This window comes from Zingiber officinale, chromosome 3A (genome assembly GCF_018446385.1).
Source record: "Zingiber officinale cultivar Zhangliang chromosome 3A, Zo_v1.1, whole genome shotgun sequence".
Classification (NCBI taxonomy): Eukaryota; Viridiplantae; Streptophyta; class Magnoliopsida; order Zingiberales; family Zingiberaceae; genus Zingiber; species Zingiber officinale.
Window position 1 is genome coordinate 31211632 of NC_055990.1, and position 72089 is coordinate 31283720.

The following is a 72089-nucleotide window of genomic DNA, read 5'->3' on the forward strand; positions in this document are numbered from 1 at the left end:
AATTCATATGCTAAAGATTGCAAGATATGTTTACAAAAGAAAAGAAGAAAGAAACTAGATCAAAAGAGAAAACAGAGAAAAGTTAGATTAGAGTGCTAGAAATCAAGAATGCAAAGTTAGAATTAGAATTAGAATTGCAACAAAAAGAATTGTCAAGAATGTTATTCAAGAAAAGAAAAACTTACGAAAACAGAATTCTAACAATTAGTTATAACTATGCAAATCAAAAGAAAAAAGGAAAAGTTATGTTTAGTTTAACTCAATTGATAATTCCTAATGTTATAGCGCAGTCCCCGGCAACGGCGCCAAAAACTTGTTACGCTCCGTAAGTGTACGGAAATGTCGCAAGTAATATAAAAGATTATCGTATCCACAGGGACTGGAATAAGCACTAGAAATGTCTCAATGCGAATTAGCTAAACAACTATCCAATCGTTTCAAAAGCAAAGTAAAGATAAACAAATCTAATATTAAAGATCAACAAACAAGAGTTTAGAGTTTTGGGTTATGATAAAGGAAGATTCTAGGAGTTTCGGTTTCTTTGTAAGATTTCTTGAATGTAAATGGTTCACCAATTCTTATCCCTCAATTGCCAAACATGTAGAAAGTTGCCGGTTCCCTCTTGCAATAGACAACCGGCTAAGGACTGAGAAATGTATCTAAATAGGATTAATTAGACATGAACCTATGTTGTCCTTACACAGAAGTGCACCTATTACTATGCCTTCCTCGGATATCAACGTAAAAGCCCACGACTCATTAATCTATCAAGAAACAAGAAGCTAATCATAAAATCCATCCTACTCTCTTGAATATCCCTATTTCCTCTTCAAGATTATCTCTCAAACGTCCTTACACGGGCTTGCACCTGTCACGTGGATCCCTCGGATGATCGAGCGAGAGTTTATCTTTACAAAGTCCATAAGAAATCCAAACAATCAATCAAGAATGAGAATTAAGCACAAATCACCATCAATCATTCAAGATCTAATTGATACAAGCAAGATAATGTCATTGAAACAAGAAAATGGCAAATCCATAAGAGATTACATCAATCCATCATACAAATACTCCCTTAATCCTAGAATACAAGATCTACTCCATGAATCGAGAAAGAAAATCCGAAGAAATAGAGATTACAAGCTTTCCTTGAATCCCCAATCCAAGAAAACAAGAAGAGAGGGAAAGAGAAAACTTATCTACGAAGAAGCCTTGTCTTCGGATCCAATCCTTGCTCCGGAGTCGAAATCGTCGAGATCTCCCTTAGAATCACCCAGAAATCCTCCCAAGAATGGGAGGAAACCACCAAATCTTGCTTTCTCCCAAAGGGGGAGAGATCCCCTTTCAATTCATGAAGAAGGGTTTAAATAGAGGAGGGAATCGGGCGCCACACGGCCCCGTGACACGGCCGTGTGAGATTCACACGGCCATGTCCAGTTCCCCCTCTGCCAAAGCTGCACGGCTGACTCCACACGGCCAGAACCCTTCTGCTCTCTGGAAATGCTACACGGCCGTGTGGTGCACACGGCCACAGCCTGCTTGGTCTCTGGAAGTCTCACACGGCCGTGTAGATCCACACGGCCCTGTAAGGCTTCTGCTCTGGTTGGCTTCAAATCTTGACACGGCCGTGCGAGGTTCACACGGCCATGTCATCTTCCTCTTCTGTTGGTGCCAAACTCCACACGGCCCGAGCTCCATACCAGTGCAGGCCCGTGTGAGGTACACGGCCCGGTGCTTTCTCCCTTCGTTTCCTCCAATGCATGCCCAAAGATGTAGATTCTTCACCAAATCGACTCCTGTGTACAGAAAATGCACAAAAAGCAGATCTCCGAACCAAAAGAGTAAATATGCTAAAAGGAAAGCTGGAAGTATAAAAATGCATAGATCAAGCATGCTCAAAGTATGTAAATGTGCGTAAAAACATGCATAAAAGAGTATATAATCTAGAGACTGATTTAGAAGGTACTAAGTTCAGAACGTATACTGCTGTTTCCAGAGCATATCCCCAAAATGAATTTGGTAATTCTGAATAACTCATCATCGATCTAACCATCTCCATAAGAGTCTTGTTCCTTCGTTCTGCTACACCATTCTGTTGGGGTGTTTCAGGTGCAGACAATTGGGATTGAATCCCGACCTCTGATAAGTAATTCCTAAACTCTCCTAAGAGGTATTCGCCACCATGATCAGATCGTAGTGTCTTGATACTTTACCTAATCGTTTTTCCACATCAGCCTTGTATTCTTTGAACTTATCAAAGCACTCGGACTTGCGGCGCATTAGGTAAATATATCCGTATCTTGAATAATCGTCTATGAAAGAGACAAAATATTCAAAATCTCCTCTTACCTGGACAGACATAGGACCACACAAATCAGAGTGAACCAATTCTAACACTTCTTTGGCTCTATACCCCTTGGCCTTGAACGGCCTCTTGGTCATTTTACCTTCTAAGCAAGATTCACAAGTTGGAAAATTTTCCAACTCTAATGAACTCAAAAGTCCATCGGCTATAAGCCTCTGAATCCTACTTAAGTTAATATGACCAAGCCTTAGATGCCAAAGATATGCTTGGTTCATTTCCGAAGGTTCTTTTCTCTTATTAGAGTTAGAAGATGAGTTATAAATTTCCATGTTTTGCTTTGTGGAAGAAATTGGATTTAAAGTATACAAATTGCCAACTAATGCACCAGAACAGATAATCACTTTATTTCTTTTAATAACTACATCGTTACTGAAAGAAACTGAATATCCATCTAAAAATAGTTTAGAAACTGAAATTAAATTCTTTCTAAAACTGGGTACATAAAGACAATTTCTTAAAATCAAATTTCTATTTCTACTAAAAGATAAGTAGACGTCTCCCACTGCAACAGCTGCCACCTTAGTAGCATTGCCCATGTAGACGGTAATCTCTCCTTCAGATAGTCGTCGGGTTTCCTGGAACCCCTGCAGAGAATTGCAGACATGATCAGTGGCTCCCGTATCTACACACCAGGTGCTGGTAGATAACACCGCTAAACATGTTTCAACAACTAGAGCATGAGATATACCTTTGTTATTCTGATTCCTACGAGGACAGTCCGCCTTCCAATGCCCTGACTGCTTGCAGATAAAGCACTTGCCCTTCGGCTTCTTCACTCCAGTTTTAAATCCTGTACTCTGAGATTTATTCACTTTCTTTGCTGAGCCAACTTGTTTCTTCTTCTTCTTTCCTCTCGGTTTAGAAGTAGAACCATTTTCAGCATAGTGAATTTGAGAATTATGACGAAATAATCCTTATGCTGCTTGAATGTCAGTAGTTTCCCTAATGAATAAATCCTCTTATTCATATTATAGTTCGGCTTCAAAACTTCTAGGTAGCGTTTGGAGGATCATATCGATATGGGTTTCCCCATCAATTTCTCCTCCAAGGATCTGTATCTCGTTCAGATAAGCCATCATGTTTAGGATATGATCCCTTACAGGAGTACCCTCTTGCATGGTGGCTGTCATTATTTTTCTCATGGCTTCTTGCCTAGAAGCCCTATCCTGATGACCAAAGAGTTCCTTGAGATTGTTCATAATATCATAGGCTGTTGGTAAATCTTGATGTTGATGTTGCAATACATTGGACATTGAAGCCAAAATGTAACACCGCGCCATCTCATCTGCTTTTACCCATTTCCTATGATATTCAATCTCCTCTTGGGTAGATTCACCAGTAGGTGCTTCAGGGCACTGCTCAGTCAGTACAAATTTATAGCTTTCAGCAGTAAGAACAATGTCTAGGTTTCTTTTCCAATCTATGTAATTAGGTCCAGTAAGTCTATTCTATTGTAATTAGGTCCAATCTATGTGTGGGCAACGATCTTCCGAGATGAGAAACCACCAACCACCTTCTTCTCCTCCTAGCTAGGTTCGACCACAAAAGAAGCTTAACCAAGGATGAAGAATTAAACACCAACCAAGCTCCAAGAGATGCTAGCTTTCTCTCCTTCTTCTTCTTCTTCTCCAAGTAGTATCCGGCCACCACAAGAACTCCAAGAGGGATGAAGTATTCGGCCACCACAAGAGGAAGAGAGGGAGAGGATGATGGCCGGCCACAACACCAAGGAAAAGAGGGAGAGAAAATAATAGAGGTTGTCTCATGAAGGCACCCTCACCCCTTCTTTTATATTCCTTAGCCTTGGCAAATTAGGAAATTTATTTATAATAAAATTTCCTTAATTTTCCTTGACAACAATTAATTAAGAAAATTTTAATAAATTTTCCTAATTAATTGTATGTGGCCGGCCACCTCATGTAGAGCAAATAGGATAATTTTAATCAACAATTAAAACTTCCTTATTTGTCTTTGAAAATTTTAAAAAAATAAAATTTCCTTTTAAAATCTCTTCATGGTTGATAAAAAGAAATTTCCATAATTTTAATTTTACAACATGTGAATAATTTTTAAAGAAAAAATAAAATATCTCACCAATCTACAAATAAGGAAAGAGATCTAATCTCTTTCTTTAATCTTTTGTAGATCTTTTACAAGAGAGATATTTTAATTTTAATTCTCTTTAATAAATTATATCTTCCACATAATAAAAATTAAAATTAAAATTCTTTTTTAATTTAATTATGGCCGGCCCTACTAGCTTGGGTTCAAGCTAGGGCCGGCCACCCTAAACCCATGCTTAGGCCGGCCCTAGCTTGGTTCCCAAGCTAGCTTGGCCGGCCCCCTTTAGGTGGGTATAGAAGGTGGGTATAGGTGGGTATAGTACTCTATAAATAAGAGGCTATGATAGGGACCGAGAGGAGGAATTAGTTTTAGTCTCCCGATAAAATTAAGCATCCCGTGTTCGCCCCGAACACATAACTTAATTTTATCAATAATAATTCATTCCACTAGAGAACTATTATTGAACTACCGCACCAATCCCAAATTACATTTTTGGGCTCCTTCTTATTATGAGTGTGTTAGTCTCCCTGTGTTTAAGATATTGAATGTCCACTAATTAAGTGAGTTACTGACAACTCATTTAATTAATATCTTAGTCCAAGAGTAGTACCACTCAACCTTATCATCATGTCGGACTAAGTCCACCTGCAGGGTTTAACATGACAATCCTTATGAGCTCCTCTTGAGGACATTATCAACCTAGTATCTCTAGGACACAGTTTCCTTCTATAATCAACAACACACACTATAAGTGATACTATTTCCCAATTTATTGGGCTTATTGATTCATCGAACTAAATCTCACCCACTGATAAATTAAAGAAATAAATATCAAATATATGTGCTTGTTATTATATTAGGATTAAGAGCACACACTTCCATAATAACTGAGGTCTTTGTTCATTTATAAAGTTAGTATAAAAGAAACGACCTCAAATGGTCATACTCAATACACTCTAAGTGTACTAGTGTAATTATACAGTCAAGATAAACTGATGCCTAATTACACTACGACCTTCTAATGATTTGTTCCTTTCCATTTTGGTCGTGAGCTACTATTTATAATTTATAAGGTACTGATAACATCATCTTCTGCATGCGACACCACATGCTATGTTATCTACAATATAAATTAATTGAACAACTACAAACAAATGTAGATAATTTGACCAAATGTGATTCTTTATTCAAAACAAATGTTTACAAAAGCTTAGGCTTTCAGTATACACTCCAACAGTCTTCGATCAAATAAAATTAGACTTCATTGACGATAAGAGGTGGATTATTTGGAATGAGATTTGGTAGGTTGAAGGCGCCTTCAGTGCTATGGAAGGCGCCTTCAACACTCAATAAATGAAGGTCTCACCCAAGGCTTCTTCACAACTGATACACACTTCTTCTATGAGCTTCTATACGTGTTCATGGGGCACAACGACTGCTCCTACCTTGTTCTGCTACTCTGCTGCGACGTTGTTGCGTCTGACTACTATTGAGGAGACGCCCAACACCGAGTCTGATCCAATCATTTTCGAAGTGTTGGGTAACAAAAATTAATTTTGTACTTAATTTCTTTATAAAAGGAAAGTGTAACATGTTACACTTGTCCTGATTTTTTTACTGTACTCGTTTTCCTCTTCCGGCGGTTCCTGAAGAGGATTATAGTGAATTACCCATTGATATAATCTGCGGGATTGTGAGTTTTGGAGTAGGAGTCGCTGAAAGCCTCGAACCAAGTAACTCATCGAGTTCTTGCTTGTTTTGTTTTCGTATTTAGTTTTTTACTGTGTACTTATTTTGTAAAATGAAAAAGATAAGTTTTTTAAAACTACATGATTCACCTCTCTCTCACATGTGTAACGATCCAACACCATGTTCTAAATCTTAGATTCTTAGTTTGTCTATTATATTTATTCTTATCCAACTTATAGTGTGAGAACTCTTTCTTATTTAACATTATACCCAAGTTCTTATAGAAATATAGTGGTCTTGTCAATACGTTATGATCAGACCCTGTAATGTAAACTCTTGCATATTTAGCACTACATCCAAATTTTAGAGATGTAGCGGTCCTTGCCAAGACATTACAATCGAACCCTGTAATGCGTTTCTTCTAAAGAATAATCTAGCATTAACATAATAATTTAATGGATCCATTCATTGAATATTTATTATAGTTTTAACACTGGCTAGTAACCTAATGCAACCCTCTTTTTTTATCCGGGCTTAGGATCGACCATGATCGGTCGTCATGGGTAGAGTTTAATAAAATTATATCCTAATGAAATAATTAAATTAGTAAAAATCAAAATGTGTCAAAATAGATTGACACATTCGTGTGTTTATATGAAATGTATTAAATCAATAATTTGATGTAAATATTATAAATCAATTAAAAATTGTTTGACTTGATTAATTCATGCATAATTCAAGAAAATACATATGCTTAATTAATTTATGTTGATAAATGTCATGTTATTCATGTTAGTCCTTTATTAATTACTTAATTTAGAATAGCTAGACAGGAAAAAGATAGTTTGACTCTTGCCCAATATAATAGAGGGTGAGGAGAGATGATATAGTACGTTAGGGAAACTTAGTGTAGGTAGTTAAATGGGGTAAGGAGTATCCTATTTGGTACTTAGCTAAGTAGAACTAACTGAAGCTACATTACCACATCTTAAACTAGTTAGACCAAAGTTTTTCAATAAATATGTTAAATATATAATTTCTGAAAAAGGATTTGTCTTAGAAGTGGTCGTTATTTCAATATCCAATAAAACCCCTATACCTCGTCACGCCATTAAAGCCAATTTTTGAAGTCTATCATTAACTCTTTTTATTTTCTTCCAAATGTTTTTGCGGAACTTAGAACATTGAAAGCAAGATGAAAGCAAACTAATCAGAGAGCATACCCTAAAGAAAAAGATGGACTAGCCTCCATTAATCTCCTAACTTCGATCAAGCAAAGATCAAGTATATCTTCTACATCATATATGATATCTTTTAACTCCTTTGCCCAATTGTTAATAGTAGGATCTCTGTTTCTTCTATTTTTTTTTTTTCTACATCTTGAAATAGGGACTGATTCTTGATAATTTTCTACGAAGCCTGGTATGCTCTCCTTTAACCCCTAACATTTTACCTATCTCTCCCTCTATAAAGTCAGATAGTTTGCCAAGGTATCTTGTAATAAAAAAGTCTCAAACCACTATATTTCTTGAGATGTTTGAATAAACTGCTCAAGACCATATCAAAATTTGTATCGGAATACTTATTGCCAATGCTTGCAATCTTATCAACTTTTATTTACCTTTACGAGAAAAATAGAGCCCTTACCCCATAAAGAATACTTATTGTTAATGCTTACATTCACATTAATTTTTTTTTTCTAAAATACATAAGGTAAAAAAGTTACTTTATTAAATTTAGATATTCATTTTTCAATACATCATATATATATCAGCTTCCCTATTTCTTCTCTCTCATTTATAATATTTAGAGAATAGAATCCATTCCCAAATTTAGAAAAGTATTATTCATAAATGTATAATTTAGAGAATGAATATGATAACTGATGTAAAGATTTTTTAGTTACTTTATTTAAAATTAAGATAAAATTTTTGAATAAGATATCTTATATGGATGCTCTTATCAAGTTTTATTTGTCTTTATGAGAAAACGAGAGCCTTTACCCCTAAATTAATTGTGAGAAAGTAACAATTATATATATTAAACATCTTAAATGGTTTTTATGCTAAAGAAATATCAGAAGAAGAATTTATATCTTTTACATGAGAAAAACTTATAAGACTATACGAAGGATGTAAAATAAAAATTCTCAAATTTTAAAAGTATTTTTGGCATTCAATCAGAGTTGGGATGGTGGCTAATCAAACTTGCACAACAGTAACTAATGAATTTAATATTCTTGATTGAATAATGACTAATTGACAATGCAATTAGTATACTAGTTATTTTCAATTTTATAATTTCTCTAATAAATTTGAATGAGCAAAAAATATTATTTTTTTTTTACTTTTATTAGTTGCAATTATTTCTTTATTGTGTTAAATGTTATTAGAAAATTATAAATAATTTGCTTATGAATTTATGGATGTGATATATTATATATTAATAAATATTTTTTTAAAAAAAAATATTCTTTTATAAATTTAAATAAAATTTATTATTTTATGAATATGATTAAAATAAATAAATAATGATTTGTATAAATTATTTTTGTAAAAAATTATTTTTTACCCAAATCTACATTTCTTTTTCTTATTTTAAAAAATCAAGTGAACCTTTTAATTTTTACCTAATCTAAACTGAATTGAAAAATTAAGATTTTTTATTTTATTTGACCTTATCCAATAATTGAAATTTAATTGATGTAGGATATATTTTTTTCATAATAATTCATAAAATATCTGCAAAGATGTAAAAGAAAATTTCTCAAGTCAAACAAATCTATTGACTATTTAAATGACTGAGAATGCAATTGATGTAGCTAAAAAAATTTCTTTTATTTTTTATTAAATAAAACTATTTTTTATAAATTTAAATTTATATTTTTTATGAGCCTGATTATTTTATTTTATAAATTTAAATTTTTTTGTTCTTTACTTAGTGTTTGGTGAGATTCCCTAATTGGATTATTCTATTTTATAAATTATTTTTTGTGTAACTTTAAATAAAAACTATAGATGTATGAACATGAACATATATTAATTTATAAAATGGATATATTGTTAATGACTTGGCAAGTCGAGCAATTTATTTTACTAGATTTTATTAAGGTAATTTGTGATAAAAAAAATTAAAGGATGCTTTAATTTTTCTCCAAACTGAATTGATAGATCAAAATTTTCTGTTTTATTTGTTCCTATCCAATAACTGTGATTTTCATTCCCAAAGGTTCACCCTTCCTTTTCTCCTCTTTCATTTTGATCTATAAGCTCAGTAGGCAAATGTGTAGAGCTACTAAGCCGTGAAGAAGAGGGTCGATAGAAAAGCTAAATGGTATTTGAGTCTGCTCTGGTATTCCTTCAGAATTAAAAGACAAAGGAGTCTGCATATGATCTCTACTTTTCTAGCCAAAGCTAACTATTTGCCTTAATTATCAGTCCATGCCCAAGTATATGTATACCAAATTGAACTGAGCATATATAGACGAGAAGTAAACAATCATCTAGCAAAAGGAAGAGGAAGAGAAAGAATGATAGTCTAGGAGCCGGTCTGGCTGGGCAGAGATCCTCTAGTCTTGGATCTTTGGATCAATCTTGATCCCTTATTTATTTATTGGTTGGATGGATTGGATCCCACCTGTTTAACAGGTGGAGTCCAGTCTACCCATCCAATGAATGAATAGGATCTCTTCTGATCTAAAAAATTCTGGACCAGAGGATATGATCTCGGTCTGGCTGGCCTTTTTCGTCCAGGCATTCACAGATCATCCATTAACATCTGACCGTTTCAAATTAGTGTGTACGTTATATATTTGAACAGCAGAAATAATGTATCCAGTAGCAAAAAAGAATTGGTTAATTTAATTGGAGAGGAGATCCTCTAGACTGTTTTTTACGATCCAAAGGATACTCCCTTTTCATGTATGGTTCTTACTTATTTTATAAATAGAGACCATGCATCTCCATTAATACATGTAAAGAGAGCATTCACTGAACTAAAAAAATAATCTAAAGGATCCGGCCTGATTTAATTGGGTCATCGCAAGTCATATTCGTACATAAGTCACTGGATTTATTACAAACCAAATCCTGAATTTACACTCCCTCTACAGGCGTGCACGTACTTGTTCACAACATTTATAATTGTGATTAAATTTAAATCAACTTTCATTCCACAGAACTCTTAAAGTGAGACTAAACTCTGGCACACATTTGGAGTCCATTTTTCCATCTAATTTTCATTTACATTTCCAACCATTTCTACTTTTCTGAGCAAAGCTATTTCTCTTAATTATCTACTTATGCCCAAGTTTGTGCATGCGAGATATTGAACTGAGCATAACAGAATTATAAAAAAATAATCCAGTAAAACGAAGAGGAAGTTAAAGTAATTAACATACCTCACTCACTGATGAGGCTGCAACATATATAAAATGATACGTAGGTAATAGATGTAGTTAAGTTGGTTTTTCCCTAATATTGCTTTGAGCTTTTCTTTCTGGGAGGCTGAATGGTATTTGAGTTCGTTCTGATAGATCCAGAATTAAAGGAAAAAAGACTTTGCATATATATGATCCTATTCTTTTAAGCCAAATTAGCTATTTGCCTGCATTATCTGTCCATGTCCAAGTTTAATCATACTAAATTGAACTGATCAATATATATAAGAAAAGTAAATAATAATCCAGCAAAAGAAAGAGGAAGATAAAGTAACATACTTAATTGATAACGTTGTACCACAATCTCCTCTTGCTAAGAATGGGGAGATTTTCCCTTTAGTAAGAACTAGGTCTAAAAATATTGGCCGTTTGGATAGATCTTCATGAGCGTTTTTTGATTTATTTTGATCTCCAATAAAAAATTTTTATAGAACCAGACCAACCATCTCAAAATTAATCAATTCAAAAAACTAAATACAAGGTGCCAACTTAAAAAAAATGTTCATGTAATATACCACAGATACAACTACTATATATAGATATATTGTGACATTATCTTCTCTTGCAAAGATATTAATGTGATATTAATAAGAAATATACTATAACTAATGATATATATTTTTATATATAGTGACAAAGTTAAACATACCTCAATGATCATGACCTGGCATCCGGGTCGGCCTTAGATGTTGAAGAGCTGGAATACATAAACTCAAATTTATAATAATAAAAAATATTATAATCTGCATTGCTAATAATCAGTAGCATTTCATCATAGAAAATGAAAAATAACTACTACAATTATCTATGAAAAATTAATCTTCTTATATTTTTATCTGTAAAATCATTAATCAATTTTTCATAATTAAATTTTTGTAGAAACTCACTCTCAATCGAAATTATAACTAATGCATTTAATCTTGTTTGGGTCATGGTTGAACTCAAATAAGATTTCAACCACATCAATATAAAAAAAAAATTTCTTTCTGTAGATGCAATAGTCATCGGAATAGTCAATAATATCCTATATATAATAAATGAATTCGGGAAACAATTTATTCTTTTCAAAAAAAAATAGTATTTCACTTGATTTTTGTTCCTTTGATAGAATATGTTGTATGATTTTTCGTTCTTAATATAAGTCATCTTCATCCAAATTTGAAACTTCTGATCAATCACATTCTTTTCTTTGTAGTTTTCTTTCAAGATTCTTGCAATGAGCTTTAAGTCTTGATCAATCAATGAACTCAATTTTTCAAGTAGTGAAAAGGAATCCAAAAAGATATTCATATTCCTCATATTGCTCAAACCTTTTCTTCAACGACCCAATTGTTTGATCTACTATATATAAGAAATAATAAACTCTAAAAGCTTCCTTAGCAAATTCTTGAGGTATTTTGAAAGACTCATATATAACCGCATCAAAATGTCTCTTGCTATATATTTGTCTCTTTTCAAGAAAAACAAGATCAATCTCCATTGTTGAAGCAAGTTCTTTTGTTGTACTGATGCCTTGTCCAAATCCAAATTTTCTGTACTCTTGAACAGAAGCAATTAGCCCCTTAACTTTAGTAGCAATGTCTATAAGCATGTTTTCATATTGTAAGCCTTTGTTAATAATATTAACTTTACCCAATATGTCATACCAAATAATCATACCCAGTAAAATTCAAAATTTCCAAGTTCAAATGTTGCTAAAGACTTAGCTTCACTTCTTATTTTAGAGTCGGTGTCTTTTTCTTCTTCAACTTGAACTAAAGCTTCTCTGTTTTGTTGATCTTGAAGTACCATTGTTTTCACACTTTCAATATGGTTTTCCCATCGAGTGATTGACAATGGCTTAAGAGTTAAACCTTTTATCGTCACATGATCTATCAAAACCTTCCACCTCTTTGTAGAATGAGAAAATATTATATAATTCCGTTGTATAACTCAAAAAAAAGTCTTTCACTTTTCCATAGGAATTTGCAATGTCACAAAGGGTTAAATTCAAACAATGACAACCACATGGAGTGTATAATGCTCTAAGATTTATATCCAACAATTTTTTTGTATGCCTTTGTGTCTTCCTTTCATATTTGCCCTATTATCATATTCATGTCCTCTCACATTATCAATATCAAGATCAAAAATTTTCAACACATTTTGCAGTTCTTCAAACAACCCTTGTCCTATTGTATCATCTACTTTCAAAAATCGCAAAAAGTAGTCTTCTATTTTCATTGGGCTGGTAGAAACATTAATACATCTTATAACTAAAGTCATTTGCTCTTGGTTACTAACATCATGAGTGCAATCTGTTGGACCCCGTTGTTGTTTTGATGTGATCAACCAAGTTTATGTTAGGTCCTGTTTGTCTGATCCCTGTGTCTAAGTGTGCAGGAACTTAGAAGCGTAGGAAATTGAGTGGAAGATGCAGCTAGCGAGAAGGACGGCACGGGAAGGGAGCCGACGGGCTCGGTGCGTCCGAAGGACGAGAGAGCTGCGGAAGAGTACACCGGTGGGCGTGAAGAACGTACACGGCGTTTGAGGGACGTAAAGCCGAGACGGAAGACTGCTCGAGGAGAAGGCCGGGAACTGGGTTCGGGTGAGCCATATTCCGGATGGCCGAAATCACTCAAGCAAGCTGAACCAGAGCAAGTCAACCGGGAAGTTGACTTGGCAAGTGTTCGGTCGACCGAATCCTCTGATCGGTCGACCGAACCCCTTTTCATCAGAAGCCGGCCGTTGGAGACACGTCAGCAGCCATGTCAGCAACCAATGGCTGATCGGTCGACCGACCCTCTGATTGGTCGACCGAATCGAAGATATTCAGAGACTTGGTCGAAGTGATTTGATCGGGTCAGATCGAGTAGAGACCGTTGGCTGATCGGTTGACCGAATACAAGGATCGGTCGACCGAACCTAAGCTCGATCCACAGAGTCTGCTTCCAGACGGGAAGCTGGGAAAGTACACAGGTTCGGTCGACCGAACCTAGGGATCGGTCGACCGATCCCCCTCTCGAAGTCAAACCCTGATCCCGAAGATCAGGGACTCTGGATGAGTCTTGGAACCCCTATATAAAGGGGTCTCGAACAGTAGAACGAGAATCATCAATTCTATAATTTTTTTTTAAACAACCTCTGTGCTCTTAAAGTGTCACTACAAAAAATAAAGGCTTCTGGGACAAATTTTGGGACGAATTTGACAAAAAAATTCGTTGCAAAATATTTAGGGACAAAATTTGGGACGAAAATATTTTCGTCCCAAAATTATTGATGCCAACTTTTGGAACAAATATTTGTTCGTTGGAAATTTGGCAACGAATTTGGGGACAAAATTGGCGATGAATAATATTTTCGTCCCCAAATTCGTTGCCAATTTTGCAACAAAAAACTCTATTTGTCCCAAAATACTATACAATTTTGCAACGAAAATTTATTTTGTTGCAAACTTAGCAACGAATTTGGGGACGAATTCGGGGATGAATTTAATTCTGTTGCCAAATCTGTCCCAAATTTGGCAACAAATTATATTTTCGTTGCCAAATTTGTTGCTAATTTTCATGACACATTGCAACGAATATTATTTTTGTTGCAAAATTTACAACGAATTTGGCAACGAAAATACTAATTTCATTTAAAAAATAAATATTCATTCCAAATTTCGTCCCAAATACTGGAACAAATCCGCAGTTTCGTCCCAAATTCTGGGACGAATCCGCATATTCGTCCCAGAATCTGGGACGAAATTTGGAACAAAAATATTTTTATTGCAAAATTATCAATGGATAAGTTTGGAACAAATTATTTTCGTTGCCAAATTCGTTCCTAAATTAAAAAAAAAATCCAGCAACTATACATTTCTACAATAAATTCAAATAAAATATATATAACAAATTCAAATAACAAAATATAGACTTTCAACACATCCTAATTAACAATATCACAAATAACACAATATATACATTCAACACATCCTATTTCAGATACATATATTAATAATTGAAATCAAATCACAATACAACAAATTCAAAGTTCTCAACATCTTCTTCAAACGACTCCAAAATATTATACAAGTTCAACACTCAAATATTTATAAAGTCTAATAATCCAAGAAGTTAAACAAGGAGTTAAATTTAAAAAAACTAAGATACATCAACTCATCTTCTTTCTCCACAAAAGCTTTCATCCCCATCAACTCTTCTCTTCCTGCATACAAACAAACGAATAAACCAGATCATGTGTAACCAGAAAGATAATAACTTAAATTCTAACAATCTCACAATTCTAATAGTTTCATTTGTATCAAATTGTTATGATATACCATATTTCACCTTATCAAACAAGTTTTACAAATATTATATTTCATCAAACATAGAGAGAATGAGATGTATTCTTAAAATCCCTATAATATGAAAATGTCTGAAATGAAAAAAACACAAACTAATATATGAGCAATTAGTTGATACTAGTCTTTAAGTACTCATAGTTACTTGGTTATTAGGCAAACTCTAATCATAATTTGGAATTTGAAGTAATAATGCAATAATATCAAATTTCAACAAATATATAAAAAGATACCTTTATTTAACTTTTCAAATATAACTAATTTAAAAATATATAAATATAATTAAAAGTCTAACATGTTCAACTACGAGTGTGTTATTTAATACTTACTTTTTTCTCCGATACATATTTCGCCTCACCAATCCTGTTAAAAACAAATTAACAATATTAAATAAAATAAAAATTAGAAAAGTTAACATGGCATGGTTTAATGTATAAAACACTAATTATGAGACAAATAATCATCAGACATAATTAAAATCATGAAATAGCATCACCAGCATCATCGTTATCATCATCGCCATCATCATCATCGTCACGCGGAGGAATCTGACTTAGAGCGGAACTAAAAATTCCAATATAAGATAAAGTAAATTGCAAATTTGATTCATAAAAAGGAACTTTCAAAAACTTACCATTTTTCTTCAAATAGCTTGTAGAACAAGAGGGGAAAAAAAATATTAGATGTCACCTCTAATGACCTGTAGGAATAAATACAATGTATTAACTGATAAAATAAATAAAATTATAACTGAGACAGTATATAAAAAGTGAGATATAAGTTTGGTAAGTTTGCATATTAAAGATAGGCTAGAATACCACGGGGAAGATCTACAAAAGTGCTTTATGATACGAGTGTCTCCAACTACACCGAGCGAGACCTGCACAAACAAAATTACAAATTTAGTCAATACCTTAACATAATAAATCATTTGTACTTTTTTCACTAGCATTTTAGTCTCTCTAAACTTTGTTCTTTTAGTAGCTATAAATGTTATTTTTTTGGCCATGAATGATGATCAATTTCAGTAGACGACTCTTGTTGATAAGCCGAACCCACAAAATCAAGCCAACTATCATTCTACTTAGGAGATAAGATGAGAAATCAGAGGCGTAATTTGATGGAAAGCACAAATTCAATGCATGAATAAATTACTGAGACTTAGCAAGTCCAAATTCTTACTGTTCAAAGAAATAACATAAAATGTTGACCTAAAATGAGTTGATTGAATCAAGGTTACAAAATCAATCATCATTGTAACTGGATAAGCATACAAACAGCGGATAAGTACTGTATCGGAATTTAAACCACCGGAGCAGCCCCGTCCAGGAGCAGCCACACGCTGCCAGGTGCGGCCACGAGCGGCCAAGCACGCCGCAAGAGGCGGCGGTGCTCGCTGGAGACAGCGGCGGTGGCCGCGGGAGGAGGCGACGGTGGCCGCTGGAGGAGGTGGCGCCTGCTCGAGGGAGAGCGACGGCCGTGAGAGGAGTTGGTGGCAGCCGTTGGAGCCTCACCCAAACGAGCGGAATGGCAGCCAAAGAAGACGACGGCGGCGGCGGCGCGCGCGTGTGGGACTGCGGGAGCCCGCGCGACGACACCACCGAGCGCGCCGCGCTATGCACATCATAGACCGCCACACCATGACGCGGCCCAGATGGGAGAGGGAAGAGGGATTACCTGCGCCGCTGCAGGAGAAGGATTCTGCCACCGCTGGAGAAGGATTCAGCCGCCGCTGCGAGAAGGAGATCGGGTAAAGAGAATATGTGGGATTAAGGGATATAGGGTTTTTTAGAAACAAAAATAGTTTGTTGCCATTTTTGTCCCTACTTTTGGGACGAATTCCTGGATTCGTCCCAAATTTTGGGACGAATCCAGGATTCGTCCCAGATTTAAGAAAATTAAAAAAAAAAAAAATTAATCGGATGACTAAATATGGACCTAGAGATGTCGGAATTTCACGAAACAAGTTTCTATGGATTCCTAATTTTTTCCTAATCTCAAAAATATCCTTATCCATAATTTTAACATATTATATTGACTGTGGTGAATTTTTTATTAAGAATTAGGTCATATTCGTGTTAAAAAATCACCACACTCAATATATTAGGTTAAAATTTAGAATTAGTATATTTTTATGATCAGGAGAAAATTATGAATGCATAGAAACTTGTTTCATTAAATTCCGAGATCTCTAGGTCCATATTTAGGCCTTCGGAATGATATTTATTTTATTTTTTATTTTTTTTAAATCTGGGACGAATCCTGGATTCGTCCCAGATTTTGGGACGAATTCCTGGATTCGTCCCAGATTTGGGGATGAATTCCAGGATTCGTCCCAAATTTTGGGACGAATCCAGGATTCGTCCCAGATTTAAGAAAATTAAAAAAGAAAAGAAAAATTAATCGGAGACACTAAATATGGACCTAGAGATGTCGGAATTTCATGAAACAAGTTTCTATGGATTCCTAATTTTTTCCTAATCTCAAAAATATCCTTATCCATAATTTTAACATATTATATTGACTGTGGTGAATTTTTTTATTAATCATTAGGTCATATTCGTGTTAAAAAATCACCACACTCAATATATTAGGTTAAAATTCAGGATTAAGATATTTTTATGATCAGGAGAAAATTATGAATACATAGAAACTTATTTCATTAAATTCCGAGATCTCTAGGTTCATATTTAGGCCTTCCGAATGATATTTATTTTATTTTTTCATTTTTTTAATTTTGGGACGAATTCCTGGATTCGTCCCAGATTTTGGGACGAATTCCTGGATTCGTCCCAGATTTTGGGACAAATCCAGGATTCGTCCCAAATTTAAATAAATTTAAAAATAAAAGAAAAATTAATCGGAGACACTAAATATGAACCTAGAGATGTCGGAATTTCATGAAACAAGTTTCTATGGGTTTCTAATTTTGTAATAATCATAAATAAATCCTCATTCATAATTTTGACCTAATATATTTAGTGTAGTGATTTTTTAAACCAAATTCTTTAAATTCAAGTTAAAAAATCACAACACTCAAAATATTAGGGTAAAATTATAGATGAGGACATTTTTACAATCAGGAGAAAATTATAAACTCATAGAATCTTGTTTCATAAAATTCTGACATCCGTAGGTATATATTTAAAGTTTTAGACACATATTCAAACATACGTTAAACGCTAACATACTTAATTAACATTAAACTATCTATGTTTCACTAAATATGGACCTAGAGATGTCGGAATTTCATGAAACAAGTTTCTATGGATTCCTAATTTTTTCCTAATCTCAAAAATATCCTTATCCATAATTTTAACATATTATATTGACTGTGGTGAATTTTTTATTAAGAATTAGGTCATATTCGTGTTAAAAAATCACCACACACAATATATTAGGTTAAAATTTAGAATTAGTATATTTTTATGATCAGGAGAAAATTATGAATGCATAGAAACTTGTTTCATTAAATTCCGAGATCTCTAGGTCCATATTTAGGCCTTCGGAATGATATTTATTTTATTTTTTATTTTTTTTAAATCTGGGACGAATCCTGGATTCGTCCCAGATTTTGGGACGAATTCCTGGATTCGTCCCAGATTTGGGGACGAATTCCAGGATTCGTCCCAAATTTTCGGACGAATCCAGGATTCGTCCCAGATTTAAGAAAATTAAAAAAGAAAAGAAAAATTAATCGGAGACACTAAATATGGACCTAGAGATGTCGGAATTTCATGAAACAAGTTTCTATGGATTCCTAATTTTTTCCTAATCTCAAAAATATCCTTATCCATAATTTTAACATATTATATTGACTGTGGTGAATTTTTTATTAATCATTATGTCATATTCGTGTTAAAAAATCACCACACTCAATATATTAGGTTAAAATTCAGGATTAGGATATTTTTATGATCAGGAGAAAATTATGAATACATAGAAACTTATTTCATTAAATTCCGAGATCTCTAGGTTCATATTTAGGCCTTCCGAATGATATTTATTTTATTTTTTCATTTTTTTAATTCTGGGACGAATCCTGGATTTGTCCCAGATTTTGGGACGAATTCCTGGATTCGTCCCAGATTTTGGGACGAATTCCTGGATTCGTCCCAGATTTTGGGACAAATCCAGGATTCGTCCCAAATTTAAATAAATTTAAAAATAAAAGAAAAATTAATCGGAGACACTAAATATGAACCTAGAGATGTCGGAATTTCATGAAACAAGTTTCTATGGGTTTCTAATTTTGTAATAATCATAAATAAATCCTCATTCATAATTTTGACCTAATATATTTAGTGTAGTGATTTTTTAAACCAAATTCTTTAAATTCAAGTTAAAAAATCACAACACTCAAAATATTAGGGTAAAATTATAGATGAGGACATTTTTACAATCAGGAGAAAATTAGAAACTCATAGAATCTTGTTTCATAAAATTCTGACATCCGTAGGTATATATTTAAAGTTTTAGACACATATTCAAACATACGTTAAACGCTAACATACTTAATTAACATTAAACTATCTATGTTTCACTAAATATGGACCTAGAGATGTCGGAATTTCACGAAACAAGTTTCTATGGATTCCTAATTTTTTCCTAATCTCAAAAATATCCTTATCCATAATTTTAACATATTATATTGACTGTGGTGAATTTTTTATTAAGAATTAGGTCATATTCGTGTTAAAAAATCACCACACTCAATATATTAGGTTAAAATTTAGAATTAGTATATTTTTATGATCAGGAGAAAATTATGAATGCATAGAAACTTGTTTCATTAAATTCCGAGATCTCTAGGTCCATATTTAGGCCTTCGGAATGATATTTATTTTATTTTTTATTTTTTTTAAATCTGGGACGAATCCTGGATTCGTCCCAGATTTTGGGACGAATTCCAGGATTCGTCCCAAATTTTGGGACGAATCCAGGATTCGTCCCAGATTTAAGAAAATTAAAAAAGAAAAGAAAAATTAATCGGAGACACTAAATATGGACCTAGAGATGTCGGAATTTCATGAAATAAGTTTCTATGGATTCCTAATTTTTTCCTAATCTCAAAAATATCCTTATCCATAATTTTAACATATTATATTGACTGTGGTGAATTTTTTATTAATCATTAGGTCATATTCGTGTTAAAAAATCACCACACTCAATATATTAGGTTAAAATTCAGGATTAGGATATTTTTATGATCAGGAGAAAATTATGAATACATAGAAACTTATTTCATTAAATTCCGAGATCTCTAGGTTCATATTTAGGCCTTCCGAATGATATTTATTTTATTTTTTCATTTTTTTAATTCTGGGACGAATCCTGGATTTGTCCCAGATTTTGGGACGAATTCCTGGATTCGTCCCAGATTTTGGGACGAATTCCTGGATTCGTCCCAGATTTTGGGACAAATCCAGGATTCGTCCCAAATTTAAATAAATTTAAAAATAAAAGAAAAATTAATCGGAGACACTAAATATGAACCTAGAGATGTCGGAATTTCATGAAACAAGTTTCTATGGGTTCCTAATTTTGTAATAATCATAAATAAATCCTCATTCATAATTTTAACCTAATATATTTAGTGTAGTGATTTTTTAAACCAAATTCTTTAAATTCAAGTTAAAAAATCACAACACTCAAAATATTAGGGTAAAATTATAGATGAGGACATTTTTACAATCAGGAGAAAATTAGAAACTCATAGAATCTTGTTTCATAAAATTCTGACATCCGTAGGTATATATTTAAAGTTTTAGACACATATTCAAACATACGTTAAACGCTAACATACTTAATTAACATTAAACTATCTATGTTTCACTAAATATGGACCTAGAGATGTCGGAATTTCACGAAACAAGTTTCTATGGATTCCTAATTTTTTCCTAATCTCAAAAATATCCTTATCCATAATTTTAACATATTATATTGACTGTGGTGAATTTTTTATTAAGAATTAGGTCATATTCGTGTTAAAAAATCACCACACTCAATATATTAGGTTAAAATTTAGAATTAGTATATTTTTATGATCAGGAGAAAATTATGAATGCATAGAAACTTGTTTCATTAAATTCCGAGATCTCTAGGTCCATATTTAGGCCTTCGGAATGATATTTATTTTATTTTTTATTTTTTTTAAATCTGGGACGAATCATGGATTCGTCCCAGATTTTGGGACGAATTCCTGGATTCGTCCCAGATTTGGGGATGAATTACAGGATTCGTCCCAAATTTTCGGACGAATCCAGGATTCGTCCCAGATTTAAGAAAATTAAAAAAGAAAAGAAAAATTAATCGGAGACACTAAATATGGACTTAGAGATGTCGGAAGTTCATGAAACAAGTTTCTATGGATTCCTAATTTTTTCCTAATCTCAAAAATATCCTTATCCATAATTTTAACATATTATATTGACTGTGGTGAATTTTTTATTAATCATTAGGTCATATTCGTGTTAAAAAATCACCACACTCAATATATTAGGTTAAAATTCAGGATTAGGATATTTTTATGATTAGGAGAAAATTATGAATACATAGAAACTTATTTCATTAAATTCCGAGATCTCTAGGTTCGTATTTAGGCCTTCCGAATGATATTTATTTTATTTTTTCATTTTTTTAATTCTGGGACGAATCCTGGATTTGTCCCAGATTTTGGAACGAATTCCTGGATTCGTCCCAGATTTTGGGACGAATTCTTGGATTCGTCCCAGATTTTGGGACAAATCCAGGATTCGTCCCAAATTTAAAAAAATTTAAAAATAAAAGAAAAATTAATCGGAGACACTAAATATGAACCTAGAGATGTCGGAATTTCATGAAACAAATTTCTATGGGTTCCTAATTTTGTAATAATCATAAATAAATCCTCATTCATAATTTTAACCTAATATATTTAGTGTAGTGATTTTTTAAACCAAATTCTTTAAATTCAAGTTAAAAAATCACAACACTCAAAATATTAGGGTAAAATTATAGATGAGGACATTTTTACAATCAGGAGAAAATTAGAAACTCATAGAATCTTGTTTCATAAAATTCTGACATCCGTAGGTATATATTTAAAGTTTTAGACACATATTCAAACATACGTTAAACGATAACATACTTAATTAACATTAAACTATCTATGTTTCACTAAATATGGACCTAGAGATGTCGGAATTTCATGAAACAAGTTTCTATGGATTCCTAATTTTTTCCTAATCTCAAAAATATCCTCATCCATAATTTTAACATATTATATTGACTGTGGTGAATTTTTTATTAAGAATTAGGTCATATTCGTGTTAAAAAATCACCACACTCAATATATTAGGTTAAAATTTAGAATTAGTATATTTTTATGATCAGAAGAAAATTATGAATGCATAGAAACTTGTTTCATTAAATTCTGAGATCTCTAGGTCCATATTTAGGCCTTCGGAATGATATTTATTTTATTTTTTATTTTTTTTAAATCTGGGACGAATCCTAGATTCGTCCCAGATTTTGGGACGAATTCCTGGATTCGTCCCAGATTTGGGGACGAATTCCAGGATTCGTCCCAAATTTTGGGACGAATCCAGGATTCGTCCCAGATTTAAGAAAATTAAAAAAGAAAAGAAAAATTAATCGGATACACTAAATATGGATCTAGAGATGTCGGAATTTCATGAAACAAGTTTCTATGGATTCCTAATTTTTTCCTAATCTCAAAAATATCCTTATCCATAATTTTAACATATTATATTGACTGTGGTGAATTTTTTATTAATCATTAGGTCATATTCGTGTTAAAAAATCACCACACTCAATATATTAGGTTAAAATTCAGGATTAGGATATTTTTATGATCAGGAGAAAATTATGAACGCATAGAAATTTGTTTCATTAAATTTCGAGATCTCTAGGTCTATATTTAGGCTTTTCGAATAATATTTATTTTATTTTTTAATTTTTTAAAATCTGGGACGAATCCCGGATTCGTCCCAGATTTTGGGACGAATTCCTGGATTCGTCCCAGATTCTGGAACGAATCCAGAATTCGTCCCAGATTCTGGAACGAATCCAGAATTCGTCCCAGAATTTGGAACGAATCCTAGATTCGTCCCAGATTCTGGAACGAATTTTGCAACGAAAATATTGTTTGTTGGCAATTTGCGATGAAATTTTTTTGTTGCAGATTTCGTTTCTAATTTGGGTCAAATTTTATATTTGTTGCCAAAATTGTTGCAATTTTGGGACGAAAAATTTTCGTCCCAAACTTTCGTCCCTAAATTATTGTTTTTTTGTAGTGTGTAAAATGCTTCTCCGCCTTCAAAAAAGAAGACTCTTTTAGTGCGTCTTTCCACCGCCTTGGATTAACAACCGTCTCGGTTGTAACCAAGTCAAATAGTTGAGTCGTCTCTCTTTTCTTTTTTGTTAATTACTTTAATTATTAGTGTTGCTTTATTTTAGAGTTGAAAGTTCGAGTAGGATATAATTTTTTGGTTGCAGACAATTCACCCCCTCCTCTTGTCAGTCCTCGCTGCACCAACAAGTGGTATCAGAGACAACAGCCTCAGAAGGACTAATCACCGTCTGAAGCACAAAGATCAGGATAATGACCGGTACGTGTGAACATTCATCCTCCGAAATTCGATGAAAATTTCACTATATAAAAACAAAAAATAAAAATATTCTTTAAAATGGATTTTGACATTCTTATTACAATCAAATATGATTTTAATATTACCTTTTAAGTAACGTGCATGAGTTTTTTTTTTTTTTTTTTTTTCCTTGTAGTGGTCATTTACTCATTTGCCTAGAGGAAAGCGAGGATTGACGCATCTTAATGTTAATCACATTGATGGATTTGCTGTCGGCCATGATAACTCTCCCTATAAGGAATGGGAAGGTAGAGTATCCATTTGGCACCCCGTTTGTACTGTCAAAGGATTTGTATAAATTTTTTCATCATCAAAGTGCAAGATTTGAAAATAGTCTATCTACTTTATTCACAAACTACGTAACTCATCATGAATCCAAAAACAATGAGATTCAGACTTTCGTTTTAAAAATATATGGAAAAAAGAATTCAATACCATTTTAAAGAAATAGAACGAAGAGTAGTATATCAATATAGATAGAGAAAGTAAATAATAGCTTATAATATGCAACATAATCCAAACAATATAAATACAGGAAGAAACGGAATCCTCTAGATCATAAAGTACAATCCAAAGGATAAATCATTCCATTCATTGGTGGGATCTAGAGGATCCCACCTGTTATATAAGTGCGATCAACGAGATCCCACTTATGAGGTATTCCTGATTTAGGATTGGACCAAGGATACGAGTCCAGAGGATCCAGTCCAATTCAGGAAACAAATAAACAACTTACAATGTATCATCCAAAACATTTATTCTAAATATGAACACAACCACAAATAAAAGAATAAGAGATGCAAGTCTGTAGACACCAAAATCCAAGGCTATCATCCTATTAGACAGGCATTTACAAAGAACATTGATATTCGTTTGAATCATAGATATGGTTTAACACACTAAACCTCTAGGTCTAACTCTGAATATTCTAGAAATTGACTTATGTTTGTCATCTCATCATCCTTATAGTCATGTAGAACTTTGACCTTTTAGTATAGAAATGCTCGCATATTAACATTGTTTTGGTGTGTATGCATGTTATGGAACCAAACTTGCAAGTTTTGTCTTCGCTTGCTAAATCATAAACAATCTTTAGCATCTCTGCTCATCACATTTTATTTGAAAAGAATTAGTCACTTGAGTATGTGATATGCCTTTCATTTATTATTTGTTTTGGCTCAATTTTAATGAATTTATATGCATCGACCAATTCTCATATTCTGGATCAGGTGAAGAGGATTACTCAACGTGGCAATAGGGTAATATAGTTACAGTGTAGGATGGAATTACATTGTAGCTCATGCTGCTATTTTCACTGTTCCTCTGGAGGTTCACAAAGGAAATCTTAATAGAGTTTGAGCCTAGGCTTCTGGAACCAGTTTGTTTCTTTGGAACATGGATACAGTGAAGTAGCCCCAATTCCAAGGCATCTCAAATTGCTCAACCTTGTGATGCCCTTTGGAAGTTCATGAAGTGATTTACACCTTGAGATATTCAAAGTTTGCAGGTTTGCAGGACACTCAATGGATTCAGGAAGCTTTCTAATCTTTGTTCGATCAAGCTCCAAGTATTTTAGATGAAACAATTTCTTAAGAGAATCTGGGAGGCTGTCTATGGATGTATCACACAAATCCAACACTAAGACACTTTAAGCTTTCAAATACATGATCCTCAAACCGCTTGATTGGAGGTCAATTAAGGAGACATAGGGTTCTTAAACACTTTTGCTCTATTATCACATTGGGAAGCAATGACAAATCACCTTGGTCGTTTGATATGGACAAACGACGAATGTTTGTCAAAGACATTGTACTTGTGCATTAAGCATCATTAATAATAATAATCCCTTCCTCTTCCATCAGTTTTTCCCCAAAAGATAGTAAAACATCATGCATAACAAATCTTGTATAGTCCATTTGCAAAAGGTTTCTTGCAATAATTAATTTCTTTGTAGTAGTCGTCTACGATATCTTCCATCAAATTGTTCAATCACAAATCCTTCGGCCACCCATAGTCGGATTATGTCCGATTGATGTGATATGCCGTGGTAGAAAGCACAATTAAGAAAACATTGTTTGAGGTGACTAGGTAAATCATCATAGCTCAAGTATAAAACCTTTGATACTTCATTTTCATTCTCTTTCACATATTATTGGATCGAGATGCACGTGAGAAAAGAGGAAGAAGGGGGTGAATCATGTGATTTTTAAAACTTCTCTTTGTTTTGGAAAGCGAGTACGCAATGAAAAATTATAGAAACAAAAAGCTAAAACACAAGTACGTAATCGATTTACTTGGTCTAAAGCCTTCGGCGACTCCTACTCCAAGATCCAGGTCCCGCAGACTTATTAATAGATAATTCACTAATAACCTCTTCCAAAACAGCCAGAAAAAGAGATTGAATACAAAAAGAATAGGAACAAGTATAACACGTTACACTCTTCCTTTTGCTATAATTAAGTACAAAACTGAATTTCATTACCCAGCACTTTCGAAGATGATCGGCTTAGACTCAGTGTTGGACAGCTCCTCAACAATAGTCGGACACAACAATGTTGTAGAAGAGCAACAACAGGAAGCCGAAGTAGTCGAAATGTCAAATGGACTCGTAGAAGCTTGTAGAAGAGTTGATGATGAAGCCTTGGTCGAGCAGCTGTTTTATAGAGGATGAAAGACGTCTTCCATAGGCAAACTTTATCCTGACAAAATTGTTCCTTATCGATGATGAACCCTTCTGGCTTATCTAACTGAAGGCATCTTCCAAGCTCCCGAATGTGTCTTCCATGAATAGTACTCAAGGCGCCTTCAAAGCTCTTGAAAGCGCCTCAAGTACTGTTCACCCGAGGCACTTTGTGCTCCTTTTACTCTGCAAAATGTGTTTGTCCAACACAAAAATATCTAACCTGTAAAACAAAGTTAGCACAATAATAATAATAAGGAGTAATAATTAGTTTCTGTCCTTCCAAAATCATAAACTAGTCAGAGTCTCAATTTAGGGATCCAAAATGAACCTAAACTGGACCAACGCCTAAAGTTCAAGCTTAGACTCATCCTCACAGGAACTCTCTCCTCTAGTGACTTATCTTCACTTACCAACTTACAATCTCTTGACTAGCCTCTCGATCCACTAAGTCTTCTCACTAGTTGTCAGGTTTGCAGACCCAATTGAATTTCGACCAATTGTCAGGCCTCATGGACCCAGTTGGATTTCCCGCCAGTTATTAGGTCGGCCCTTTAACTTATCTGGACTTCGCACCAACTATCGGGTCCTCAACAGGGCCGACTTTAGAGGGAGGCAGCTGCTTAGGGCCTCCCTATTCTAAGGGCCTCCAGATTATTAAGATTTTATATTTATATTTGAGAATTTTATTAAATTTGATAATGGATCAATTTTGTTGACAAACCAAAAAATATTTTATTTTTAACCGGTCTGGCAAAAGAAAACCTTAAACAAGCTTTTTTTTATTATTAATATCTCTTTTTATTAATTTTAATCAATTCACGATTTGAAATTGTTCAAATTTATCCTCATTTTTTAACATAATAATTTTATTTCATATCTTATATTTATCCTTACCTTGTTATTTATAACACTCCACTTATTTTATAATGGCACATGGATCATGAGACACATCTTGACTAAACCTTTTGTATCCACAATTCATTATATTCGACCATTAAAACTCAATTTGAGTGAAAAAAAAGCAGATTCACTTTTTCCTTTTCAATTCTTGGATTCTCTCTCATACAACTCTATCTCTAATTTTCTACCCTATCTTTCGCCTCATCGCTACGCCGACTTCAAATCGCAACAGAGAAACTCTCTAGAGAGATCGATAATCCGACAATCTTTGATCTTCGGCCCCAAGCCTCCCATCTCGAATCCCATCAATCCACTAATTCGGCACTAATAGTCTCCAATTAGCCTAGGGCCTCCAATTTTCTCGAGACAGCCCTGGTCCTTAAACCAAGTTGGATTTCATCTTGATATCAGGTCCCCTAAACTTGTTAATCCCTACATGCTCGGTAAATACATTAAATTACAAAAACACTTAACTTAATTCACTTGTCATTTATCAAAACTTAAATTACACCATTAATATAAATTACACCAACACAAACCATATATAAATTACTTTCAATAACTTTTTTCCACTCCCTTTTGGTCTTTTCCTTATGAAATAAAACACCAGCCATCACTTTAACTGTCAGACGAAGACCATCACATTTCTAACAATTTCAGTACCAATTTCTTCTAATTCAGAAGTTATTACATCCTCCCCATCTTCAAGAACAATCTTTCTAATTAATTCCCAGCCACTATTATCGTGCATTTTCTTAACATGGTGAACAAAATCAGCTCTCATTTCTTTTGTCACATTTTCATGCCTAGTGGTAAATAGGATACTAGTCCTATAGGATCCATTCAAGATGGTCTTTCTGAGTAGATCTCCACCTACACTTGCGCTCCATATATCATCTAACACAAGGAGTAAACATTATGAAAGAAGAGGAACAATCTTGTCTTCAACTTTTGCTATAATTTGAATGTCATCATTATTTCTTCCTACACCTCTCAATACATGTTTAAGTAGCTCAATCTGAGAATAATTCTTGGAAGCATTTACAATTAATGTGTTGGGATTTTCGACTCGCAAAAACCGCTTTTACGTTGCGGAAACCCCGAAAGCTCATGCCACCGGATCCGTGTGAATATTAAAATTGTACATGTACAAGTTTTCTAATCCTAGATCTACTTTAGATCTACATATTTAGGAGTTTATACCTTTGATGCGAAGCCCTTCGCTTATCCCGCTCGTCCAAGGTTCGCTGAATCTCAAGGGTGTCAAATGAACATCCCTCTATGTGTATCCACACGAACAAAAGGTGGAGAAGAAACCTTAGAGTGTGCTAGCACCCTTGAAGGTTTCGGCCAAGGTGGAGGAGAGGGAGAGAAGAAGAAACAAGGAGGAAGAGGATGCCTTGAATGAGTTTACACAATTGTAACTCATGGAATCATGTGGCCGACCACCTTAGAAAGAGGTTATATACCTCCATGGGATATCAAGAGTCACAACTCTTGATCTCTCTCATGAGATGGCACACACATGGGCTAATATTGATGATGTGGAATATTATCATTGGCCCACTTAATGCCAACTCACAAATGAGGTGGCAATGGTCAAGTCAAACTTGACCTTTCATCTTCCCTCTCAAGTCAAGTCAAACTTGACCACTTCTCTCCCATGGTTGATCAAATCTAACCATTTGATTCAAATCAATTTAATATAATGAATTTCTATTCATTGATTAAATTGATTCAATGAAAATAATCTAAATTAGATCCATTGTACACATGAATCAAATCGAGTCTAACTCAATTAGTTTAATTTGGATTACTCTTAATCCAACTTGGTTCATCACATGAACCTAATCCTCTTGGTTCATCAAATGAACTTAATCTCCATCTAATTGCCCTTTTTGTGTGACCCTATAGGTTCTTGTAATGTTGGCAATACTCCTAAACTCATTTAAAAGCATAAGTAATTAGCAGTATCTAGCAACACATCATTACTACCCAAGTTACAAGAATGTTGAGATCCAACATCACCTTGTGACTACTAATTGTGACTCTTCACAGTATATGACAAGTGTCCTTCTATCCTTGACACCTACATTGATCAATGTGAGGCATAAACCGTGTCATCCTCTGATCAATCTAAATCTTGAACTCCAAGTAGACTCACTATAATCAAATGAGTTCAATATCTTATATTGACTCATTTGGGCATGACCATGCACTTAGTGGTCTCACTCTATCAAGAATAACAATGTCACTCCCGTTATATAGGAGGGATAGATCTCATTTACATCACTCACATCCCTCCACATAATTTGTTACATACCCAGTAATCGTCTTTATAGTCCACCTAGTTACGGGTGACATTTGACGAAGCCAAAGTATGCAACTCCTTATGTAGGGAACCATGGTGACTTCAGGTCCAAGGACTAATAGTCATACTAATAGCCACATAAAAAAATATATGACACTCATATAACGATCCATGATACTTTCTCATGGCGAGTCATTCAGTATACATTCTCCAATGTATACCCATGTGTCAACTTGATATCTCTATATCCATGACTTGTGAGATCAAGTCATCGAGTTTACCTACATGCTAGTTTCGTCGCATTAACATTGTCCCTAAATGTTAATACTTGACTAGAAATGATTAAGAGTAGTATTTTCTATATCATCTCACTATCGATTCAACCAATCGATTGATATAGATATGAACCTTCTACTCAAGGACGCTATTATACTTAATTATTTGACACTAATACAAGTAAGTATAATAATTAAAACAAATGTCTTTATATATATAGGAATATGATATAATTAGTCCATACAACAATCATCATATGATTGGCTCTAAGGCTCTAACTAACAATCTCCCACTAGCACTAGTGTAAATCAGTGTAGGCTCTAAGGCCCAATAACCTAGTGTGACCATCATGCTTTCTCTGTGCCAAAGCCTTAGTCAAGAGATCTACGATGTTAGCCTCTGTGGGTACTCTGTAAATCTTCACATCTCCTCTATCGATGATCTCTCGAATGAGATGGAAGCACCGTAGTATGTGTTTGGTCTGCTGGTGTGAGCGAGGTTCCTTAGCCTGTGCAATTGCTCCATTGTTGTCACAATAGAGCTCTATCAGATTAGCTACGCTAGGAACCACCCCAAGCTCAGTAATGAACTTGCGGATCCAAACTGCCTCCTTTGTTGCTTCTGATGCAGTAATATACTCGGCCTCTGTTGTAGAATCAACGACTGTGTCCTACTTCAAACTCTTCCAGCTCACATCACCACCATTCAAGCAAAACACGAACCCAGACTGTGATCTATAATCATTCTGGTCAGTTTGGAAACTGGCATCACTGTAATCCTTTACAGCTAGCTCATCATCGCCTCCATATATCAAGAAATATTCTTTAGTCCTTCTCAAGTACTTAAGAATATTCTTGACTGCTATCCAGTGACTTTCACCTGGATGTGACTAGTATATGCTCGTCATGCTCAAAGTATACAAAACATTATGACCAGTACATAGCATGACGTACATGATACATCCTATGGCTGAGGCATAAGGGATCGTATCCATGCGGTCTCTCTCCTCTCTAGAAGAGGGACTTTAAGTATTCGAAAGACTCACACCATGTGACATCGGCAGAACTCCCTTCTTGGAGTTCTTCATGGCAAACCGTAGTAATACTTTGTCAATATATGTACTCTGACTTAGGCCAAGCAACCTCTTAGATCTATCTCTATATATCTGTATGCCTATAATACGGGCTGCTTCACCTAAGTCCTTCATTGAAAAACAATTCCCTAGCCAAGTCTTTATAGACTGCAGCAAAGGGATGTTGTTCCCAATGAGTAGTATGTCATCCACATACAATACAAGGAAGACAACTGTGTTCCCTACAACCTTCTTGTAGACACAGGGTTCATCTTCATTTTTGATAAAACCAAACTATTTGATTGCATCATCAAATCGAATATTCCAGCTCCGAGAAGTTTGCTTTAGTCCATAAATGGACTTATGCAGTTTGCATACTCTGCCAGTATGTTGTGGATCTACAAAACCCTCAGGTTGTGTCATGTATACATCCTCGAGCAGGTTTCCATTCAGAAATACGGTTTTGACATCCATCTGTCAAATTTCATAATCGTGGTATGCTGCAATAGCAAGCATGATCCGAATGGACTTAAACATCGCTACTAGAGAAAAGGTTTCATCATAGTCAATACCATGAATTTATTTGAAACCTTTAGCTACCAGACGACCCTTATATGAGTTCATCCATGTCAGTCTTTCTCTTAAAGACCCACTTACACCCAATGGGTTTTACCCCTTCAGGTGGATCAACCAAAGTCCATACTTGGTTGGTGTACATGGATTCCCATTTCGAATCTCATGGCCTCTAGCCATTTCTCAGAATCTGATCTCATCAGAGCTTCCTGATAAGAGGTAGGCTCATTCTCAATGAGCATGACGTCATCATGGTCAGACAAGAGAAATGAGTATATCTCAGACTGACGACGTACCCTATCAGACCTGCGAAGAGGTATGTCTACTTGAACTGGTTGTTGTTCCTCAACTCCTTGTGGAACAATCTCATCATCCACAACACTTTGTGATTCCAATTCAACTTCCATCAAGGCTTCAGTGCTATGGTCCATATCCTGAACTTCTTCAATATTGAATGTACTCCCACTAGTTTTTCTAGAAACAAAGTCCCTTTCTATAAAAATCCCAGTCTTAGCCACAACTACTTTGTGTTGACTAGGAATGTAGAAGTAATATCCCTTCGTTTCCTTGGGATATCCTATAAAATAGCACTTAAGATTTTGGTCCCAATTTGTCTAAGACTTGACGTCGAACGTAAGCCTCACAAACCCAAATCCTCATAAAAGACACCTGGACATCTTTCCTAGTCCATATCCTATATGGTGTCTTTATCATAGTCTTGGATGGAACACGGTTGAGTATGAAGGCTGCTGTGTCCAGAGCATAGCCCCAAAGAGATGTAGGAAGATTTGTGTGACTCATCATAGACCGTACCATATCTAATAAGGTATGATTCCTCTTTTCGGATACATCATTCCACTGTGGTGTTCTAGGAGGAGTGAGTTGTGATAGAATCCCGCATTCAGCTAGATAGTCACGAAACTCATGGCTAATGTATTCTCCACCTCGATTTGATCAAAGTATCTTAATACTCTTGCCAAGCTGAGTTTGTACTTCATTCTTGAATGTTTTGAACTTTTCAAAAGATTCTGACTTATGTGTCATCAGATACAAATAACCATATCTACTGAAGTCATCAGTAAATGTAATAAAGTTCCTATAACCACCCCTAGCAGCGACATTGAAAGGTCCACATACATCACTATGTATAAGTCCTAACAAGTCAGTCGCTTTCTCGCTGTGTCCACTAAAGAGAGTCTTGGTCATCTTATCCAGTAGGCATGACTCGCATGTCTCATATGATTCAAAATCAAATGAGTCCAACAAACCATCTTTATGGAGCTAGGATAGGCGTTTGTCATTTATATGACCTAAGCGACAATGTCATAGATAGGTTTGGTTCATTTCATTTGATTTGAACATTTTGGTATTTATGTTATAGATGGGGTTCTCTAAGTCTAGAATATAGAGTCCGTTAATCAGAGATGCACTACAATAGAACATATCATTTAAATAAACTGAACAACATTTATTTTTTATCATAAATGAAAAACCTTTCTTGTCCAAACAAGAAACTGATATAATGTTCTTAGTAAGAGCAGGCACATAACAACATTCATCTAATTCTAGTACAAACCCAGAGGGAAGAGATAGAAAGTAAGTCCCTATAGCAACAGCAGCAACCCGTGCTCCATTGCCTACTCGTAGGTCCACCTCGCCCTTCGTCAATGCCCTGCTATTTCTCAATGTCTGCACATTAGTACAAATGTGAGAAGCACATCCGGAATCTAATACCCATGATGAAGAAATAGATAGATTGACTTCTATAACATATATATCTGAAGTAGAAGTGTCACTTCTCTTCTTCTTAATATCTTCCAGGTAAACTTTACAGTTCCTCTTCCAGTGCCCGGTCTGACTGCAGTGGAAGCAGGTAGCATCCTTGGCAACCCCTCCTTTGGGTTTCAGTGTCTTGCCTTTGCCCTTGGCTTGAGACTTTCCATTACCTTTAGGCTTGCTCTTGCCTTTGCCCTTTTGCACCATCAAAATGGAGTTAGGCTTAACTTTCTTAAAGTTGATCTCAGCAGTTCTCAATATACTCAGAAGCTCAGGCAGTGGCTTGTCAATTTCATTCATGTTGTAGTTCATGACGAATTGACTGTAGCTCTCTGGCAAGGATTGCAAGACCAAATCAGTGGTCATCTCTTGGCCAAGGGAAAATCCCAACCTCTGTAGGTTTTCTATGTACCCAATCATCTTGAGTACATATGGACCTACGGGAGTCCCGTCTTGCATCTTGCACTGAAACAGTACCTTAGAGATCTCGAATCTCTCGTGCCTAACTTGTCCTTGATATAGTTGACGAAGATGTTCAACCATATCATAAGCACCCATCAACTCGTGTTGCTTCTTAAGCTCAAAATTCATGGTCGCGAGCATGAGACAGGACACATCTAATACGTCATCTTGATGCTTCTTATAAGCATCACGGTCAGCTCGCGTGGCAGTGGCAGGAGGTGCCTCGGGAATGGGCGTCTCCAGGACGTACAGTTTCCTTTCCTGAGTGAGAACAATTCTTAGGTTCCTGTACTAGTCCAGGAAGTTAGCTCCGTTGAGCTTGTCCTTATCAAGGACAGAACGCAGGGAGAAGGTGTTCGTGTTTGACGACATGACAATCTACAACAGAAAATGTAGAAAATAAATAATTATATTCCACTAATCATTTAATTAGGCCTTTAACTAAATGATGCTCCCATTGAATTATAGAACTTTTGTAGAATCAAGTCATGGATGTGGTCAAACCACACTCATTAGATTCTAACCAACTAGCTATAATTCTTGCGGGACAAGATCCACATTATACTATGCCCTGAGTTAGCTTTGGCTAAATCGTCCAAGACTTAGTATGATCGGTAGGTAACTAATTACCAATTACATCACTATGCAACTCTTGTTTATAGGATCAAGATCTGCATGTATATTAAAACTTGAGTTAGTTTTGGCTAAATTGTCCAAGAGTTAATATAAATGTAATTTTGACCTATCTACCAACCATTAGAAAATGTCTATAGTTAAAATCGATCCAATTGAGTTTAACTAGTTTTACTCAATCTAATTGAGTTGTACTCACCCATGTGTTGATAGGCGGGACCAAGATTGTCCCTCCGCACCCTACCAAGATAATATGCGTTGCTCTGCTTTGGCAGATTCGACAACATGTGATCGAGGTAGTGATGGGTATCACGGCATGGTAGGCATTTTTGAGTTGTCGCGATTTAGATCTAATCTAATCGTTGATGTGTATCATATATTCGATTTAGATTTAATCTAATCGTGGTGCATCATATATGCGATTTAGATCTAATCTAATCGTTAAAGCACTAATTAATTACTCTACTCTAGCATGCATCACATACACACACACAATCAATTAATTAAATTGTGATTAGTCATGACCCTACTACGATCTTCTCAAGCCAATGAGAAGATCAGATGGTCAACCTAGGGTCAACAGCTTCTCCAAGCTTTTCCCTTTAACCGCCATGTGTTGCTCGCACCCTCCTCGTAACTCCTCCTCGAGTGGACCTTCCACCACTTCAATTTTTGTACATTACAAATTTGAAACTCGAGTTACATTCAAGTCTAAACTATTTACAACAGGAATATAAAATAAAGGAAGGCACGACGCGCAGGTCGCGATTATATACAACATGCACAAACACACAAAATGGCAAGCAGGTCATATTATGAATTACAACACAATTTTCCAATCTAATTGGGGTTTTGGGCCATGACCATCACAATATCATACATAATTCTAAATTATGTATTTTTTATATAAATTTATGTGATTTTATTGCTTTTTTTACAATTTTATGAGTAACAATTTCCTGGCGATCCCGTTTAGCGATTTTTGGGCGCGATCGCGGGACAATGCCCCTTGCGGGGTTAGGGGCAGCACCCCTTCTCGTGATATGAGTCTCACGAGTGTCCCACGACGATCTTACAGCGCCCTAAGCCGCTGTCTCAAAACATTTTGGGCGAGAACTTGCCGTTTCGGAAAATTTTTTCTCGGTAGTCGAAGCCTACAAGTGTCCTAGCACTCGTTGCTTCGCTTCTACGAGAAAAATACTCATAAAAACTATAAAAATCATAAAATCACAGAAACTTACAGAACTTTAATTTTTCATAAAAATTAAAATAAAAACAAGTACATGTTCACACGTGGCTCTGATACCATCTTTTGGGATTTTCGAGCCATAAAAATCGCTTTTGCGTTGCGGAAACTCCGAAATCCCATGCCATCGGATCCGTGCGAATATTAAAATTTTACATGTACAAGTTTTCTAATCCTAGATCTACTTTAGATCTACATATTTAGGAGTTTATACCTTTTATGCGAAGCCCTTCGCTTATCATGCTCGTCCAAGGTTCGCCGGATCTCAAAGATATCAAATGAACACCCCTCTATGTGTATCCATACGAACAAAAGGTGGAGAAGAAACCTTAGAGTGTGCTAGCAGCCTTGAAAGTTTCGGCCAAGGTGGAGGAGAGGGAGAGAAGAAGAAACAAGGAGGAAGAGGATGCCTTGAATGAGTTTACACAATTGTAACTCATGGAATCATGTGGCCGGCCACCTTAGAAAGAGGTTATATACCTCCATGGGATATCAAGAGTCACAACTCTTGATCTCCCTCATGAGGTGACACACACATGTGCTAACCTTGATGATGTGGAACATCATCATTTGCCCACTTAATGCCAACTCACAAATGAGGTGGCAATGGTCAAGTCAAACTTGACCTTTCATCTTCTCTCTCAAGTCAAGTCAAACTTGACCACTTCCCTCCCATGGTTGATCAAATCTAACAATTTGATTCAAATCAATTTAATATTATGAATCTCTATTCATTGATTAAATTGATTCAATGAAACATAATCTAAATTAGATCCATTGAGCACATGAATCAAATCGAGTCCAACTCAATTAGTTTAATTTGGATTACACTTAATCCAACTTGGTTCATCACATGAACCTAATCCTCTTGGTTCATCAAATGAACCTAATCTCCATCTAATTGCCCTTTGTGTGTGACCCTATAGGTTCTTGTAACATTAACAATGCACCTAAACTCATTTAGAAGTATAAGTAATGAGCGGTATCTAACAACACATCATTACTACCCAAGTTACAAGAATGTTGAGATCCAACATCACCTTGTGACTACTAATTGTGACTCTTCACAATATATGACAAGTGTCATTCTATCCTTGACATCTAGATTGATCAATGTGAGGCATAGACCGTGGCATCCTTTAATCAATCTAAATCTTGAACTCCAAGTAGACTCACTATAATCAAATGAGCTCAATATCTCATATTAACTTATTTGGGCATGGTCATGCACTTAGTGGTCCTAGCACTCGTTGCTTCGCTTCTACGAGAAAAATACTCATAAAAACTATAAAAATCATAAAATCACAGAAACTTACAGAACTTTAATTTTTCATAAAAATTAAAATAAAAACAAGTACATGTTCACACGTGGCTCTGATACCATCTTTTGGGATTTTCGAGCCGCAAAAATCGCTTTTACGTAGCGGAAACCCGAAATCCCATGCCACCGGATCAGTGTGAATATTAAAATTTTACATGTACAAGTTTTCTAATCCTAGATCTACTTTAAATCTACATATTTAGGAATTTATACCTTTGATGCGAAGCCCTTCGCTTATCCCGCTCGTCCAAAGTTCGTCGGATCTCAAGGGTGTCAAATGAACACCCCTCTATGTGTATCCACACGAACAAAAGGTGGAGAAGAAACCTTAGAGTGTGCTAGCACCCTTGAAAGTTTCGGCCAAGGTGGAGGAGAGGGAGAGAAGAAGAAACAAGGAGGAAGAGGATGCCTTGAATGAGTTTACACAATTGTAACTCATGGAATCATGTGGCTGGCCACCTTAGAAAGAGGTTATATACCTCCATGGGATATCAAGAGTCACAACTCTTGATCTCCCTCATGAGGTGACACACACATGTGCACATTGGCTCACTTAATGCCAACTCACAAATAAGGTGGCAATGGTCAAGTCAAACTTGACCTTTCATCTTCTCTCTCAAGTCAAGTCAAACTTGACCACTTCTCTCCCATGGTTGATCAAATCTAACAATTTGATTCAAATCAATTTAATATAATGAATCTCTATTCATTGATTAAATTGATTCAATGAAACATAATCTAAATTAGATCCATTGAACACATGAATCAAATCGAGTCCAACTCAATTAGTTTAATTTGGATTACTCTTAATCCAACTTGGTTCATCACATGAACCTAATCCTCTTGGTTCATCAAATGAACCTAATCTCCATCTAATTGCCCTTTGTGTGTGACCCTATAGGTTCTTGTAACGTTAACAATGCTCCTAAACTCATTTAGAAGTATAAGTAATAAGCGGTATCTAGCAACACATCATTACTACCCAAGTTACAAGAATGTTGAGATCCAACATCACCTTGTGACTACTAATTGTGACTCTTCACAATATATGACAAATGTCCTTCTATCCTTGACACTTAGATTGATCAATGTGAGGCATAGACCGTGTCATCCTCTAATCAATCTAAATCTTGAACTCCAAGTAGACTCACTATAATCAAATGAGCTCAATATCTCATATTGACTTATTTGGACATGGTCATGCACTTAGTGGTCTCACTCTATCAAGAATAACGATGTCGCTCCCGTTATATAGGAGGGATAGATCCCATCAACATCACTCACATCCCTCTACATAATTTGTTACATACCTAGTAATCACCTTTATAGTCCACCCAATTACGGGTGACGTTTGACGAAGCCAAAGTATGCAACTTCTTATGTAGGGAACCATGATGACTTCAGGTCCAAGGACTAATAGTCATACTAATAACCACATGAGAAAGTATATGACACTCATATAACGATCTATGATACTTTCTCATGGCGGGTCATTCAGTATACATTCTCCAATGCATACCCATCTGTCAACTTGATATCTCTATATCCATGACTTGTGAGATCAAGTCATTGAGTTGACCTACATGCTAGTCTCATCGCATTAACATTGTCCCTGAATGTTAATACTTGACTAGGAATGATTAAGAGTAGTGTTCTCTATATCATCTCACTATCGATTCTACCAATCGATTGATATAGATAGGAACATTCTACTCAAGGATACTATTATATTTAGTTATTTGGCACCAATACAAGTAAGTATAATAACCAAAACAAATGTCTTTATATATATAGAAATATGATACAATGAGTCTATATAACAATGATCATATGATTAGCTTTAGGGCTCTAACTAATATTATGTCCCTACAATATCTGTCACCACTTGTGTGGAAGAGGTGGGAGATGTTGGACAATTTATTATGGGAGATATTAGGGAATTAGTCGAATTTAAATATATCAAATTAAATTTAACAACCTCTGCCAGTAGAGACTTATTTTCTGCCAAGTGTTGAAGGCAGACCACAGTGCCGAGCAGGCAGAGAAAAACGTAACGTTTGTTTCCTATGATAGGACGGTGAACCATGATCCCCACCAAGCACTGATGCATCTCTTGCTTGAGTAAATTTTGCCTCGACCGGTGTCAACATAGTTTAGTGCAATTTGAGCTCTGGATTTGTACCCCCTACATACTCACGCGTGAAAAAGAGACTCTCCCCATGCATTTGTTCATATTATTAATGCATATGAATCAATATAAATCAACCAATATGTCTTGAAACTCTCAATATGGAACTAAAGTCTCATTCACAATACAGTTTCATGCCTCTTCTACCTTTTCTGCTTTCATATATATCCAACAGGAGATGACTTCCTTACAGAGTTGTTTTGGAGGCCTTCATTTTTGTGCGCTACTAAACTAAGTATAACTTTAGCGTCTTCTTTTATTTGTTTTGTCAACTCTATCATTAACATTTTTTGTTTGATTCCAAATGTTTTTGTGGAACGTAGAACACTAAAAGCAATATGAAAGCAAATTGACCAAAGAACATACCCCTAAACAAGATGGATGGACCTCCAATAATCTCCCACCTGCGATCTAGCAAATATCAAGTATGTCTTCTACGTTCATTTATGATATCTTTTAATTCCTTCACCCAATTGTTGATCGAAGGTAAGGGTGGAACCAAGTTTTCATTTACCCGGTTGTAGCATGGGGGGTCGGTTGTAGCCTGGGGGGCCTGAATGAGTGAAACATGAAGAAGCTATTGATTAACATGGTAATGTGTGAGAAAGGAAGTTAGCCCAGGGAGTTTGAGAATAGGCTGAGGGTTATAAATTTTTTGGCTCGACCATTGATCACAGACTCTCTATCTTTTCTGTTTTTTCTACACCTTGAATATACGGACTATTCTTGATAATTTTCTATGAAACATCATAATTTCTTCTTTAACCGTAGCACTTGTACCTATCTCTTCCTTGATAAAGTCAGATAGTTAGCCAAGGTATCTTATAATAAAAAAGTCTTCCGCCGTCATTTCATGAGACAGATGAATCAACACCATATCAAAATATGTACTAGAATACTTATTGTCTATGCTTGAATTATTATCAACTCGTCTCCTTGAGATGATCTAGTGGTTAGCGCATGAAAATACTACCATCTTTAAGGTCAGGGGACGATCACAGTTACTTTTTGCCCACTTAAATTCTTACCAACTCTTGTTTACCCTTAGGAGAAAAAGAGAGCCTTTATATGAATTGATTGTGAAGAGGTAACAAGAATATTGTTAAGAGATATTAAATTAACATCTAAAAATACTTTTGTGCAAAAGAAAAATAAGAAGAATCTATGGAGAAAATATCATTTTGGATATATCTAAGTATAACATTAGCGTCTTCTTTTATTTCGTCAAGTCTATCATTAACATTTTTTATTTGATTCCAAATGTTTCTGCAAAATGTAGAACACTAAAAGCAAGATGAAAACAAATTGACCGTAGAACATACCTCGAAAGAAGAAGATGGATGGACCTCCAATAATCTCCCATCTTGGATCAAGCAAATATCAAGTATGTCTTCTATGTCATACATGATATCTTTTAATTTCTTCACCCAATTGTTGATCGCAGACAAGGGCAGAGCCAAGCTTTTGTTTACCTGGCAGACTATTCTTGATAATTTTCTATGAAGCATTGTAATTTCTTCTTTAACCGTAGCACTTGTACCTATACCTATCTCTTCCTTGATAAAGTGAAATAATTTGTCAAGGTATCTTGTAATAAAAATAGTCTACCACTGTCATGTCTCAATGAGACAGATCGGATGAATCAACGTCCTATCATAATATGTACTAAAATACTTATTGCTTATGTTTGAATTCTTATCAACTCGTCCCCTAAAGACAATCTAATAGCTAGCGCATGAAGTATTATCATCTTAATGTTGGGGGGAGCATAGTCACTCTTTGCCCACTTGAGTTCTTACAAACTCTTGTTTGCCTTTAGGAGAAAAAGAGAGCCTTCGTATACATTGATTGTAAAGAAGTGACAAGAATATTGTTAAGAGATATTAAACATCTGAAAGTGCTCTTGTGCGAAAGAAATATAAGAAAATATCATTTTGGATATATCTTTTTCTTGAGAAAAACTTATAAGATTATGCAAATAGTATACTAGTTAATTTCAATTTTAGATTTTCTAAAATAATTTTGAATGAGCAAAAATTAACTTTTAAAGATCTATCTGTTTTATTAAAAAAAAAATCAACAATGCTTTAAAAATGCAAGTTTTTCTTCTAACTTACATTTGTTTAATGGATTCACAAGATTATTTTTTAATTAAATAAAGTTTTAAATTATTTTATGGAATTTAAATGTATTTAAAGATATGAATAATTTTATTTTACAAATTCAAAATTTTATAAATGGAGATTGTCAAATTATTTTTTTATATTGATTGGTTGTAATTATTTCTTTATTGTGTTATATATTTTTATAAAATTATAAATAATTTTCTTATGAATTTAAGGATGTGAAATGTTTTATATTATTAAATATTTTATAAAAATATTTTATAAATAAATGTAAATAAAATTTATGCTTTTATGAATTTGATTAAAAATAAATGCTGATTTTATGAATTATATTTATTGAAAAATTTATTTAGTTACGTTTTACACAAAGGTCTACATCTCTTTTTCTTAATTTTAAAAATTAAGGGCCTTTTTTGACCTTACAAATTAAAATTTTCTATTTTATTTGGTCTTATCAATAACTAAAATACAATTGATGTAAGATATATCTTTTTATCTGAAAAATTCTCAAGTCAAACAAATTTATTGACTAAGTGATTTGACAAGTGGTTATGTGAAATTCTATAATTCTCTAATAAACCTAAAAAAAACGTTTAAAGTCCAACATTTTCTAACTTTCTTTCTTTGATTTTTTTAATTAAATAATTTTTTTATAAATTTATATTTTTTTATAGACATGATTATTTTATTTTATAATTTAAACATTTCCTTTTACTCTCTAAGATTCTCTAGTTGGATTATTCTATTTTATAATTATTTTTGTATAAATTTAAATAAAAATTCTAGATGTATGAACATTGTCATATATTAATCTATACAATTAAAAATTTATCAACTTGATTTTTTTTATCAACTTGACCCGTCAACCAATCTGTTTTTCTAGATTTTATAAAGGAATTGATCCGGTGATAAGGACGGGGGCCCTCATGGGCGGAGGGTCAAAGATACGTGGAGGTCAACCCCAAGTTCGGGCCGAACGGAAGGATGATGAGCCGACCTGACATTCGGCCAGGAGCTTCCCGGACCGGACAGAAGACAACCCGACCATGGGCGGGTTTCCGACGCTCATAGTGAAAAGGGTCACCTGGCCGAGCGGATAGCCCGCTCGGCCGAAGCATAAAACATCGTTGCTGTGGAATACTCTCAGCCGAGCACCCGATCGGACCGATACCTACGCCTGATCGGACCTATGCCTGTCGAGCGGCTGGCCGCTCGGCGCGGGAACAGAAGAGACAAAAGAACAAAGGAAACATCGGGGGAACATCTCCTGACAGCGGGTATGTTCAACGACCAGGCCATACGCAAGATCTTACAACAGAGGATCCCGCTGTCCCATCATAGATGTGCTCGGACTGTAGCAGTATGGTGTCAGGTAAGCTCTTCTGACAAGCTCATACCGAGGTATGGACAGAGGACACGTATGCACATAGGTATGTGTGCCTGAGCTCCTCCCCAGCTCTATATAAGGAGCTTTGCACTTCACCAGAGGTACGCGTTCTACGATATTTGGAGCCACTTCTTCGTTGTTAGCTTACCTGACTTGAGCGTCGGAGGGTCGTCGTCGGGAACCCCTTCCCGGCCCGACTTCTGTGCAAGTTCATCGGAGGTCCGTACGGACGGTCAGGAGATCTACGTCAGCCGTTTGGAGAGCGTCACGTGCCCAGCGTCCGTTGATTCAGCTTTCGGACAGGATCAGATATCTTCTTTTAATATATTTTTACCCAAATTGAATTGATACATCATACATTTTGAGGAAGAGGATCTACAAAATAGTTGAATGGTATTTGAGTTTGCTCAGATCTTCTTCCAAAAAAATAAAAGGAAAAGAGTGTTTTGCATACCAGATCGAACTGAGAATATATACAATAATCCAGCAAAATTAAAGGAAGAGAAAGAGCTAGGAAAAGGAAGAGAAGTAACATACCTCAATCACTGAAGATTGAAGTTTTAAGCAAAATTGATGGATAGAATTGCTGGATCATCTCCTAATTGCTCAACTCATCAGTCTATATGAGAGATGTACGTTTTGCTTTCACGTCTATTTGAGGTTTCTTGTTCGAAGGCTGCTGTTGCTGTATAAGAAGAGGTCGGTCCCCTTATTCATTGTATAGCTCATGTGCAATTAGATAAAATTTATTTTATCTAAATTAAATAAAAAAGTTTCATAAATCAGTCAATTTAATCATATTTTAAAGTTGAATCAGATTTGACCGGCCAAATGGATCATTCATGCCGGTGTTCTCCACATGTTCCAAACGTTGAGAAGGGCATGATGGAAATACCAAAAGCTGCAGGAAATTATGTTAGGTCAGGTCAGCAAAACAATCAAGCAAGGTAAGTTCAACTGTCAGCCATGGAAATTGGGGATCGAAGAAACCTGTTGCCTATTCCAATTCATCTATATATCCACGAAAAACTTGCAGGTCTGCAACACACCCAACAGATTCATGTAGCTCTCAAAGCTTCACAGAAGCAAAAGTCTCATGAGAGAGAGAGAATCTTGAAGATTATCTAAGGATGTATGTAATCACACAAATCCCAGACACTGAGATGCTTTGATCTTTCAAATGCAAGATTATTATCTGCACACTATGATTTTATTTACACCATAACTAGACACAATTATGCTTGTATGGCTGAAATGACACAAACTAAGACTTACCAGTGCTCTATATGTGATGTGTAGGGAGACAGGCCAAGCAAAGCAACCTATGATCTGCTTGGTTGAATCCTCGTCTTCAAGGTATAAAAGACCCTAAATTCATTTGGGATCTTGATAACAACTTCTAATTAAAGTTTTCAACATACTCAGAAATTAAATTTTCAGTTAGGTGAATGGTTCAATTTGGGGATCGGAGGAGCCCACCTATGCATAAGATTTACTGAAAACTCTCTAAAATTCAACAACAAACATTCCATTGGAAAATTCTTGCCTACTCGCCGAAGAAAAGCCCACCTAAAGACATAGTGTAGAAATTTTGTGGAGTAAAGTTAGGTGACACAAATTGAGGCATTCATTGTGAGGTAATCTTCATGACTAAAACTTGACAGCCACCTCGACCAAACTTTCTCATGTTTGATAGGGATGTGATAGCTACACCGCTGTTTTTTTGCAATTCTTTGAGCCCATAGAATCTTGTGAACTTTAAAGCTGAGATAGACAAATTGTAAAAGGGAATAGGGCATGAAGTGATTTTGTCTCCAAACACAAACCTATAGTCGCTTTCTACTTTGCCTTGTTCAAACTTTAGGGTTTCTGGTGCATGATCATCACAACGAGGAATCAACAACCTCTTGTCTTTGAACATTCATTCCTCCCTATATATTTTTCTAAATAGCACTTCCCCGAGTCAATTCTAAGTCATATTCATTGTGTAGTTACCCAAAAGGTTATACTCTAATTTTATTTGTTTCAGAATGATGTCATTTCTTATAGGATTCTCCATTCAGTGACGAGGAAGATCAAAGAAGATTTAATGATATTCAAGGGCTTCTAGTCAACCTCTTCTTGAGATTAAGAGGCATTATTTATTTACATCACTCTCATATACATTGCCGTTAAAGAAATTGTTAGTGAAAATTGATCTCTAAGATCATGACTAATTGACTATAAAGAGTTAATTATCATAATATTGATAGAAGACTTTCAATTTGTTAAATTTTGTAGCAAAAATAATGATAAATAGCAACTTAATCGCAAAGGTTGTGAACTAAAGTCCCCGTGATTTATCTTCCTTCTAAATAGTAAGGGGCTACTCTAGAGGGACTGTCGAGATGACGGATCACCTTTTACTGCCAACAAAGATGATGAATTAGTAGTGTTAATAAGATCTAATTAGAAACAATGGAACATGTTCTCACTTTAATGGGCTTGTAAAGTTTTGAACTTATAAATCAAGGGAGGAGAACTAATTGCTAGCACCTTATTATTAATTAATACAATATTTTAAAATCTTTTTAAGGCTAAAATTTAGAATTTACAAATGGTTGGTCAAAAGTTAGAGTGTGGGGGCCACCATCAACCCCCCTGTGCTCTCATGTGCTCAAGGGGCTATGAGTGTTAACAATCAAATAGGTTCAGTAATTCTAATGTAAGTGTGGTGAAGGAATCCTCTATATATTCTTGTACTCTTTTCATCCCTTTTGAAGGATGCCTTAGCTTGCATTGTCTCAAAGTGTAGGTAAAGATTATTATCATACATCCATCAACTTCTCTCTTATTCTACAGTATTATGTACGCAGTTAAAGATGAAAGGTTTGCTTGAATATGTAACTTTCAACCACAAAATTCCTCAAATCAAATTTGCTCAGTATTACTGTTGGTTTATTAAGTGACCATGCATGAAGTTTGTGAGGAGGAACAACTGCAGTGCTCTCTTTCTTTTCCTAGCTCTCTGCATTGGGTAAATAAGTCCAAAACATTTTGAATGACAAGCATCCAACTTCTGTGGCACACCGAGTTTAATTTGTTACCAGTGCAGTAATAAGGTCGAGAGAATATATTTATGTACATTGTTTCACTCGATTGTTAGAATACTGGTAGATGAGGTGATCAGTGGTACAATTTCAGGGTTAAATGCTGGTTGGGTTCAGCGGTTGGCCTTTGTCTCCATTCCATTCTCAGAGGAAGAAACCAAACCGAGAAGGTAAGTGCAACGCGGTCAATGGGCCCCATCGCTTGCCACATTGCGACACACTTGCCTGCAAAAGACACCATGCATCAACAGCAACACCACTCTCCTACCTCCCTTCTCTCTCTCACTATTCAAATTCCTTTTTGGTTGAGTTTTTATTATTAATTTGTGGTGTGAGGGAGATCGAGGAGAATCATCCACAACGGAGAGACGAGAGGAGGATGAGAGGAAGAAAAGTATGACAAGTAACTCAGAGTTATCACAAGTACTCGAGCAGCAGCAGTAGAAGAACGAAGAGTGGAGAAGGAAAAGGAGGAGGAGGAGGAAGAGAAAGAAAGAAAAAAGTATCCTTTCTGGTTCTTGCATATTTTCCCTTCTCTTTCTCTCTCTCTCTCTCTCTCACACACACACACAACACACACAAGGAGGAGAGGAGGTGGATTGGAAACGGAAAGGAACTAATATCTCCTCTATCTTCCATCTTTTTATATCTGATATCCAATTGTTTGTTTGGTTTTGCCAGCTGCTTTGTTTGTTCTTTAGTAGAGGTGTGGGAATAAAGAGCAGTGATTTTGGAGGTTTTTGTTTAGTGCTGTGTGGTGAGCATGCCCAGATCTACTATCCTCTACCAGTATTTGGGCCTTTCTGGTTTCTCATCTTCTTCCCTTCCTTTGGTTGTTTCCTTGTCTTCAGATCTTGAGGAGGAGCAAGGCCTGAACAAAGTTGGAGCTCATGGTTTCATGTTGGCTAGCGAGTGTTTTCTTCTGCGGCGCAGATATGGAGCAGTAGCTCGTGTCGTCTGACATCGATCGCTCTCCAGAAACCAAACAAGCAACAATTTGAGAAAGAGGAAGATAAGAACAACAAGGAGAAGAAGACCGTGTCCGGATTCCGCTTTAAGATGCAAGCGGCTCCGTCTTCTTCGTCGTCCTCCTCCATGCACTTCTTCGGATTGATCAGAGATGAAGATCACCAGCTCATCCACCAGACGCTGCCGCAGCTACCGTCGCAGACGCAGCAATTAGTCACGCCGCCGCCGCCGCCACCGCCACCTGGATCGTCGTTGACCACTGATACTTCTCCAACTACAGTTCCTCCCAAGAAAAAGAGGAACCTCCCTGGAAATCCAAGCAAGTACCTCAACACGTCTCAACTATATAATTCTTCTCTATTTTCTTTAGGGATCTATCCCCTTTAATTTCTTTAATTTATCTAGTGAATTGACTCAATTTGGTACCTAGGTCGAAAAAAAAGTAGATCTTCTACTTCAATTATTAGTATTACCATGCATGCATATTGATGCATCCAGTCAACAAATTAAATAGCCAAAACGCATGCAGCTCGTAAAATATCTTGAATTCTTTTCACAAATTCTACATTGCATCAAGTTGCAGATCCTGATGCGGAAGTGATAGCGCTGTCGCCGAAAACGCTGATGGCGACGAACCGGTTCATTTGCGAGGTGTGCAGCAAGGGATTCCAGCGGGAGCAGAACCTGCAGCTGCACCGGCGCGGCCACAACCTGCCGTGGAAGCTGAAGCAGAAGAACCCGAACGAGGTGCGCCGCCGGGTGTACCTCTGCCCCGAGCCGACTTGCGTCCACCACGACCCCTCCCGCGCGCTCGGCGACCTCACCGGCATCAAGAAGCACTTCTGCCGGAAGCACGGCGAGAAGAAGTGGAAGTGCGACAAGTGCTCCAAGCGCTACGCCGTGCAGTCGGACTGGAAGGCGCACTCCAAGATCTGCGGTACCCGCGAGTACCGCTGCGACTGCGGCACACTCTTCTCCAGGTACATCATCATCATCATCATCATCATCATTATCATTCCATGTGATATAAAGATGCACACACATACATACGTATTCAATCAATCCTCTATCGCGATCTGTTTTGGTGTTCATGTTGCACGCAATCTCATGCATCGTTGACTGATTAGCGTCTGTGAAGCTTTTAGGGTTAGAGAGTATGAGAATGAAACTGCTCACACGTGAATGTTCATGGCAAAGGAACAAAAAAACACAGCGAGGCTATTGAGATCTCAAGAGAACTCATCAAATTAATATGCCTCTCCACAACATCTCATCGAAACCAACGCCAACGCCCCTCCTCCTTTCTCCATCTCTCTCTCTTCTTCGAGTTCACGTGGTGACTTCAACGCAAGGCTTAGCAGGTGAATTTGTTGCCTTGCGTTTGGAGATATCTTGGCAAAGGGGGGCAACGAGTTGGCCTTGCTGGTCCACACCAATTCACAGGAATATACTTTGCATTATCAACGCCACTACTCTTAGATTTTATCTTACAATTTTCACTGCCTTTACTTCTGACATTTCTGTTAAGGGACCTTTATTTTGTTATCTTTTGTTGTTTTGGTAAGAGTTAATTCTCTTCTTCTTCCCTTGGATGCCACAAAGGAGTCCAATCAACCCATGAGGAAAGCTTTCATGTAGGAGGAGGAGGAGGTGATGCATTTATTGAAGATAATTGCTGCAAACATTCCTCCATTGCATTGAATGAGGAGTCAGTCCTAAAAAAGGGTTTTGGAGGGGAACAAACTCTGACATTTTCAACTCTATTGAGGTTTTTTATTTTATTTTATTTTCAAACTGATCCCTCACAGGAAGAGGACTAATTGAACTCAGTTTGTCCCTATGCTTTTACCAGCTGAGCAAACCCTAGCACATCTCTATGCATTTTCCATTTTTTGAATTGCCCGTTGTTATCGTTTTTGTTAACCTAATTTTATATATATAGTTCATTTTATATAGACTTCATAATTAGAAAGTATTTGTTGATGTTTATTAATTAATGCAGGAGAGACAGTTTCATCACACACAGAGCCTTCTGCGACGCCCTTGCGCAAGAAAACGCCAGGCTGCCGCCGGCCGGCTTGAGCTCGGCGATCGGCGGCGCAGCAGGTCAACTCTTTTCCAGTCGAAACATAAACCTCGGCCTTCCGCAGTTCAACTCGGCTCAGCTCTCGTCTTTTCAAGATCACCAAGATCCGTTGCCGGCGCCGCAGCCTAATTCCGATCATCATCTCCTCCACCCCAGGTCCAGGATCAATATGAGCAGCGGCCAGTTCGACGTCGTCATGGCTAATCATCACCTTAACAACACAGTCTCCTTCCGGGCACCGCCGCCGCCCCATCAGATTCCGCACTCGTCCCCTTTCTTCCTCGGGATGGAGGACGGCGCGGCGGCGCCGGCCTTGCTTCATGGCGGCCAAGGCTTCGGCGGCGCCTCGGCGAATAATAACAGCAACCTTTTCAACCTCGGCTGCTTCTTCCCTCCCAAGGTCGAGGGAGACGAGCAGCAGGGCAACGAGGCCGCCATGTCTCTCTTCGGCGGCGGCGAGCTCATGGGCCACCACGAGGTCCCCACCATGTCGTCTCTCTACAACCCCGAGGCGCCGCCGCTGCTCCCGCAGATGTCGGCCACCGCGCTGCTCCAGAAGGCGGCCCAAATGGGCGCCACGTCGGGCGACGGCGGCTCGATCTTCCTCAGAGACTTCGGCGGCGAGAGCTCCAGAAGCGCCAACGAGAGGCAGTACCAAGAGATAATCATGAACTCGCTCGGCGGTTTCCACCGGCAGGGATTCATGCATGACGCGGAGGAGGAGAAGCTGAACGAGCGCCTGAGCACGAGGGACTTCCTCGGCGTCAATGGCAGCATGATGAGGAGCATGATGGATCCGGCGGCCATCGGCGATCACGACTTGCAGGGATCATCCATGGATCACTCCACCTCCTCCACTCCATCCTTCAAAAATGCCGGTGGAAGATTGCAATAGGACTACTCTTCATCATTAATCTTAATTAGGGCTAATTAATCGAGCCAATCTAATTAGCCTTAATCTTAGTCCCTTCATCCTAGCTAGCTCGAAAGCTTCTTATTAAAATGTTGAAACTGGCAAACTTTTTCTTCTTGTTTTTTCTTTAAACTCATGCTTAATTAGCTACTTGAATTCATAACTGTCTTTGCAATCTCCTCGTTGCTGTTGATTAAGTTTAATAAATAACAGCTTGAATTTCTCTTCTTAATCTGATAATCCTACAATCGATTACGTGAATGCATGCATGAACTAGTACAGTAATGTAGTACTACTGCATGAACTTAAAATGCTTTTCTCTTTTGTATATTCTTATTATATCTGTGATTCAACTTAATTAACGTAGCATTTTATATCGATCGAGGACATGAGTGTTGGCAAAAGCTGATGGAAATTGCATGTTCCTTTTAAGTGTAAGCATCGAAGTGACAAATCAAGTTCACGGGTTGCATTCCCTATACACGAAGGTGATTGTGCATTGGATACGAAATATATTTAAACTATCGATATTTTCATTATTTCATATATGAATGAGCGATAACCAGTCATGTCATGGCACATGAAAATTACTCTGTCATTCTGACAGAATATTTGCAGCAACCTTTTACGGATTTATTTGTTTACTCGGATTGATTTATATTTCTGCTAATCATTGAGCATGTGTATAGACGTACGTTTGTGAACCAGATGTTTTATATTTATTTTCATTTTATCAATCCTTGTGGCACTTTCAACTTAGAAATGATGAAAGTTTTGTTAAAAGAATTAAAGTGGCTTCTGTGCTCATCACTCTGAAAGGGCCTTTTTTTATTGTCTTAGACATACAACAATCTTGTTTGAAGCCTGATTCTTTTCATTATGCACAGAAGCATCAAGCAAAGGATGAAGGTCGAATGATCAAAATGATACAGATAATTTTAATTTGGATTTTAATTACTGTCAATCTGCATATAGTCTTTACAAAAATGATCTATTGGAAAATATAGCTGATGATCATATTCAATCATAGACTTTTAATGTATAAGTTGACTGTTCTTAATATGTAGATTGAAAGGATTGCTCAAAATTTATTCAATTATATGAACTTGACCTAAGCATAACTAATCATTATTCAAACCTATGACAAGTTTGTGAACAGATATATTAATGAAAGATATATATTAGAGTTCTCTCCACCACCTAAGAGTTGTGCTTCTTCATCAAGTTTTAAATGATTAATTGGATGATATTATTCAAAAGATATACATTTATTATATATCATAATTTTTACCATACAAACTTCTTTTATCTTTCGAATTTGTTTACTGAATTCCACTAAACTCAATTTATAACATGCTTCTGTGAGGATAATAACACCATGTTTGGAAACAACTTAAGTGAAGGAATTGAATTGAATTCTATTAGGAATTGAATTCAATTCCTATGTTTGGAATGGATTAGTGAATAATAGAATTAAATTGAATTCCTTAATTTGGAATCTATTTGAATTGAATTCCATTCTTATATATTTACTATTTTATCCTCATAATTAATCATTTAATAATCAAGTTAAGTATTAGAGAATAGGAAGAAGGAATCACACAGTTAAGATAGCACTGAAAAAACTCAAAACTTGAAATTCTTAACAAACACAAAGATTTGATAAGTGATCTACGAGGTCTTACTTCGCTCACTAAATTGTCATTAAAATGTTTACGAGGCAACTTCCGTTCTGGAACATCTTACTACACTTCGAAACTTGGATATTTGTAATTGTTAACTTACGATCGCACAGTATGAAGAAGGTAGCGCACGGGAGAAACGGTGCAAGGGGAAATTTTCGGCGCAAGGAGAAACGGCGCACAGGAGAAAGGCAGGAGAAAACAAGAGAGTCGGCAGATGGAAAAAAGAGTTTTAAGTTAAAAGGATAATTAAGTAATTTTAGTTGTTCATGATAAATTCCCTATCCAAATCTGACCATTTGAGGTCTGATTTACTGTTCATGTTTTGAATGGAATTGGAATTGAATTCCATATCAAATCCATCTCAAAAATTCATTCCAAACTATGGAATTGAATTCCAATTATCATAGGAATTCAATTCCATAGGATTCCAAACAGGGTGTACAGGAGTAGAAAGAGGAGTTTTCTATTGTTTCGAGAGAAAAAAGGTGAACAAATGTGTGCTTCCCCAAATGCTTCATTTAAAGATTGAGGTAAACAATCACAGACATTTTTACAACAGTTTGTTTTTTTTTCATCAATACGAGATCTGAAGCTAAAGAACTGAAGACATATAAAACAAAAAAGAGAAATTAGCATACCTAATTTGGTTACGAAAAGAGTTGAATAAGAGAAATAAGGGTGGTAAAATTAATCGTCTGCTTAATTCTCCTTCACTTCATCTCAATCTTTGAGGGAAGAAATCACTACTCTCTTCTTCCTTGTGGATCCGTCGATCAAAGGAGACACATGAAATGGAGCCCCTACACTTCCCTTTACGCTGCATGTGATCCTTGCCGTGGAAGTAGACAAACCGCCCGTGTTGGCTGCCCATGCAATAGTTAATTAATTGGAATTGGAAGCTTGTGGTGATGTGGATATCTATAGATAGATACGTAGATATTATTTAATTTAATTCAGTTTAATTAGATGAAGATTGATCGAGAAATTAAATGCGAATGTCGATAAAAGAATTACTTCACTCGGCGATGGATTCTCAGAAGAATATTGTCACTGAGCTGAACGCAGAACAAAGGAAATAAAAACACTGATAGGCTTGCCTTTGGTAGTACTTAATTTGAGATTAAAAATTTTATCTTTTTATTTTTCAGTGGTGGCGAAATTGCTGAAAGGGCTGCATTTGATTCTATTCGTACACTGCAACAGCACCCAAACCGAGATCCTGCAATGGCCCTGCAAACTCATGTCAGGTGATGCCTCGGGATGCCATCCGCCATGGCTGACTAGGCGTGGAAGAGGAGATGCACAAACTACAAAACCAAGTTGAAAAGGATCAGTTCAATAGAGCAGATGCCGCACGGAAATGAGTACAGAGGCAACAGTTGAAAGATGACGCTGTTGAAGAATGAAGATCTCTGATGCTTTAGTGCTTTGGAAATGGAGAGCCGTCGTGGAGCAGAGAAAGGGGAGGTATTTAGTCCCACATTCTATTTTTCTACACTTAAATGCTACTTTATAAATTTACGAATGGATCGAGCGTCAGATGTTTTTAGGTTTATGATAGCATCTAGTTGAGTATTAAAGTCTTGATCGCAATATATTTTTGAACCGTGAGGTCTCGAGCGATTACGTGGAAGAAGCGCGACCGCCATCAAATTTCCATCAACGCCCTTTCTCAGCCGTAAACAAGCACTACATTGCCAGGGGCTTATTCGTAATCCGAGTCCTCCGAGGGTTTAGGAGTTTACCCCGCCGCCACGGCCGCGACGTGGCGTGTTTCCTTTCGCGCAACCGGGGATTCGAAGGGGCGCAGCTCGGCTCTCCTCCCACAGCATCGCTTCCTCAACGGCGATCGCGGTCGACTTTGCGGAGAGACGCCGCGCGGAAAGGAGGGGAGGAGGGAAAGCGAGATGGTGGACACGGGAAACGCCGGCGAGGGCAAAGAGTGGCGGAAGGGGTTGCGGGTCTTCTCGCCGGAGTACTATGCGGTCTGCGCTATCGGCGGCATGCTTAGCGCCGGCACCACCCATCTCGCCATCACGCCGCTCGACGTCCTCAAGGTCAACATGCAGGTGCGAGACTCGATTGATTCCTTGAAAAGGAAACTATTTTCCTTCGCTGCGATTCTTCCCTGCTGTTCTTTTGTATCGAAACTTGCGTGTATTTGGGGAAAACCTCCGAGGTACGGACTTTTCCTGAATGAATGCGGCGGATTTCATCTTCTTGTGCATCTTCTACTTTGATAGTGGAGGAAATGTTGAGGTGAAGTTTCTTGTTTATTTAGGAATGTGAATTAGGTTTCTCACATTAATTAGGGATGTAGTATGCTGCTAAAACCCAATAGCAATGGGTTTCTGAGAATGTTTGTGTTCTGCTCTATTGTTGGTTTATGGTCTTGCTCTGCCATTTAAATTGCCCACATTTTTTGCACTATAGCCGATGGAAGCAATAATCTCTTCTGAATTATTTGCTTGAGTAGCTGAAACTTGATCTCAGTGAGTATACACAAATATCTGCCATCTAGCTTCGAACTTCCAATAAATCATCCTCATGATTCACTTATCAAAAGTAAAGTGGAAAACTCTGGTTATGAAACCATATTTAGGATGAAGAAAGAATCCTTTAGGTTCATAATCAACTCTAGTACAAACCAGTTCTGGAGCATTCTAGTTCACCCTTGACCTTAATTGTTACTCTCCTTCATATTGGAATTTTGTACAGTGGGTTGTGAGAGCCTCATCTTGTAGGACTGCTCATCAGTTCTTAATGAGTATTATAAGCTTTGTATCCACTTATCTATAAATTACTTCCAATTACAGGTGAACCCTATTAAATACAATAGCATGTTCTCTGGACTCCATATCCTTGTCAAAGAACATGGACCGGCATCACTTTGGAGAGGTTGGGCTGGAAAACTATTCGGATATGGTGCTCAAGGTGGCTGTAGGTTTGGGCTATATGAATATTTCAAAAAGGTGTACTCGGATGCGCTGGGAGGACCAAACAGAAGTACAATTTACTTTGTGAGCAGTGCATCTGCACAAGTAATAGCAGATGTAGCCCTTTGTCCATTTGAGGCTGTGAAAGTTCGTGTGCAAACACAAGCACATTTTGCTAGGGGAATGGTTGATGGCTTTCCTAAGTTATATGCATCCGAAGGATTGTCCGGGTAATCGAATTCAGCGATGACCTTTCTTTGTGTTCTAAGATTGTGTCATCCTAGAGCTAATCTTCATTAATCTATGAATGAATCATCCAATATTCATTCTATTGCAGCTTCTACAAGGGACTCTTACCACTTTGGGGACGGAACCTACCATGTACTCACTCACTCTCCTTTTCTCTTTCCCTGCATTCTTACTGAAATTTCTTTTATTCAAGTATCAAGCATTTTCTCTTCTTGTATATACAACTAAAAATTTATGTGTTTTGTTGGAATTATTTATCAAAATTGGTCGATTACAACTTCAGGTTGATCAGCTCCTAAATGTTACTAACCATGTGTACTAAGAGGTCCTAGAGTAGACATTTTAGCAACACATGTTACTCTGTTTTGGTTCTGTCTTAATGACAGTTTTATATGAAGAACAATCTGAGTTTTATAATATACCATGATACAGTTTCTATTCTGATGTTCTCGACCTTTGAGCATTCTGTCGATATGCTGTACCGTGATGTCATCCAAAGGAAGAGGGAGGAATGTTCAAGAGCTCAACAACTTGGTGTGACTTGCATGGCTGGCTATGCATCTGGAGCTGTTGGAACTATTATATCAAATCCTGCAGATAACATTGTTTCTTCACTTTACAACAAAAAAGCTGACAGTATCTTGCAGGTACCCATAGAACTATACTCTCTTGAACTGTCCTTTTACTCCACTTTGTGCTACAATCATCGATAACGAAATACTAGTTTCTCACATGTGCAGGCAGCAAAGAACATAGGATTTCCAAATTTGTTTACTCGAAGCCTTCCTGTTCGTATCACGCTCGTTGGACCTGTTATAACACTGCAATGGTTCTTCTATGACACCATCAAAGTATTAACTGGACTGTAAGTATATAGAAACATAAGTAACTACACAAACTCCAATTCTTCTTAGTTAAATGGTGTTTGGATTCAAATAAATGCACTTGAAACACTTGGATTTGAATGTTTTAGGCCAACAAGTGGAGGTATAGCACAGGATTATGATGAAGTTAATAGCATAACCTGATTTGAAGCAGGATCAAGTGCTGATCTGATTGGCAAGATCCAACTATTATTCTCCAAATATATTGAGACTGTAATCAGTATCATTCTAACTCCAGCATTGTAATTTTGGCCAGAGTCAAATTGAATTGATGAGAAAATCAAGGCGAAACATCTGCTATTTGCAATCAGAACAGGCTGCTTCTGACAGTGCTTTTGTTTTTCCCTCATCAGTTGTTGCTGATTGCTACAAGCAACACTAATATATGATGAACAATGTTATGTACAGATGGCGTGAATATTTATTTACACATTTTGTAGATAATGATATTTTGCAGTGCTGTACTGTACTTTGTTGGTTACTCTACCCATAATATCTTATGGGCAAATTTCATTTTGTAGTGGTGTAAGTTATTAACAAAAATTTCCTATTGTCCTAATTTTTTCTGCAAGTGCTCAAATCGATGTCTAGATATTAATTAGGAATATCATATTTCAAACTAGTTTTTATTGAATTATTCTGAATCCATCGTGCTATAAAAATTTTGTTTTTATCTCTGATGTATCAAGAGAAATCCGGGTCCCGAGCGGCCGGGACTCCCTCCACCGACCTTGCTCGGCCTAGATCTCTCAACTATTCTCATGCACGACGGCTTTCCTATCCGAAGGGATCCTTGCCGAGCTAGGCCTTTTCGACCTCAACCTCTGACAACTCCCGATGAATCTCTGATTTTGTTTGTAGAATTTTAAACCTTAAATTTTGCAATATTAATTTTGCTTTTTCTTATTTTATGTTTCACTGGTGGAGCAGCTGAACTGATCATACATTTGGAGACTTCATCACGTCCGTCCATTCTCCTCCAGGGAAATCGAATCCGTTCATCGGGCATACGGATCCCATAAGAAGTTCCATCCATGCTCGTCATCGTATTATTCTATTATCTCATCTCCCCTTCTGCGGTCGACTTCGATCTCGAAATCTAGGGTTAGGGTTACGATCACGAGCTGGGTAGAATTTGGGCGTTTTACCCGATCATCGGCTTCAAATTTTCTTCGGTTAAGACTGTTATAGGTGTTCGATTTAGTCTCCCACCGCACATCGTGCTTGCCGTGAACGATTTTAGGGTTTTCTTGATTCGTCGCCGGGGAATCGATGAACGACCCATCGCAGGCGTTGAACCGAAGCTACGGGATCTGGCCTCCCCCGCATCCCCCGTCCGAGGATCCGATGGGGTTCGCGAACCCCGTCAGGCTTCCTCCGCCCTTCGCCGCACCTGGGGGAATCATGCACAGCCGAATGAACTGGAATGCCAAGAAAGACGCCGACAAGCGCAAGATGGCGACGGGCGGCGCCGTTGCAGGAGTGGCCCCTATGGGTGGTGGATTGGCCCCACTCTGCGGCGGAGGCGTCTCCGGCTATAAACCTCCGAGCCTCAACGAGCTCCAGTTCCAGAACCGCGTCAAGGCCCGCAGGTTCTGCCAAAAGAAGAAATTTCCACGCTTCGCCCCCTTCGCCCCCCGCAACACGACCTCCTTCATTATCCGCGCCAAGAAGTTCGGCGGGATCGCGTCGCAGGTATCGCCGTACCCCGTCACACCCGCGGTCCTCCCGACACCCAAGTTTTCTCCGACTCGCGAGGTCCTGACCGACATGGTCAAGGAGGAATGGGGCGTCGACGGCTACGGCTCCATGAAGGGGCGGATCCGCCTCCGATCGCCGAGGGGCGGCTACGAGATCCGTCCGGGCGGCAGCGGGGAGGACGACATGGAGGACGATGAAGGGTCGAGCGAGAGCGACGTGGAGGAGCACCTGGAAGTGGAACGGCGGCTGGACCACGACGTCAGCCGGTTCGAGATGGTGTATCCACGGGACCAGCACGTCCTGCAGTCGGAAGCGGACCTGCTCGAGAGCAGGGTGGATGACCAGGACGCGCGCATCGCGAGGCTGGAGGAGGAGAACCTGACGCTAAAGGAGAGACTTTTCCTGGTGGAGAGGGAGATGGGCGAACTGAGGCGGCGTCTGCACTTGCTCCAGCCTCACAGCGGCCTCCTCGAGAGGGAGGTGAGCAGTAACAACAACGACAATGCCAACAACCACAACAAGAACAACAACAACAACAGCGACAGTAGCAACAACGACGTCATCGAGGAGTGCTCCGCCGGGAGCAGTGGCAATCCCACACTGGACTGCGGTGAGAGGAGCAAGAAGGTGTAGTTTCTGCCACGCCTGTGTATAGTCTTCGTGCTAAATGCTATAGTAGGATCGAGATGTTGTAGTAGAATCGCATCATATCAACCCGTGTAACTGCAATCGAAAATGGATCTGATTGAAGACTCGTGGTCTCATCTTGTTGTTTCTGATGTAGATTTTCGCTACTTAATTCCTTCGATGCTGTGCATAGTCTTTTATTATCGATTTGGCTCATAATTTTACTATGAGCAATTAATTAAGACAATAATTTATATTGCGGCTAATTTGTCCTGTCCAATAAGTTTGAAACAAGTATACTGAAAATATTACAAATGGAGACTAATGGTCTTTTTAGTTGGAGCGGGCCGGCGGATTGAAAAAGGGGAAATTGTTTTAAAATCTCCATGTAAATTTAAACATTTGCATTCGGTTTTTGTGTAAGATTTTTTTTTTCCTTTTTATACATAACTAAATCGATTTATATGTTTCAACTCTCTAATTCATACGAAATTATCAATTTATCCTCGTATTAAATTAAAATCTTTAAATATTACTTATTTTTCTTCCAATTGCCGCACTCCCTCTTATTTTAAGCCTCCGTGGTTTCAAGCCATCGATGATGTAGTTTCTGACTTCCCCTTCAAATCATCTTCGACCCTAAAGCATCTTCATCGACATTGAAGATAGAAATATGAGAACAGGCAAAATTTATTTTCACCTCCAACTCAAGAATCATCGATAAATTATAATTTTCTACCATATATTTCGACTCATTTGTTATTCTTGTGTGAGAAATCGAAGCTTTAGGTCATCGGTGTTTTAGTTCATAGGTGTTTTCGATTTTATAAGATTGAGGTTGAATAAAATTGAATCGAATGTATATGAATAAAGCTTTGATCTTCAATTTTTATATGATTGAATCAAATGTTATATTTTTTTGTGGATTAGATTAAAATGAATTACGGAAGGAGACCTTGTAACCTTGTATTTTTGGGTAGTAGTAAGTACAAGAACCAGTTGTTTGTGATTTCAATTTTTAGTGGTTGTAGTTTGATGGATATATATTCGAGTTTTGGCAAAAATTGAGTGGAGATTACTCCTGAATCTATGATTTTGCAATACCTAGCTCCGCAACATAAGATGTATATGACTTTGAACGATGATGATGATGTGTTCAATATGATACATTTTCATATGTGTATGAAGCTGAGCATGATCGATTTGACGGTAGAGAGCAGAAAACATATCGACGACGACCTAAATTTAGAGATATAGCATATATTATATCCCTCTTCATATTATGGTTTTGATAATATTATATGTTACATCTAGTACAAGTGCATATGATATAGTTAAGTTGACACTATTAATTGTATCAAACTGGTAAGGGTTGAGGAGAAACAGACACAGTCAAGGAGTTATCAGGAGCCCCATTGCTGAATACTATAGATGTTTGGATTAACTGCATCCATGGCGAAGGGTAAAATTTTAAGGATGCTGCTGATTTTAAAAGATGTATTAAAAACTATGCTATTACTACAAGACGTTTATTTTTTATAAAAAAAAATATCCGCAAGAAGGTAATTGTTATTTGTAGTGAAAGGAATTATGGATGGAGAATTTATGCTTCAAAATATAAAGCAGATAGTATATTTGCGATCTAAAAATGCAACCTGCGGCATACATGTAGTGAAAACAATCTGCATAGTAGAGAGCATCCTACAGCCGATGCAACTTGGATTGCTAATGTGATGAAAGATAAATTGAGAGGAGAGCCCTCTTATCGCCCTTGTACAATTCAGAAAGACTTGCAAAGAAATTATGAGGTAGAGTTAGACTTCCACAAAGTGTGGAAAGATAAGGATTTAGCGATGCATGATATTCATGGCACAGAAAAGGGATGCTATGATAGGTTAAGATGGTATTGTCATGTTATTCAAGAAACAAATCCTGGCAGTGTTACTGAGTGCAAGATTGATCTCATAACATCTAAATTCAAATGATTATTCATTTATTTCCATGCATGTGCAGTTTGTTTTCTTACTGGTTGTAGGTTGTTGATTTTTTTTTATGAGACTCATATAAAGAATAAGTATAAAGGTTATATCATAGTTGCTGTGTCAAAGGATGTTAACAATGATCTTTTCACAATTGGTTATTCTATAGTGGATGTGGATAATGACGCTAATTGGGAATGATTTTGTTATCATTTGAGAAACATCCTAATTTCGTGTCAAAGCATTTCGTTCAACGAGTTCACTTTTTTCTTCGACAGACATCCTGAGATTATGATGGCAGTTGAACAATTATTTGTGGGTAGTCACAATTCCTATTATTTGAGACATTTAGTAAATAATTAATTACTTTCTTTTATCTAAATACATGTTTTGAATCTGAAATGATTTGTTTGCCTCATTCTAGGTGTTGCGAAGTTATCCAAAACAAAACAAAAAGCACTGGTCTTCGGAATTCAAGAAAGTTGTGTATGCTCCATCTTTGCAAGAGCATGAACAACATATAAACAATATCATCAACTCCATGCCACTTGCCAGAGGGTTTATTGTACAACCTCATTTTCAAAGTTGAGCAAATGCTTTCTTTCTTGGTGATAGATGAGGTGTTATGAATAATAACATAGTTGAGTGTCAGAATAATTGGGTTAAACCAGCTTGTTATCTACCTATCATGGTTATGGTGGACCACATACGTATGCAGATCATGAACATAATGCACCGGTGGCGTGAATCAACATTGGCGATGGTTAAGGAATTAAGTCCAAGAAAGGAGAAGGCTATTGCCAAAGTATATCTTGAATTTTGAAATTTGAGAGTGCATTTTGTTAGAATGTATACTAAAAGCCTAGTTTTTGTAAACATTTATTTTAAAATAAAGAATCACATTGGTCAAATGTCTACATTTGTATGTTAAGTGTAGTTGTTCAATTAATTTATATTGTAAATAACATGGTGTGTGGTGTCACACACAGAAGATCATGTTATCAATTCCTTATAAATTATAAACAGTAGCTCACGACTAAGATGGAAAGGAGCAAACCATTGGAATAGTCGTAGTGTAATTTGGTATTAATTTATCTTAACTATAAAATTACACTAGTACACTCTAAGTGTATTGAGCAGGACCATTTAAGGTAAGTTCTTTTTATACTGACTGAAAAAAAGAACAAGACCTTTTGATATTATGGAAGTGTGTGCTCTTAATCTGGATATAATAACAAACACATATGTAACACCCCTAGAAAGCCTAGATAAGAAAGTAAGGATAATGAGAGTTTGAAGGTAGTGAAAAGAAGGTGTAAATATTCTAAGTTGAATATTAAGATGGGAAGGATTTAGATGATTAAAACTTTATGAAAGAAAATAAAGTTGAGAATATAAATCATCTATATTTATAATACATGGAATTAATGTAAACAAAAGGAAGGAATATGAGATAATATATATGTGTATAAAATATTTATGCATAATGCATAATATGGTGATATATGAATTATTATGTACAAAAGAATATCAATAATATGTTAGAAGAGAAATAGGATTGAACCTTGGACCTCTTGTAAGGAACATGTATAGGATATCAAAGGGGATAGGAGAATTATTGATAAGGAGAGAAAGGACTAAGTAGTTAAGAATAAGAAAGGATTCTTTTTACTTAAAAGGAAAAGGAAGTAAAAAGAAGTAAAAATATACATAACCAAGTTTTGATCCTTGGTTCTCTTGTGGATGCATGCATATGTTAACCAAGTGTGATAGGAGAGGATATTGTAAGAGGAGAGATAGGAATTTTAATTAAAGGAAAGAAAAGAGAGAAATTAAAGGAAAGAAAGAGAGAACTCAAGAAGCATTTCTCTAGAATATTCTTATCATTAAAGAGGAGAAATAAATAAGGAGGATGAATCAAGTTAAGTTTTCCTCCCTCATTTTAGTATAAATAGGCATGGAGGGTGGCTTCATCCTCAACTCACTCTCCTCCTCTTCTCCTAGAGGTGCCGAGACACTCCCTCTTTTCTTTCTTTCTTTTGTTGCCGAGCAACACAAGAGGAAGAAGCCTCCTCTTCTTCCTCCTCCTCTCCACCAAAAGACCTAGCCACTTCTTCCTCCATTGGTGCCGAGCAAAGCAAGCAAGGAAGAAAGGTCCACAAGCAAGTTCTCAACTCTAGGAAACTTAAGCAAAGAAGGTAAGCTTCCCCTCACCTGTGGTACAAGGCTTTTATGTGATTTTCGGATTTATAAGGATTAGAAAACCTAGGAAAGAATTTAAGAAAATTCGGCTAAAGAAAAGGTTTTCAAATCTAAGATGATTTAAACAAGATCTCATTTCATGATAAGATTTTCTATGCTATGTAGAAGGATTCTTTTCCATGATTTTATACTGATATGATGTATGATCAGAGGAGTATCTAACCCTAGGATTTAACCAAAAATATTTTAAAGAGACTAGGAAGATTATTGTCTAACCAAACTAGTGCAAGGTTCCTTCTATGAAATGCTAAGGACCTTTCTATAGTTTTCTTGCTTGGAAATTAATTGGAACCAAAAGAAAACTCACTTGTATGCTTCGGACCAGAAAGGTTAAGGGTTAGAAAGACCTTCAAAAAAAAATTTAAATAAACATGCTCCTATAATAGGATATAAAGTTTCTTAAAGGGTGTTCACATTGCTAGAAACTCATGAACTCTTTTTAGGGTTTTTCGGCCATGATAAAAGGGATAGCTTAGATTAGCCTAAACAAAAATATTAATATGCTCAAGACCTCTGTGATATTATGATATGAAAGTTGATTAATGCTCTCATGTTTAATTGGAATGTAGAAAATTAGTTACATGATATAAGACATGTAAGATCACAAGAGTCCTAGCTTGTTTATGATCCAATTTTGTGTATGATGTTCTTAGTAACTTTTGCCATGATATTTACTTAGGCTTTCCATGCTTTAGGCCACTTAAGAAACCTAGCTTAAGGACTGGTAGGTTTCGGCCATGAAGGAAAATAAAAGAAAAAGGGAAAGAAACCTAGGAAATGCTATACATAATGAGAAGAAATGAAATTATGTTATGTAATATGCTATGATATGTTATAGCATAGGAAATGCTATACATAATGAGAAGAAATGAAATTATGTTATGTAATATGCTATGATATGTTATAGCATAGGAAATGCTATACATAATGAGAAGAAATGAAATTATGTTATGTAATATGCCATGATATGTTATAGCATAGGAAATGCTATACATAATGAGAAAAATTGAAATTATGTTACGTAATATGCCATGATATGTTATAGCATAGGAAATGCTATACATAATGAAAAGAAATGAAATTATGTTACGTAATATGCCATGATATGTTATAGCATAGGAAATGCTATACATAATGAGAAGAAATGAAATTATGTTACGTAATGATATGTTATAGCATAGGAAATGCTATACATAATGAAAAGAAATGAAAAAGGAAATGCATGAAAGATTGTTAGGGACATGATATGATAGTTATGCATGATAAGTTATTTTTTTGTATGGTTTGTACCAAGGGTGAGCTCTGTAAACGCCCCGGGGTCGATGGAGTAAGACTCGGGCCTCGTCAGTAATGGGCCTCTGAATGCCCTAGGTCGATGGAGTAAGACTCGGGCCTAGTATGTATGCATGGTAGGGTTCAAGACTTGCTACCTTGGACCTACCTATGAAGCGCGCGCATTATGTATGTGGTACAAACCGGGATCCCCTCTAATGATGATATTAATTCAAGTACTTATAAGTATAAGTTTTCAAATTCATGATGCATTGCCTACATATGTGCTTGAATTATCTGATGATTAGATATAATGTCATGTGATATTATGATATGAATATGAATATGATACCCTTGTATGTCGTATGCTTATGATACCTCGCATGATATTGATATGCAATGATATGAATTCGGTTTTAGTGAGTAGGAAAGGAACTTACTGAGCCATGAGTGCTCATAGCTTACTTTCCTTGTACCGCAGATATGGGGGACGGATATTCGGAACGACGGAGCAGCAGGAGGAGCAGATAGTGATGTGTGTGGTGGTGGCTCGGCAAGAACGATTCGGACAAATTAATATTTTTAGTTATATGATCAATATATGCACATTCGAACTAATCAGAATATGTGATATCATGCTTAATAAATTAAATTCTTTAAAGTTTTTATTCTTCCGCTGTTATAGTATAACTAAAGCATGTACGTAAGTAGTATAAGATCGTAGCGCCGCCCTTGGGTAAGAAGGGTGGGCGTTACAGGTGGTATCAGAGCGAAGTTTTGCCAGCTCACTACACACACATCAAGCTCCTTCCTGTCGCTCCAAGTAAGTACAGTTGCTTAATTTATTTATATGCAAAAATTAGTATGATACTCTAAGATACATGAATAATAGCCTAGGAAGGATACCTTAAGCTATACCCTAGAGAAGGGTGCATGATGACAAGTATGTGTTAAAAATAGTATGATACTCTAGGATGCATGAATGGTAGCCTAGGAAGGATACCTTAAGTTATACCCTAGAAAATGGTGCAAGATGATAAGTAGGTGATATTCTAGGATGCATGAATGGTAGCCTAGATACAAGAACCTTAGGCTATAACATAAGAGGAATAATGAATCTTTAAAATCTTGTAGAAATGGACTATATCCCGTTCGAATACGATCCCGAGGATGTAGAATATTTTGGCGAATACCTCGAGTTCGCGGATGAACCCGATATGCTGGAATACTTCGACAACTATGTGAGCGACTCGGAATCTCCGGAACACGGCGAGTTCGGAGAGGAAGATCTTGAGGAAATCGAGGAAGGGAATTCGGACGATAATGAAGATGAAGATTCAGAAATTATGGAATATTATGAAGGAAAGAACGAGTTTCCTGAGATGGGCGAGGATGAATTTAACCTTGCTGAATACATGGAAATGAGTTTCAACCCCAACGATATAATAGACTTCGAGTGGGGACTGAACAACCTCGAGGGGGAACTAAACGAAGACCCGATGGAACCGGACGAACATGTTGAAGAAGACGAGGGAATGGATGAAGAGACAATAATCGACCCAGAAGAGGCATCGGAGATTCAACCTCCGATAATGCTTGATCCACCCCAGAATGATCTGGGCAAGTCGATACAGGTTGGGTTGATGATGACTACTGCTATCATGTCCTTTATGGCAGGAGTAGTCACAACCTACCTGGCCTTTTAAGAGAAGAAGTTATGAACAAAAAAATGTAATAAAAGCTTTTGATGAATAAAAAGAGTAGAAATGGTATCAATTTAGGCATGAGTCAAGTAAGAATGATAATACCATCGGCTAGATCTTGACGCGTATGAATGGTAAGGTAATCTAAAGATGATATGACAACCTAAGAAAGAATACCTCAACGATAACCCAAACATGGCATGAAACCTAGACATGATATGTTAAGATATTCATGCATAAATGATAACTTAGACTAAACTTATTATCATTTAGGAAAATAAGTATGACTAGAAGACGAAATGCCAGAATGGAGGAGACCGTACCTCCACCTGATTGGGCACATGTAGTTACTGAGCTACAACGACAGCTTACGGAACAGCAACAGATGATTGCTGCCATGATAAATCAACAAGGGAATCCTGCTACCCCAAATCAGAACAATACGCCAAACATACCAGTAGTTGAACCGGAGCCAGTAGCAGCACCGGTACCGCCAGTGAATCTGGCACCGGTAGTTCGTCAAGAAGCGTATCTAATCCAGTGGCAAAGACTGAGGCCGGAGAAATTCTCTGGTAATTGTGAAGCATGGGACGCACAAGCTTGGTTTAAGACGATGGAGAGCATGATAGAACTATTGGACTGGCCTGAGCAGGAAAAGGTAAAATGCGTATCATTCTGTCTCACGGGAGACGCCCGAATGTGGTGGGACAGAGTGAAAGTGAAGAGACCAGTAAACCAAATGAGTTGGGCGGATTTTGAGACGGAATTCTTCGAAGAATTCTTCCACACTCGGGTGACAAGTAGGCACTATGATGAATTCACCGAATTTCGGCAAGGTGACCTAACGGTAGAAGAAGCGATGAAAAGATTCAACCGCCTGGCACGACTATGCCCGGAATTAGTTAGGACGGAGGGAGAAAGGGTCAGGCTTATGCTAAAGATGCTCAGACCCGAGATAGCACTTAATGTGGCCGGCGGAGTTAACAGGCCGCGGACCACAGAGGAGTTAATTAGCAGTGCCCTGAATACTGAACACTACCTGAAGGCACTAGGCAAGGACAAGAAGCAAGCTCAGATGGAAGAACTGGAAAATATCAAGGCCAACTGGAAAGGGAACCACGGTGGAAAGGGAAAGCGACGGAACGACACTAAGAATGGTCCGTCCAACAAGCAGCTCAAGTTTTCTCAGTGCAATACATGTGGGAAGAAACATCCAGGAACATGTCGTACGAGCACTAATAAGTGTTACAACTGTGGGATAGAGGGTCATAAAGCAAAAGACTGTCGTAAGGGCAAAATTAAATGCTACGACTGTGGACTGGAAGGACATCTATCTAGAGACTGCCCTACCAAAACTAAAGCACCACAGTATGTTCTGAATCAAGGTGTTCACATGTTAAAAAAGAAATGGAGAGTTTTGCTCTAAGTTGAAGGAAATGAAGCTACCCGATGGATATAGTTCAAATATTGGTAACTGTCTTTCAGTAGAAGAGAATTGTAACACCCCTAGAAAGCCTAGATAAGAAAGTAAGGATAATGAGAGTTTGAAGGTAGTGAAAAGAAGGCGTAAATATTCTAAGTTGAATATTAAGATGGGAAGGATTTAGATCATTAAAACTTTATGAAAGAAAATAAAGTTGAGAATATAAATCATCTATATTTATAATACATGGAATTAATGTAAACAAAAGGAAGGAATATGAGATAATATATATGTGTATAAAATATTTATGCATAATGCATAATATGGTGATATATGAATTATTATGTACAAAAGAATATCAATAATATGTTAGAAGAGAAATAGGATTGAACCTTGGACCTCTTGTAAGGAACATGTATAGGATATCAAAGGGGATAGGAGAATTATTGATAAGGAGAGAAAGGACTAAGTAGTTAAGAATAAGAAAAGATTCTTTTTACTTAAAAGGAAAAGGATGTAAAAAGAAATAAAAATATACATAACCAAGTTTTGATCCTTGGTTCTCTTGTGGATGCATGCATATGTTAACCAAGTGTGATAGGAGAGGATATTGTAAGAGGAGAGATAGGAATTTTAATTAAAGGAAAGAAAAGAGAGAACTCAAGAAGCATTTCTCTAGAATATTCTTATCATTAAAGAGGAGAAATAAATAAGGAGGATGAATCAAGTCAAGTTTTCCTCCCCTCATTTTAGTATAAATAGGCATGGAGGGGTGGCTTCATCCTCAACTCACTCTCCTCCTCTTCTCCTAGAGGTGCCGAGACACTCCCTCTTTTCTTTCTTTCTTTTTGTTGCTGAGCAACACAAGAGGAAGAAGCCTCCTCTTCTTCCTCCTCCTCTCCACCAAAAGACCTAGCCACTTCTTCCTCCATTGGTGCCGAGCAAAGCAAGCAAGGAAGAAAGGTCCACAAGCAAGTTCTCAACTCTAGGAAACTTAAGCAAAGAAGGTAAGCTTCCCCTCACCTGTGGTACAAGGCTTTTATGTGATTTTCGGATTTATAAGGATTAGAAAACCTAGGACAGAATTTAAGAAAATTTGGATAAAGAAAAGGTTTTCAAATCTAGGATGATTTAAACAAGACCTCATTTCATGATAAGATTTTCTATGCTATGTAGAAGGATTCTTTTCCATGATTTTATACTGATATGATGTATGATCAGAGGAGTATCTAACCTAGGATTTAACCAAAAATATTTTAAAGATGCTAGGAAGATTATTGTCTAACCAAACTAGTGCAAGGTTCCTTCTATGAAATGCTAAGGACCTTTCTATGGTTTTCTTGCTTGGAAATTAATTGGAACCAAAAGAAAACTCACTTGTATGCTTCGGACCAGAAAGGTTAAGGGTTAGAAAGACCTTCAAAAAAATTTAAATAAACATGCTCCTATGATAGGATATAAAGTTTCTTAAAGGGTGTTCACATTGCTAGAAACTCATGAACTCTTTTTAGGGTTTTTCGGCCATGATAAAAGGGATAGCTTAGATTAGCCTAAACAAAAATATTAATATGCTCAAGACCTCTGTGATATTATGATATGAAAGTTGATTAATTCTCTCATGTTTAATTAGAATGTAGAAAATTAGTTACATGATATAAGACATGTAAGATCACAAGAGTCCTAGCTTGTTTATGATCCAATTTTGTGTATGATGTTCTTAGTAACTTTTGCCATGATATTTACTTAGGCTTTCCATGCTTTAGGCCACTTAAGAAACCTAGCTTAAGGACTGGTAGGTTTCGGCCATGAAGGAAAATAAAAGAAAAAGGGAAAGAAACCTAGGAAATGCTATACATAATGAGAAGAAATGAAATTATGTTATGTAATATGCCATGATATGTTATAGCATAGGAAATGCTATACATAATGAGAAGAAATGAAATTATGTTATGTAATATGCTATGATATGTTATAGCATAGGAAATGCTATACATAATGAGAAGAAATGAAATTATGTTATGTAATATGCCATGATATGTTATAGCATAGGAAATGCTATACATAATGAGAAAAATTGAAATTATGTTACGTAATATGCCATGATATGTTATAGCATAGGAAATGCTATACATAATGAAAAGAAATGAAATTATGTTACGTAATATGCCATGATATGTTATAGCATAGGAAATGCTATACATAATGAGAAGAAATGAAATTATGTTACGTAATGATATGTTATAGCATAGGAAATGCTATACATAATGAAAAGAAATGAAAAAGGAAATGCATGAAAGATTGTTAGGGACATGATATGATAGTTATGCATGATAAGTTATTTTTTGTATGGTTTGTACCAAGGGTGGGCTCCGTAAACGCCCCGGGGTCGATGGAGTAAGACTCGGGCCTCGTCAGTAATGGGCCTCTGAATGCCCTAGGTCGATGGAGTAAGACTCGGGCCTAGTATGTATGCATGGTAGGGTTCAAGACTTGCTACCTTGGACCTACCTATGAATCGCACGCATTATGTATGTGGTACAAACCGGGATCCCCTCTAATGATGATATTAATTCAAGTACTTATAAGTATAAGTTTTCAAATTCATGATGCATTGCCTACATATGTGCTTGAATTATCTGATGATTAGATATAATGTCATGTGATATTATGATATGAATATGAATATGATACCCTTGTATGTCGTATGCTTATGATACCTCGCATGATATTGATATGCAATGATATGAATTCGGTTTTAGTGAGTAGGAAAGGAACTTACTGAGCCATGAGTGCTCATAGCTTACTTTCCTTGTACCGCAGATATGGGGGACGGATATTCGGAACGACGGAGCAGCAGGAGGAGCAGATAGTGATGTGTGTGGTGGTGGCTCGGCAAGAACGATTCGGACAAATTAATATTTTTAGTTATATGATCAATATATGCACATTCGAACTAATCAGAATATGTGATATCATGCTTATTTAAATAAAAGGAATGATTTAAAATTTTCCGCTGTTATAGTATAACTAAAGCATGTACGTAAGTAGTATAAGATCGTAGCGCCGCCCTTGGGTAAGAAGGGTGGGTGTTTTACAACATATATCTAGTATTTATTTTTTTTACTTATCAAAGGGTGAGATTTAGTTCGATAAATCAAGAGGCCCGATAAGTTGGGAAATGATATTATTTATAGTGTGTGTTGTTGATTATAGAAGGAAGTTGTGTCCTAGTAATCTAGTTGATAATATCCCCAAGAGGATCGGAGCTCATAAGGATTGTCATGTAAATCCTGCAGGTGGACTCAGTCCGACATGACGATAAGGTTGAGTGGTACTACTCTTGGAACTAGATATTAATTGAGTTGTCAGTAATTCATTTAATTAGTGGGCATTCGATATCTTAAACACAGGGAGATTAACACACTCATGATAAGAAGGAGCCCAAAATGTAATTTGGGATTGATGCGGTAGTTCAATAATAATTTTTTAGTAGTATGAATTATTATTGATGAAATTAAGTTGGGTGTTCGGGGCAAACACGGGAAGCTTAATTTCATCGGGAGACCAAAATCAATACCTCCTCTCGGTCCCTATCGTAGCCTCTTATTTATAAAGTGTTATACCCACTCATACCCATCTTCTTACCCACCTTAAGGTGGCTGGCCAAGCTTAGCTTGAAGCCCAAGCTAGGGCCGGCCAAACCAAGGTGAGTTGGTTTCATTAGGTGGTCGGCCCTAGCTTGAACCCAAGCTTGGTGTGGCCAGCCCCATTAAATTAAAAAAGATTTTATTTTTAAAAATCTTTCTTATATGGAAGCCATGGTTTTAAAAGAGAGTTAAAAATTTAAATCTTTCCCTTTATAGTTTTATACAAAAGATTAAGTGAAAGATTTTATATCTTTCCTTATTTGTAGTTAAAAGGAATATTTTATTTTTTGATAAAACTTTCCTTTTTGTAACCATCCTCATGATTTAAAAGAGAGTTTTAAAATTAAATCTTTCCTTTTATAGTTTCTACAAAAGATTAAGAAAAGATTTAATATCTTTCCTTATTTGTAGATTGAAAGAAGAATTTTAATTTTAGAGAAAACTTTCCTTTTGTAAATCATCCACATGTTTTAATAGAGAGATTTTAATTTATAAAAATTTCCTTTTATGACCAACCATAAAGGGAATTTTTTAAAGAGAAATTTTTATTTAAAAATTTCCGGAAACAAATTAGGAAGTTTTAATTTTGTGTTTAAAACTTTCCTTATTTGGAAGGATTAAGGTGGCCGACCATATAAAGTTTGAAAGGGAAATTTTATTAAACTTTCCTTTCATTGGCAAAGAGAATAAGGAAGTTTTAATAAAACTTTCCTTATCTGCCAAGTCCAAAGAATATAAAAGAGGGGGTAGAGGTACCTCACCTCATAACAATATCTCTTCTATTAGTTCCTCTCTTCCTTGGTTGTTGGTCGGCCCCTCTCTTCCTCTCCATCTCCTATTCTTCTTCCTTGGCCGTTAGCATCTTCATCTCAAGGAGTTTTTGTTGGTGGCCGGATATTGTTAGAAGAAGAAGGAGAGATAGGAGGCTTTGTTTCTAGCATCCCTTAGAGCTTGGTGGTGGTGGCTGAACCTCATCTTCTCTTGGAGTTCTTGTGGTGGCCGAAACTTGTTGGAGAAGAAGGAAGCTTGGGTGGTTCTCGTCTCGGTAGATTGTCGCCCACACGTTATCTGAGATAAAAAGATGAATACGATAGAACATCAAGAGGTTGTTGCTTACAAAGAAATGTATAACTAGTAATTCTATTCCGCATCATACTAGTTTTCTTTGTATATATTTTGAATTTCCAAACACAAGAGGTGTATGATTCTAGGTTTCAGATTTGTGATTCGAGTTTGTGTTCTTTTGTTTTCTTTTCAATCTTGTGATTCGATTGTTCTTTTTGGTTAAACGTAGGGTTATTATAAGGAAATTAAATATTAAATTTCGTTGAAAGACTTCGTCTAGGAACTGGTGGATGCTCCCATACCCAAGAAGGCCTAGTGTCTCGCCATGTTTAACCTGAAAGTCAATCTCTGAAATTAATATTTAATTCAATTTGTAACATGGGTGGATTTGGATCAATAATGTTAAGTATCGTTTACGATCCAAGTCTAAACCTTTAAGAACAGATAAGTTAAATTTGGAATCAATAATGTTAAGTTTCACTTGTGATTCCTAATTTAATTTCTAAAGAACACAATAAATTGTTAGGAATGATTCAGGACTTGTACAAAATTTTTGTATAGGGGAACCGGTACGATATTCTGAGTATCAACCAACACATTTGTCATGTAATTGGAGGTTTGAGGTAGTTGATGATAAAAAAATCCTTTGTTGTTGATTTAATGGATAAGAATTGTTCATGTAGAGCTTGGTAGATCAATAAGCTTCCATGCAAGCACGCTTGCGCCACTATTGAGTCGAGGTCGTTATCATTGTATAATTTTTACTACAGCTATTTCAAGACTGGAATATATCGTCAAGCATACAAAGGAATTATTAATCAAATCTTAACTTTTAACATTAATGTGTTAACTCTTGATGAAGGAAATGTAATCAACGCTCCTGATGTACGTAGGCAGCCAGGTCGTAGGAGGACTAAGAGGATATCATCTCAAGTTGAAACATGTGTGTCAAAGTGTAGTCATTGTCATCAGAAAGGCCAAAACAGACGCAGTTGCAAAGAAACTATAAACTAGTTATTATTTCATTAAAATGGTATTTAAGTATTTGATTTATCATTTGTTAGTAAATATATGACACTTAGTTTATTTGTGTATAGCTTGACTAATA

At 36.5% G+C, this 72089-nt stretch overlaps 4 protein-coding genes across 5 annotated transcripts; 3 read left to right on the forward strand and 1 right to left on the reverse strand.

Moving 5' to 3' along the window:
* Positions 1-14504: 14504 nt before the first annotated feature.
* On the reverse strand, positions 14505-27904 carry LOC122050317. Its single transcript, XM_042611236.1, has 7 exons — positions 27758-27904; positions 16564-16587; positions 15705-15766; positions 15521-15586; positions 15383-15450; positions 15216-15249; positions 14505-14747 (listed from the first exon to the last, which is right to left on the reverse strand). Exons 1-7 carry the CDS (start codon positions 27902-27904, stop codon positions 14699-14701), a joined length of 450 nt encoding a protein of 149 aa, XP_042467170.1. The 3' UTR covers positions 14505-14698.
* Positions 27905-45860: 17956 nt separating this feature from the next.
* On the forward strand, positions 45861-49780 carry LOC122051641 (zinc finger protein BALDIBIS-like). Of its 2 annotated transcripts, none has more exons than XM_042612860.1 (5): positions 45861-46082; positions 46262-46337; positions 46432-46868; positions 47127-47529; positions 48552-49780. In XM_042612860.1, the coding sequence occupies exons 3-5, from the start codon at positions 46640-46642 to the stop codon at positions 49528-49530; spliced, it is 1611 nt and encodes a 536-aa protein (XP_042468794.1). In that variant the 5' UTR covers positions 45861-46082; positions 46262-46337; positions 46432-46639; the 3' UTR covers positions 49531-49780. The 2 variants fall into 2 exon arrangements, with proteins under 2 accessions (XP_042468794.1, XP_042468795.1); XM_042612861.1 differs by having other exon boundaries at positions 45862-46082; positions 47133-47529.
* Positions 49781-52948: 3168 nt separating this feature from the next.
* LOC122051644 (mitochondrial phosphate carrier protein 1, mitochondrial-like) lies at positions 52949-56048 on the forward strand. Its single transcript, XM_042612863.1, has 6 exons — positions 52949-53302; positions 54050-54399; positions 54507-54550; positions 54851-55065; positions 55159-55283; positions 55392-56048. Exons 1-6 carry the CDS (start codon positions 53141-53143, stop codon positions 55444-55446), a joined length of 951 nt encoding a protein of 316 aa, XP_042468797.1. The 5' UTR covers positions 52949-53140; the 3' UTR covers positions 55447-56048.
* A 293-nt stretch (positions 56049-56341) lies between these two features.
* LOC122051643 (flap endonuclease 1-like) lies at positions 56342-57757 on the forward strand. The gene has a single exon (XM_042612862.1). The coding sequence runs from the start codon at positions 56575-56577 to the stop codon at positions 57634-57636; it is 1062 nt and encodes a 353-aa protein (XP_042468796.1). The 5' UTR covers positions 56342-56574; the 3' UTR covers positions 57637-57757.
* Positions 57758-72089: the final 14332 nt, after the last annotated feature.

Bases quoted from the DNA above. Each gene is read 5' to 3' on its own strand.
- LOC122050317 (XM_042611236.1), bottom strand. From the start codon at position 27,904: ATGAGAGCTGATTTTGTTCACCATGTTAAGAAAATGCACGATAATAGT. The intron at 15,767-16,563 runs GTAATCCCTCTT...TTGTTTGTGCAG, and splicing joins CTTCTCCTGCAGCGGCGCAG to GTCTCGCTCGGTGTAGTTGG. The intron at 14,748-15,215 runs GTAAGTATTAAA...GTTTGTATGCAG, and splicing joins AATATGTATCGGAGAAAAAA to GAAGAGAAGAGTTGATGGGG.
- LOC122051641 (XM_042612860.1), top strand. From the start codon at position 46,640: ATGCAAGCGGCTCCGTCTTCTTCGTCGTCCTCCTCCATGCACTTCTTC. The intron at 46,869-47,126 runs GCAAGTACCTCA...CATTGCATCAAG, and splicing joins GAACCTCCCTGGAAATCCAA to TTGCAGATCCTGATGCGGAA. The intron at 47,530-48,551 runs GTACATCATCAT...TAATTAATGCAG, and splicing joins TGCGGCACACTCTTCTCCAG to GAGAGACAGTTTCATCACAC.
- LOC122051644 (XM_042612863.1), top strand. From the start codon at position 53,141: ATGGTGGACACGGGAAACGCCGGCGAGGGCAAAGAGTGGCGGAAGGGG. The intron at 54,400-54,506 runs GTAATCGAATTC...ATTCTATTGCAG, and splicing joins GCATCCGAAGGATTGTCCGG to CTTCTACAAGGGACTCTTAC. The intron at 55,284-55,391 runs GTAAGTATATAG...TGAATGTTTTAG, and splicing joins ATCAAAGTATTAACTGGACT to GCCAACAAGTGGAGGTATAG.
- LOC122051643 (XM_042612862.1), top strand. From the start codon at position 56,575: ATGAACGACCCATCGCAGGCGTTGAACCGAAGCTACGGGATCTGGCCT.